Source organism: Parasteatoda tepidariorum, chromosome 4 (assembly GCF_043381705.1).
Source record: "Parasteatoda tepidariorum isolate YZ-2023 chromosome 4, CAS_Ptep_4.0, whole genome shotgun sequence".
Taxonomy (NCBI): domain Eukaryota; kingdom Metazoa; phylum Arthropoda; class Arachnida; order Araneae; family Theridiidae; genus Parasteatoda; species Parasteatoda tepidariorum.
Window position 1 is genome coordinate 21173098 of NC_092207.1, and position 72089 is coordinate 21245186.

Consider the following 72089-nt stretch of genomic DNA (forward strand, 5'->3'; position numbering starts at 1 on the left):
CAATTTATGCAGTCTCATTCGGTTAATGTATAATAGCGTGCATAATTTTAAGCAAGCATTGCTTTCTAAAATTATGCAACAGCATCTTTTCTAATGAGAACACTTAAAGAAATGTAAAATGATTACTCTTTTAAATTGACTAGCTTTATTTTGGATATTTGTAAGTTGATTTCTTTTAAAAGTTCTGAATTGGTAATGCTAATTTATTAAGCAAATGAATTCCATGGGTAGATATTTATTTTGAATTAATTAAAATAACTCCCCAGGAAAAAAGATGTCAAAATGGAAATGCCGCCCAGGAAAATCATATTTGCAAATAGTAAATGCTTCTTGGATTCAATTATAATTTGCAAATAGATTGACTTTCAGTATACCAGCATGGATTTAATACAAATTAGGATTGGTTACATTTTTGGAAGTTTATTTTTTTTTTTATCTGTCAAACATTCAGACTTTATTAGGATCTTAAAAAGCAATATGTTTATGAACATGGGACTGAATTAGAATATCCCATTAATGAAGCCAATACGCATTTCTTACTCTTTTGAATAAATCATCGCAAAGCATTTTTTTTTAATTAGATTGTTATTGTGTTTGAAAATCCAACGCTATTTTGTTTATTGTCTATATTTTCATCTATTTAATTTATTTTTCATCTATTAATACACATCATAATTGAAATAAAAATACACATGATAACAATAATTTAAGGCAATGCCATTTTTATATAGATCATAGTCAATTTTTAACAATGGATTTGCAATTGGGTTCTTAGACTTTAGGAAGAACAAATATACCCACACACGTGACCTATGACGTTTGTTCCAGCTGATCGTTCATATAATTTCAAAACTGTTGTTGAACAGGTTGAACATTGATGATAGTCTCTGTTGAGACTATCATCAATGCAATTGGGAACAGAGGCATAAATTCAATAATTATCAGGTGGATAGCCAATTTGCTATCTTATAGGTATGTTCGTTCCTCTTTATTGGGTGCAAGCATGAGAGTGCATGCAACCTCAGAATGCCCTTAGGGAAGGGTTTTGTCCCCTATCCTATGGTGTATGGAATGGACTCTTTGTTACTTCGGTTAACTGATCTTGGCATTCCCTGTATCGGGTATGCTGATGACGGTGTTATTGTTGTCAGAGGCTAGCATGGTAAAACAGTCTCTGATATCATGAATAATGCACTTTTAGAAGTAGTAGATGGTGCTCTGACTCTGGCTTATCTGTAAATCCGTCCAAGATAAGTTATGTAGCCTTCACAAGAAAAAGGCATCTTGATCTAGATAATGTATGCTACCTGGACTATAAATTGGAATTCACGGAGAAAGTTAAGTTTCTCGGGGTTTATTTTGTCTCCAAACTTAATTGGGGTTATCATCTTGAATACCAGAAAGATTTTCTGGTCTTGCAGAAATGCTATTGGTAGAACCTGCGGATTATCCCCCAAAATAGTTTACAGGATATACTCAATGATTACTAATCCTACTATGACATATGGCGCAATCGTCTGGTGGTCAAGGACTAGATTGAGCTCCGCAAGGTCTAATCTTAATAGACTACAGAGAATGGTCTGTGTAGCCCAGTCAGACTGTCTTAGGACCACTCCCACGGTTGCTCTTGAGAGCTTACTTGGGCTTCTTCCATTGAACTTACACATTGAAGTTGAAGCTTAGTACCTTGGCCTATGGAAAGAATATTCCAAGCACTTGTCATGGGGCCATCTTATTTCACAAGCTATGGATATACCCTCTTTTATTATGCCTAGAGACTATATGTCACTAAGATCTGCTTTTCACGAGCCTTTCAAGATCCATTTTCCTACTAGAGATGAACGGTTTAATTCTCCTCGGTGGCTTAAAGGCAAATGTCTAACATGGTACACTGATGATTCAAAGATTGGTCCCAAATCAGGAGCAGGAATTTATTGTTCCAATGCTGGTACCAAACTTCACTTTCCCTTGGGAAACTATGCCACTGTTTTTCAGGCTGAGGTCTATGCCATAATCTTGTGCTGCAAGACATGCTTAGACAGAGGATATCAAAATATGACTACGCGCATATGTTCTGACAGTCAGGCTGCTCTCCTATCACCATCAAAGTGTAAATTCACCTCTTTGCTAGAGTGGGAATGCTTCTCGGTCCTCTGTGACCTATCTACGCACATCAGGGTATCCATGCATTGGGTAGCTGGACATATGGGTATTGGTGGAAATGAGCTAACTTGTGAAGCAGCACGGGCTGGCACTAATGCAATTTTCTGGGGCCCTGAAGATGCACTGGGAATTTCTCCCGCCTCATTTAGGGCAGTCATATTCAAGCTCTACGGCAAAACTACCCATGAGCAATGGCGCGTTGCTGACGGGCAGAGACCAGCAAAGGAGCTGAATCGTAACTNCGGGTACGCTGATGACGGTGTTATTGTTGTCAGAGGCTAGCATGGTAAAACAGTCTCTGATATCATGAATAATGGACTTTTAGAAGTAGTAGATGGTGCTCTGACTCTGGCTTATCTGTAAATCCGTCCAAGATAAGTTATGTAGCCTTCACAAGAAAAAGGCATCTTGATCTAGATAATGTATGCTACCTGGACTATAAATTGGAATTCACGGAGAAAGTTAAGTTTCTCGGGGTTTATTTTGTCTCCAAACTTAATTGGGGTTATCATCTTGAATACCAGAAAGATTTTCTGGTCTTGCAGAAATGCTATTGGTAGAAGCTGGAGATTATTCTCCAAAATAGTTTACTGGAATACTCAATGATTACTAGTCCTACTATCATATATGGCGCAATCGTCTGGTAGTCAAGGACTAGATTGCGCTCCGCAAGGTCTAATCTTAATAGACTACAGAGAATGGTCTGTGTAGCCCTGTCAGGCTGTCTTAAGACCACTCCCACAGCTGCTCTTGAGAGCTTACTTGGGCTTCTTCCATTGAACTTACACATTGAAGTTGAAGCTTAGACAGGCATAAAGAGTCTTATGTACCTTGGCCTATGGAAAGAGTATTCCAAGTACTTGTCATGGGATCATCTTGTTTCACAAGCGATGGATATACCCTCTTTTATTATGCCTAGTGACTATATGTCACTAAGATATGCTTTTCACTAGCCTTTCAAGATTCATTTTCCTACTAGAGATGAACGGTTTAATTCTCCTCGGTGGCTTAAAGGCAAATGTATAATATGGTACACTGATGATTCAAATATTGGTCCCAAATCAGGAGCAGGAATTTATTGCTCCAATGATTGTACCAAACTTCACTTTCCCTTGGGAAACTGCGCCACTGTTTTTCAGGCTGAGGTCTATGCCATTATCTTGTGCTGCAAGATATGCTTAGACAGGGGATAGCAAAATTTGACTACCCGCATCTGTTCTGACAGTCAGACTGCTCTCCTATCACCGTCAAAGTGTAAATTTACCTCTTTGTTAATGTGGGAATGCTTCTCGGTCCTCTGTGATCTATCTACTCATATCAGGGTATTCATGCAATGGTTACCTGGACATATGGGTATTGGTGGAAATGAGCTAACTGATGAAGCAGCACGGGCTGGCTCTAATGAAATTTTCTGGGGTCCTGAACCTGCACTGGGAATTTCTCCCACCTCATTTAGGGCATTCATATTCAAGCTCTACGGCAAAACTGCCCATGAGCAATGGCGCGTTGCTGACGGTCAGAGACAAGCTAAGGAGCTGAATCGTAACTGTCCAAGTGTACGTCAAAAGGAGCTTTTGAAGCTTAATAGAAACAGTCTAAGGAAGATCATTGGTCTTCTAACTGGCCACTGCATCCTCAGGAGACGCCTATACACAAAGGGAATTGAATAAAATTCTCTTTGTCGTAGTTGTCATCTTGAGGAAGAGACATCACGACATATAATTTGGGATTGCGAGGTCTATTCTGCTCAAAGATTTGAGCATTTAGGGCAGCATCACGTCAAAACCTTGGAACTGCAAGATGTTCCGGCAAGGTGCTTGCTGAATTTTATTTCAGATATAGGGCTTTCATGCTTATCGTGATTTAGGGTTTGGGTACAATCGACCTCTGATCGATGTGCCCTGCTCTTTGGAGCTGCCCAACCTCCAAGTACATATATATAGCACAATAAAAATAAAACCAAACTAAAAACGGAAGCAAAAAAAAAACGAAAGTAAGTTAATAGTAGATAATGCGCAGTTAATAAAACTTATGAATTTTTTTCCTTTTTCTCTTTGTTTTTATTGTGCTATATATATATATATAATCGTTTTACTTTATTAAAAGCAATAAAAATCCATTTTAAAATAATGGATTTTATTAATAATTATCCATAATGGAAAATCCATTTTTTACAACAAAAGATAAATATCAATTATTTACCTATTATGTACTTTATACACTTAAAACAAAATGTTCAGTTTTTTTGTAGAAAATATCAACGTTTAAGGGGAAATTGATGAATCAGAAACAATTACGGGGGTTCGTGAGCGGAGCGAGCAGTGGCGGGGCAGTATTTCCTAAATGCACCAAACGTAATGAATTTATCCATGGTCGGTGGGTACGAGTTTCATTTTGGTCATATTTATTTTCAAATAAAAAATAATCTTTTTAATGTGAAATAAATGTCGAAAATCAGCCTTAGTGGAACGTGCTACATTAGTTTCAATGAAAATGTATTTTTTTGTTTTAAAATTTATAGCTTTAAGGAAGAAAAAAAACCTTAAAGAAGAGCTACCAAATTGAAAGAGTTGGAACAATGGTTTTTTTTTTTAAACTGAACTTAAATACTCCCGCAGCCAGAGTGAAAACTAATTCTCTATCGTTTTAAGTTTTTAGAATCTGATTTTTATTTTGAAATAATAAAAAAAAAGGAAAACATGATTATTAGATTACAGACGTGAAGTGACTCATTTTTATCTTATATATCCGTAGAATATTCAATACATAACAATTATTTTCTGTGAATCAAATTGCAATTCCATCCATTTCCGCGTGATGAAAACAAAATATGTTTATTTACACTCAAATCTTTAATTTTCCACCTGCCTTTTTTTGTTTATTTATTCAGGTAGAACAGAGAAGAGAAGCATAAGCCAATTAGGTTAAGAGCAGCCAACTCATTAAACGGGTGAAATGAAGAAAAAAAAATTATACACCAACAGCTAAAAAAGAACACGAATGACCCGCCAAGTTTTCTGCGCATGTCACTCACTCTCCTAACAACAGGTTTCCGAAGCTAAGAAAAGTGTCTATCAAAAAAGAACATTTCTTGTTTTTTTGGTCTTCTCGAAGAGTGTTGCCTTGTCATCAACAATTTATGATATCTGCGATGCGATTGTCTTTCGTTTGTTCAATGAATTAAGTTAATTATTCGAAGGAGTGTGTATAATAGAAAGATTTTACAATTGCTTTTGTCTTAATTCGGTGTCATCGAAAGTTTTCGAACTGGGGACCTGCGTGAGTTTTCTTTCTCGATCCCACACTGTTTCCCCGGCTGTTGACGATTCCTGGGGTTACGATGTCCAGCGTAATGGTAAGATTTATTTTATTTTATATATATATATATATATNATATATATATATATTCATGTTTATATGAGCCAGTTTGTTCGAAATAATTCATTTATTCATTTATTTATTCATTAAATTTCGAAATAATTCATTTAACCTTCAACTTTTTATGCCCTTCTCGCAACGAGAATATTTAATTTAAGATATGTGAAATTATTAAACACTTGCAATTTTTTAATTGTTTAGNACTTTTTTATTTTTTTTTTTTTTTTTTCTTTTTTTTTTGTCTGAAAAATTAAGTACATCGAGGATCGTTCCCTTCCTTTGAAATAATATGAATGCTTCACGAGTGTACATTCGCATATGAAAGCATGATCAAAGTTGTTATCTATTTTTCGTTATGGCTAGTTTAGAATTAAAAAAAATTTATCCCTCCCCCCAAAAAAAAATGAATTAAAAATTAGAAAAAGGCAAACTAGTCCAAAAATTTCGTTTTTTATTTTTTTTTTAATATTTTGCTTATAAAATATTATTTTTGTTTTTTTTTTAAAATCTTTTTAAATTTTTGTTTTTTATTGTTATTTCCCTCCATTAATCTATTAATAAAATAACTAATAACGCTCGTAAGTTTATACGCTATAAATTTTTAACATTTATCATAAACTATTTGTCATTAATAACTACAAATAAAATTCGGTGACAGTAATGATTTCATTGAAAAAGAAATCTAGTTATAATTACGTAGCAACAAAAGAATTTTAATGTATACTTATGTTACATACATATTATATTCTAGTCAATGAGATTATCATAATTAAATAAGCCGTTAAAGTTCATTATTATAATTTTCTGTATTTCATTTATTTTTGTTTACTTATTACATATTATTTTACACAGCTTGTTCATGTTTGTGGAATTTCGCAGCCGAAATTCAGACATTCGGCTAGTTAGAATGCTCAAATTTCCACTGAACCTCTGTGCCGGATGAAAATTTAAGTCCTTCAATACTACTAATCGAATTTAACGCCAATCATTAGTGATAAAATTTTGATTTTGTCTTACCCGAAACGAAAAAAATGTTGGATAAATTACTTTTTTCAAAAATTTAATATATTTTTTATTTTTATTAATAAAAATAAATATTTTATTGCAAATTATATTAAAATTGTTTCGTTAATAATAATAATTTATAAATAATAATTTAAGATAAAGTTTGGTGAGGATTTTCTACCACATTGTTGGTATTACAATAATGGCACGTAAGTTATTCGGAATTAGTTATAATTATTATCAATAACTACATGGTTACGCTAGGAAAAAAAGGTTAAGGTTAGGAAATTTCTCCCTAAAAAGGAGATTTCAGTCAAGTTTTGGCTGAGGAATTCGAATCTGAAATTAAAAAGTTTCATTAACTTTTTATCATTAATTTTTTTTTTTATTTTGAGGGATTTAGCTAATATGCTAAGATTGACTTTTTTTGAAGTTTTAATATTTTATTTACATATTACGAGATGAAGTAAAAAAATATGACAGTATTTTTCCTTGCATTGAAATGAAAATTCTTCTGTATAAAAGGCCGTTGAACAACTATAAAAGATGATAAAAACAAACAACTATGCACGCAATATGGGGTCGGAAAGCAAAGAATCTGCTATTTTAAATTGGAGAATATAAAGACGAATAGCAAACGATAAAGAATTATTATTTTTTTTTCTTGTGTTCAATAAAAACTTCGCAACAAATGTTCAAATGAGCCACCTCCAGCTGCAATTTACACTTTAATTTGTGAAAAGTCTTATTTTGTGTCTGGAGGTTGGAGTTGGAATGAATTACGCAAACATTAGAAATATCCAAACATTTCACATAAGTCTGTAGCTGGGACGTAATTTGGAAGACTTCTTTGGTAATTCGATAGGCGTTTGGAAAAAAATGAAGTAAAAAGATATGACAGTATCTTTCCTTGCATCGAAATGAAAATTCTTCTGTATAAAAGGCCGTTGAACAACTATAAAAGATGATAAAAGCAAACAACTATGCACGCAATATGGGGTCGGAAAGCAAAGAGCAAGCTCAGAGAAAGCATCTGCTATTTGAAATTGGAGAATGTAACGATAAAGAATCTTTTTTTTTTTATTTATTTATTACTTAAAAAACTTAGCAACAAATGTTCAAACGAGCCACCTTCAGCTGTAATTTACATTTTAATTTGTGAAAAGTCTATTTTGTGTCTAGAGGTTGGAGTTAAAAAAAAAAAAAAAAAAAAAGTAATACTCATAACATCNAAAAAAAAAAAAAAAAAAAAAAAAAAAACAATATCCAGGTAGTTTTAATAAATAGGTGCCACCTTGTGGCTTGTCCCTTGCTTTCCGATGCCATTCTCAACAGAGCGGCTTTTTTATGGTAAGTTCTATCAACTCTCGTAGTTCTAACTTTTAATTATGTTGAGCTCAGTATAAACATGGTGCGTAGCGTTTTTAAAAAGTGCTTAAAAGTGCTTGTTTTCGATTTTCGTCTCTTAAAAGCCCTTAAGGGTGCTCTTTTCATTTGATGTTTTCAAAAAGTACTAATTTTCCCTTTTGAAAAATGAGATTTTATTTTCTTTATCATGTCGATTTTCGCCACGTATTACGCAATAGCGTGCTTTTCACATTGTTCTATTCAACATTTTCACAATTCATTTCGGCGTACCGTTGGTTGTGAAATCGCCAATCATTTTACATGTTTGATGAAATACTTGCGAGTCCGTATGTGCATCTACTGAGCTGGGTTCGGTGAAATTATTGCCTTCTCATGTGCAACTCTGCTGCATTTTGGAATTTCAAGACAATTTGGAATTCAATGCATTTTGGAATTCAAGGAATTTCAATTTCAGACTTCATTTTCCACCCTCTGATATCGAACCAAAAAATCTCTCCATCATTTTATAATGGCTAATATAATCAAGAAAAGAGTTCTATGTCAGAAACTAGTTAATTTGTCCTGATCATGTAAAGTTTTTTAAAATTTTGCATTTTGTTAATGTATTAAGTGCTTAAAAATATTTTTTGAGTACTTAAAAGGTGCTTATTTTTTGTTGAAAGATTTGGCTACAAACCCCGATTAAGAATGCTTCAAGTTTTAATCCAATTTATCTATACTTTTTTTTTATACCCATGCATACCACTCCCTATTTCTTAATTTTTTTTTACTTCTATGAAAAATTAAACTGCTTTTTATCCTGAATACTTTGTACATTTACGTCACAAAATTTAAAATCGCTATAATGATGATTATATAACCCCACATTAAGTGATTCATTTTTATTCAAAGACAGGCATTCTCAACCAGTGGTCCATTAGTCGTTTTCATGTCATCCGCTAGTATTATCGAGAATAAACATTGCAGCTGTTTATTGAATTGGAATGCTCCATTAAGTTTGGTTTCGACTTCTTTTAAGCTAAATATTGGAAAACTAGCGAACGATGACCAATATCAAGGGAGCCATTAAGATGAAAAATAGAGCTAAGAAATAAGATTTATACTTTTAATGTGCCTTATGAATGACTAAAATTACGTTTTTAAACAATTAAATTTTTATAATATTCTTTATTAAACATCTTTCGAAGGAATAGTACTAATTAATACCTCCTAATGAGTTTCGTTTAAGGAATTACGAGTGAACAATTTGTTTCGAAGTTATATAATGGAGAAAGTAAGACGGCATTGTTTTATGTTCCATATTTTATTCCATTTTTTATATTTGATTACTTTGTTAAATGTATAAAAACACCAACGTAACTGTAATATTCATTCTGTTTAATTAGTATATAGTAGACATATGTCTTTAAAAGTTCTCATTCCTTTTAGTGTATGTGGTTCCCCATTCATTTGGTTAAGCATCTTGTGATTCTTAGGCCTGAACGATTGCGAATCACCGATTTAAGAAATTATTCTTCATTCTTGATATTTTTGAACTTCATTCATCGTATTAGTTACAATTTATCTAAGAAATAAATGAAATAAATTTGATTCATTTTAAATACATTAAGTTTTTTTTTTTTTTTAAGAGGTAAAAACTCTTCTAACGCAAATTTGCACGATACTTCGGTTTAAAATCTCTAACAGTGTAGTCTGAAGAATAACTTTTGATCTTATGGTCAAACGCTAGATTGGTTTGATAACATAAAATTTTTTTAAGTTTAAGTAAAATATAGAGAAGGGGAAAAAAAGAAATATATTGAAATAATGAAAAAGATATGCATGTATAAAATTTGCATTTGTATTTTCACTTGAACTTTTCCATGCAAAATGAAAGAAAACTGAATTCGAGAATAGAGAAATATGTTTTTCATAAGCAATCTCAACTTTTATAACACTTCATTTTCATTTTAGCGTAAACCCTAAGTTAGATTATTTAATTCATTTTCAACTTATGCTTACACGAAAAACAAATTTTGCACCTGACTAAATGCTGTTTCATGAGCTTAATTGTCTGACATAGAATTTAATTTTAAGATTAACATTGATAAAACGGTGAAAAGTTTTGCTTCTCCAAATTTTCGGAATAATTAGCAATGTTTCTCTGGTTAATATGCTCACAATTATAAATGAACTTTATTTATAAATTCGGGGTTTCACTGAACTATGATTGACCATTTGTGAACCCTTGGTGTAGAGTCAAAACTTTTACACCAGTTTCTTCGTTTTTGGTTTGGGCTCGTTCCGATAGATTTTTCTAATCATTTTAATTATGACAGGTCAAGTCTAATGACGAGAAATTCGTTATAGTTAATTAAAAAACGAACTTATCATTCCACCGACAGTGGCTTATTAAGCTGCAGAAGTGAATTTGATAAAAGTTAAGAAGTTTAAGTCATTAAAATGTTGTAGATTTAGAATAAACAGCGGAAAGTGTGGTAGGCCAATTTTTTATTATATATTTGCCATAATTCGGACATGGCATGTTCCAGTATAATAAACATACATACCATGTTTGTCTGGAAGGTATGGCAATTTTTTAATTGTTTATAATTTATTACCTCTCATTTGCACTTGGTACATCGTTTTTTTAAGTTGATTTTCAAATGTTTCGAGTTCTCAACCGTAACGTTCAGCGGCCAATGTTATCAGATTTTGTATATAAGGCGATTACAAGGAATGACAATGCGATAACAACGGTCTATCGATTGAGCATTCAAAAGAATTTTTTTTTTAAATGCCGAGGTGATGCTTCTTGGACTATAATAACAGAATTTTCATGCAGTCTTCATATTCAAAATTGAGAAATATTAACTACTAAACAAATTACAATAAACCACTTGGCATAAGATTTTTTCTTCTTTTTTCTGGGGATTTGGCGAAATTACAGCTGAAACCCATCTTTTTTCAATGTTTTTTACATTTTTCGATCCTGATGATGAAACCTTTCCTTGTTATCAAGACATCTTCAACTATTATTGAACCTTTTCAACCAGTGGCCTACATAGACTTACGTGTGACCCCCTGCAAGAGTTTTAAATGTGCCCTATCTCAGACTTAGGTAATTTTTTTAAAATTGTAATATGAGACAAGAAGAATGAAAAATGAAATCTCTTGATTTTGCAATCTCTAAATAATCTTGAATGAAAGTAAAAAAATAAAAATATATAATTCAGCAACAATTAAATAAAGAAATTGTATGGCATCTAAATTTTTTTTTAAATAAAATAAGCGCATTACAGATTAAAATTAGCTACACTATTCAGTTAGGATTAAGTTTAGTATATTTTTAACATTAGGACATTTATAGTTAGTGAATTGTAAGAGATTTTTTGAATGTTACATTTTAAAACAGTTTTTTAAATACTTTTTCAAACTACCAAAAATTAGAAAAAAAGCTTAAAAACAGTAAAAAGTCTAAAACTTGCATTCGAATTTCGCGTTTTGTAATAATATTGTATAAAAAAATCGATATATAAATTATTTTTTTTAAAAAGTGGAAATAAATAGTAGCAATGTGAAAAAAAAAAACATAAACAGAAGTAATGATTAAAATGCCGATTTCGAAAATCGCAAACCTTTATAATACAGGTAGAATACCAAAATTTTCGAAACTCTATGGAAAAGCTTAGCAAGAACTGTTGAAAGTACGATAAAAAAATCTTATTTCAGCGATGGAATCGGCACAAATAAAGCACGCCAAAAGTTATTATTACTATATGCACGATGCGAAAGTCGAGAGTCACGTATCGTACTAAAAATATCGGTATTTTAAGAAACACGTGGAAATCCGGAAACGACCCCCCGTAACCACGATCCAAAACTCATTTGGGTAAACTATAAAATAGACTCAAAGAACTTCAAAAGCGATAACCACCGAAAAAAAGCGATCGAAAATCTGTATTGATTTAGAGCGTCAAAAAATTTAATGCGCAATTCAAAATTTCCGATTTAAAAAAAAATCCTATCATATAGTGTATTATTTCTAAATCGTGCGCCCTCAAGGCTCGTGCGCCCCACCCCGCTGCACGGGGTTTGCGGGGGTGTTATTTACGCCACTGTTTCGACTTGAAACTCCAGATCTATCTAAACGTTTTTTTCAATGCTGAGAATGGAAATATTATTTTAAAGCTGTTCACTGTTATAAAGCTGTCGCAACACCCTCATCGCAATCAAAATACAACGAAAATTGACTGAAAGGAAAAACTTACGTGAAAAAATATACTATTTTTCGACAAATTCGAATGCTTGATCTTCAATAAAATTCAAGAAATAAATTGCATAAATCAAAACAAAAATTTGCACACAATTTTACAACTTGTTTATTCCAAGAACACTCTTTTTTAAATTTAAAAAGTATGTTATATTTCATTTATATTTACTACGAATTATAGAAATTAAAATGTTAAAATGCGTAACTTAAATGTATACAGGCAAAACTTTCTAAGAAAAATGTGGTTTAATCATTTCTGTGAAATAATAGTTTTAACGAAAAGCTATCTTTTTGTAAATAATTAAATGACGACGCACTAGTAGTATGCTGTAACGTATCAAGCTATACTAAGAAACAGTTCTTTGTTTTATTAAAAAAAACATTTATTTCACACCACAACAAATACAGTAACCACATTAAATTAACCGTAACGGCTTAATAATAATCTTTCAATAAAATATAGAAAATCCTGTAACGGTTTAGAATAAACTTACTAAAAAACATAGAAAAACCCATAACAGGTTAGTATAAACTTCAAATTCAAACACCCGAAAAATTATCTTTTTTTAAAAAAAAAAAACGCCTTTCTCTGATGTTCCACATTTATCACCTGCTTTTTTTTTATTTATCTCTTTATGTGTTTATTTTATTTTATTCATGATTTTGCTAGCCGATTATTTCTTTAATAATTCAAATTTAAAAACCCGAAAAACTATCTTCTATAAAAAAAACAACGCCTCTCTCTGATGTTCCATATTTAGTATTGAGTATAGTAAAGTGCGGCGAGCTCTATGCATTTGTGTTCCATATTTATCGCCTGCTTTTTTTTATTTATCTCTTTATGTGTTTAGTTTATTTTATTCATGCTTTTGCTAGCCCGTTATTTCTTTAATATTTTTACTTTTATTCATGCTTTTGTTAGCCAATCATTTTTTAATATCTTTCGACTTTATAATGCATACATCATTACTAAGTTTTAGCGGAATTTTATATAAGCTTCTGCAAACTGGGGAAAAATCGTTTGTCAGCCACAGTAACTAGTACATAAATTGCAAAAGAAAACACGGAGTCGAATATGTTTTAAGTGTATCGAAAATATCGGTTCATAAAATAAAAGGTCAAATCAATAATTCATCTATACACTTTTGTTCATTTCGAAACAAAACTGCAAAGAATAATAAAACATATGAATATATGAGCAGCAAGGTAATGAGTCAATATATCATTCAATGTCATAAAAGCTTCATGGTATCGAAAATAAATTGTTGTTCTAGTTAAGGGCCCTTGATAGGTTAAAGTAGTTTTATAATAGCAGGTAAGATAATTCGGTCATAAAAAAAGTACTTTTCTAAATTATAGAGAAGTACTTTTTTTTAATAAAAGTTTTAGTTTTCAAGATTGTAACTAAAAAGTTCAAATTAAACTACTTAAACTTTCATTCCTTTGGAAAACTTTTGTTTTAGAACATTTTTTAAGCTAAACAGACAGAAAAGAGTTATTATTTCTAGATAAATTTTTATGTTACTTATGAATATTCCGAAGAGTTTTGCTTGAAAGAGTTTATTTAGTTGTGGTTGAATAGCTAACAAATTTAAAAAGTAAATAAAAGTCTAATTAATAATATTTATAAATAATTAAACTTAAAAAATATTGTTACTCTGTTTCTGAAAAATATTGTTACTCTGTATCTTAACTCATGGACAACGAGCTAAAAACTTACACATTATTATATTTCCGTTATTTATGTCAAACAAAACGGAGTAACTTTTGATGATCCATCATATTTCTTAAAATTCTATTAAAATGATATAGATAAAATAAAAGTGAAATGTAATAAAATTTTGATTGTTTTTTTTTTAAAATCACTTTTGTTTATTCGAACACGTCTGACAAGTCTTGAAGATAAGCGCCATTATTTTAACGCTTGAAACATGTGAACTGTTATTTCCAATCCGTATATTTTTGAAACGAAGTTTTTCAATCAAGTAATAAAGGTAAGTGGTCGCAAATAAAAAATAAATAAACAAATGAAAATAAATAAATAAAAATAAGTAAAATAAAAAATAAATAAATAAAAAGTAAATAAAATTAAAAAATAAATAAATAAAAAGTAAATAAAGATATACTATTTAATTACTTGAAATGTAATTGAAAGTTTTAACAAAATGAGATGCATTTCTCATCCTTAGACATGAGATTAATATTATAAATCTCCACTTATAGTTTTCAATAAATATAACATGTTTAAAAAAATAAAATAAAAATTAAAAAACTTCCATTTTAATTCAAATATAATAACATTTTACCGCTGCAGTTTCTTGCGATTATTCATTTAACACTTTCCTTTATGTCTGAATAACAAAGATCTTCGTTTTTTATTTTGAATTAATTATGGATTTATTAAATTTTAAAAATAAATGTTTAGCTTTTTTTTTGACGAAATTCATGTTCTATAAATTTTAAAAGCTAATTATAAAAAATAAAAAAAAATTCACAGTTATTTAGATGAAAACGTGGTTTTAAAAATTGGATAATTTCACTTATGGGGCTATGTAAGCTATTTATGCAAATTATTCTAAACAAATTTAGTAAAATTTCAACCACTGTTACTGTGATACCTGTGATGTTTCTCTATTCCCCTTTTTAGTGACTTTTTGTGGTGGGCAAAATTCCTATTAAGAAAGAATGAAATTTAACTCGTGAAATTATAAAATTCCAACCTCATGAACAAATAAGGGAAATAGCCTCTGGTTGTATCAAAGGGTCATTTTTGTATTATAAATGAAATATTTTTTTAGAAAAAACATCCGGTCACTTTTTTTAGATACATGTTCCTTTTCGATTCCATTATCACTGATTTTTTTCCCTTTTGCCTCCTTTGCTTGGCTTGAAAAACTGTTAGAAGCCTTTTGTAAATTGAATTTTCAGTTATTACAGCACATCTGTTTAATTTTTATTTTACTCGATAACAAAACTTAAACTGGTGATTAAACTTGAAGATTAATATAGCTCGTTCACCAGGAGTTGGCACTTGACTCCACCTCCTTGGACGCAGAGCTCATTTCAGCGCGGGAGTAAGAAGAGAAACATTTCCGAACTTGAAATTGAGACAACCCATAGTGAGCGCCAAACACAAACAGTGACTTCGTTTTCTGTCACTTACTTCACTTTATCATCTGCTACTATACCTTTCGTTCCTCTAGCTAATTAAATCTATTTTAAATTTAAAAACTGCTGTTTTCCCTGAAAAATGTCTCAAAAAGGACAAACTAATCTCTCAGAAGAGAGAAATATCATAAAAAATGGTGCAAAGTATCATCAGATTTATGAAATATTTAATGTTAAAAAATGCAGATAAAGTTTGGGAAATAAATATTTTTGCCATATGATTGCCAAATAGCAACCTTGTTCAAGATCGCTCACAACCTATCTCCCAAAAATAGCGAAATAGTATCGTCGCATACCACATGATGAAGGCGGAGCCAAGTACCGACTCCTGGTGAACGAGCAATACAATAGCTCCTTTTATTTATTGCATGAGCAAAAACCTTAAGAAATATTTTAACCAATTGCAACATGCTCTAGCTTTTATACACAGTAGTGGTTTTATGTTAAGTTCTGCAGCTTTGAATTACTTTCATTTTCTTTGATCTTTGATTATTCTTTCATCTTTTGGCTATTCTTTCATTCTAAAATTTGCAATTTACAGAACGTCGCAAAATGTTTTATCTACCGAAACCATGAACAAGATTGAACTATTACATTATTTTGAAATTTTCTATAAATGAATTAATTAAATAATTTTCAACTCTAATTGTTCTAACTCAAAAAGCATTTATAAGTATTTGTTGAGTTAAAAATTAAAATGAATATTTTTTTTTTTATTAAGATTGATATTTGTCTGAGGTAATAGATAATTTATGAATTTTTCTCTACCTGTATTTGTCGTTTTCTTTAGATGATCAAGAGAAGGAACAGTTTGTATTGGTAGAATTTAAAAGTTCATCGCAATCAGAAAATTGAAAAAGTGAAGAAAAGATATTAGAGTTTAGGACGAATAATCAGCTTTAAGATTATAAAGAAAGCTTAAAGATTTTACGCGCAGATTTAAACTTACCATTAAAATATTAAGTTTTAATAAATTATGCTCAGAATTAGGAAATTTTTTTTGAAAAAATAACGAATATTTTTAAGCTTAAGATTGTTTTATAACATGGATTTTTTTCTGTGAGTTTAATTTTGAAACTAACTTTATATCTAATTCCGAAATTTCAAAAAGGTATAAAATACATTTTTTATTCAGAAGATTTAGATAAATATTCTAGATTTGTTTTGGTTTTTGATCTCCTTTGTCCATAATTATTTCAAGACAATTTTTTACATCGAGTAAAATTATTTTAAAATGTTTGTTAGCGGTTTTGATATTAACCACAGTGGTTTTCGTAAATGTTTCTGAGGATATCAATGGTTGCTTTACTTTATTCTTTAGATGTATTCTAACAAAAGATAGAATAAATATGACAAATTTTAATTTATTTATTTGTTTATCTTATTTAGGAAAAAATTATGTTTATCATTAGGAAAAAATTTAATTACAACCATGAGTGTGTCAGTTTTTTTTATTATTATTTCCGATTTGAACTATGTAAGATAATTTTTAAAAAAAAGTTTTTTGTTAATTTGGGCATCGAAAATATTGTCCGATGTATAAAAAATGTAAATTTATGAGAAGAAGAAAACTATCGCCAAAAATCGATATTTTATGAGAGTATTTAGATCAGTGATTACCAACTAGCGGCCTCTCGAAACCTTTTTTTGTGGCCCGCTAACTAAAATATATTAGTTGTCATTTTTTTGCGGACAATTTTCGTAAAAAATCTATATCAGTTTAAGATACTTTTCTTTTGTTAAAAAAAAACTAATTTCTTCATTTCTGTGAAATTTAACGTACCAACAGTGCAAAAAAAAATTTTTTTCTCAGGTTTTGCATTCAAGTAAATATTTATTCAAGAAAAAATTCATTATTATTTTTAATTTAATACTTTTGTTTTGAACAACTTGAGAAAAAAATCTGACTGTACTATTTAATGTTCCTTCGAACAAAAAAGTGTCCCATATAAAATTTTGACAAAGTTGCGGCCCGCCATTTGACTGGTGTTTTTAATCGTGGCTCCCGACCTCATGTAAGCTGGAAACCCCTGATTTAGATATTAGAAAATAAAAATCTCAGATGAGCTAATCAAAAAGCAGATTTCTTAGTTCTAAATTGCTCAGAAAAATTTAATACCACCAGGTCAGCGAATAATAAGAACATCATTAGAATTTAATGACGTTTTTTCCCTGATTGTTTTAAAATCTTAATGCCAGGATAGTATTGCATAACTTTCAGATTTCCATCTTGATTAAAGGCTTTTACAGTTTTGTAAGGTAAAAAAAAAAGAATAAGTAAATAACAGCTGTTATGTGAATAACGCCACTGTAACACGTAGATGTTTGCATGTCTTACATACATCAAATATTCTTTAGAAACGCTTATGTGACTTCTTTCAAAATTTGGTATAGTCACAAAACACTTTCTACTCCCAATAAATAAAAGTATCAAGACTTTTTGCGTTAGAGTTTGAATTTATTCCGCCCAACCCTGTGAATATGCTTCTTTTCCCTGCTGATAGTCATATATTGATTCACGACTTATAAGATGAGTTGTATATTGTTTCATAAAGAAGAAAGAATTTTTGTGTTGCCACAACTTTGTTTACAAAGTGAAGTTTTCGAAAGGTAGGCGTTCATATTGATGATGGTACAAATAAAGAACGCTTCAGTCTGTCTGTCAATCACAGTTTGCGTCCTGTAGAACGACGTGATTTGATGTAATAAATAACTTTTTTTTTCAATAACTGTTTTGATACATTTTTTTTTATCTAAAACTTTCTTTTAGTTATAAAAAAAATTTATTCAGCTTGAAATGTATTACTATGCATAAAAAAAACTGTTGGGTTGAAAATATTCATTTTATATTTCTGCATAATATATTGAAAATGTATTACTCAGTAAAAATAAAATTCCTAAATCAATGCATTTTTTTCCTAGTTATAGATCAGTGGTTACTAACTGGCGGTTCGCGAACTCAAATATATTAGTTATATATTTTTATATTTATATATATAATATATACAAAATATATATTTTTATGCGGACAATTTTCGTAAAAAATCTATATGGGTTTAAAATACTTTTTTCTCGCTAAAAAAAACCTAATTTCTTCGTTTCTGAGAAATTTAACATACCAACGGTGCAAAAAAAAATTATTTCTCAAGTAAAAATCTACTTCTTATTTTAATTTGTAATTCAATACTTTTGTTTCGTACAATTTGATAAAAATCTGAGAGTAATATTTAGTGTTCCTTCAAACATAAAAGACTCCTATATAAAATTTTGATAAAGTTGCGGCCTGCCATTTGACTGGTGCTTTTAATTGAAGCCCCTGGCCTTATGTAAGTTGGAAACCCCTGTTTTAGATATAAGTAGAATAAAAGGTATCATGTTTAACAGGTATAACAAAGGCTGAAGGCTATTAACTACTTGAAACTGGGCTTAACCAATCGCCGGAGAGTATTTAAATCTGGATACAGCTCGAAATGCCCGTTTACGAAAATGGACACTCTTCGAAAAGCGTGTTTACACAATTCTCCACACTCGCCCTCACTGTAAGAAGTGTAATCCGCTACTGTAACTTTGTTACTTTTGATCGTAAGAATAAATTTTGTTATTTATATGCTAGACATCTTTCATAGGGCCGGGTTAGTCTGATTTGTAGGGCATTTGGCCCATGTTCAAGAGATTGCGAGTCCGATCCCTGCCGTCCGATGATTCCTCGTGTAATAAATTGTGACTGGTGCATGTTAAATCTGTCGGGTCACAAAGTCCTTCATGTTCCCTTAACAAATCATACATTTGGGGTTACTGAATTGGGGATTGCTCGCTGGTTCAGGTCAAAATTACGATCTGTGGAGGAATGAATGGGTCCACCCTGTAAACGGGTTGTGACGTATGTGTGTGGCAGAAGTACAACTTGAAAACAGCCCCCCTTGCACCCCCTTTGCCTTAATGGCATACAACAACATCTTTCATAATTAAAGAAAAAGAAAATAGAAAATTTTAAATACTCCGATATGAAAAAGCATAGCTTTTCATATGCCCTGCCAAAATGTGATTTTACAAAATGGCGATAGTGTTTTCATATTGTAATGAATCTGTTCTAGAAGATTTGGTTTTAAAAAGCTGCTGATTTTATAAGAGACGGTCACTGCTTCTTAAGGAATAATTATTTTGATTCTAAACCCTGTAAAGTGTGTTTGATTCTAAACCCTGTTTTTTTTTTTTTTTTTTTTTTTTTTTTTTTTTTTTTTGCTATGTAGCTTAGAATACTTTCTTCTTCCTTTTTTTCCTTCCTCATCATCAAAAAAGAAAAGATATATTTTTCCCGTTTCAGTTTCATACTTTTTATTTTCTTAAATCAGCCCCACGTTTCGTCACAGTTTTATTCTTAGTTATTGAAATCAATTACGTATGCTGTTTTCCAAGTACTGTTGCTAAGGCAACAGGTAACTCATGTCTAATTAATTTCTTATCTTTGGTTCCATAATTCGGGCGTTGACTTTGAATGTGTATTTATACTTTTACTATTTCATTCAATAAAAGTTTTTCTTTTCTTTTTGATTTTTATCGTGAAATTAAGCAAATGTAAACTCGACGAGAATAGAACATAAAGTTTACCATAAGCATTGAAAAAAGACATGAAAATCTATCAGGTGTTATTAAAAACGTAGCTATCTACAATTGATATAAAAGAAATTTTTATTTTTTTTGTGGAAAAAAAGGGCATTTTGTTCAGTTTTTTCTTCTTGAATAATAATTGTATTAAAAATGACTAAGCCGACTTTAAACACCTAAAAATTTATTAACGTTTTTTGTTGTTGTTGTTGTTTAAATTAAACATGCAAATTTTATTTGTTTTATATCCGGCATTACACAGCCGACTGAAGTTTGAGTTCATGACTTTCAATGTTCAACTCCGCTGGCTTGTAATTTTGGTCCCAACCCGAAAGACAAGAGAACTACTGGATCAAGCATTGGAACAAACTAGCCTTCATGGAGAACTTTTTGATGGAGAACTAACCCACATTTGTGTTACATGGAGAGGAAAACCTCCAATCTTTACCCTGACGGCAAGGCGATTGATCCGTCTACCACTGAGGATATTTTACGACTGAATTGTGATCAATGAGACTTACGAATTCCAGCCATTGCTGGGATTTGAACGTGGATCACCTCATTGGGGGGATAGCGCTTTATCATCTAAGTCGCCACGATTCCAGCGTGAAAATTGTTTCTTCGTGGTTAAACAATTTTGGAAACGAAATTCTTACCGAAACTTTCCACCAAGTTCTTTCACGAAACGCTTTGTAGTGTGGAAGTAGCTGGTTCGAATCCCACTTTAATCCTAGATGCATGCTTGTGACGTTCATTTCTAACTTGTGCAATCTGCAATTCAACCTAATCAAGGCTTGTACGATGTATCTGTGATGAGCATACAAGTCTTCATATCATTTATGTAACAATAAATAAATAAATTTGATCGAATATTTTTTCTCACTTGAATAATGGTTCACAAGCGCTAAAGTGTATTCATTTTATTTTCTTTTTATCAAAGGATCTGAAATATCTACATTAAGTTGTAATTCATTTACATCGCACTACAGCTGCACAATGAGCTATTGGCGACCGTCTGGGAAACCTCCCTGAGGATGATCCGAAGACATGCCATCACAATTTTGATCCTCTGCAGAGGGGATGGCACCCCCGCTTCGGTAGCCCGACGACCTACACGCGAAGTGGAGCACTTGACGGTAGAACAGTTTAACGAGGACCAATACCGCAAACCCTCGGTCCCTACGCAGACTAAACCAAGTGGGCACCCACCCGCACACTGATCGTAGCCAGTGATGCTTGACTTCGGTGATTTGCTGGGAACCGTGTCTTAACGATCAGTCCACTGCGGGACTTGCAGCTTTTAAGAAATCGGCAAGTTCAAGGTTCGGTCCTCGTCGTCACCACATGCATCACAATCGTCTTCTGCACCACATTTTGTAGCGTGAAATTTAAGGAAAGGGGAAAATATATTTAGGTATCACAATGATACACATTGGTGTCAAAATGTATTTTGGCAGTTAATTGGTTAATTACAAATATCTCTGCAAAATTCGGTGATTTGCTTAGTGGGGCGGGCATGTGCAGCATCATTCTCAAATAAACTTTTTTTTTAGATCTTATTAATACATTTTCTCTGATGGAACAGAGTGGTTCGCCATAGTGTGATAACGGACCGGGACAGCTTGGTTGGTAGGGTACTGAGCCCATATCCAAGAGGTCGTGTGTTCGATCCCCACCGGCCAAAGACTCCCCACCGGCCAAAGTAGCAAATGATGACTGATGCCCGTTAAATCTGTCGAGTCTTCTTTTTCATAACAATTGATACATCTGGGGGTACTAATCCAGGAGTTTCCTTGTCTTCTGGATTGGTTCAAAATTACAAGACTACGAAGTTGAACATTAGTAGTCGTAAACCCAAAATTGGGCCGGCTGTTCAACGACGGATATAAAATAAATTAAAATAGTTTTGATGACGTTTCTTTCATTCTTAAATAATTAGTGATTCTTAATGTGCATGATTTTTTGAATTATATACTATTTCACAAAAATTATAGTCCCTCAGTGGACTGATCGTTAAGACACGGTTCCCAGCAGATCAACGAAGTCAAGCATCACTGGCTACGGTCAGTGTGCGGGTGGGTGACCACTTGGATCAGTCTGCGTAGGGACCGAGGGTGTGTGGTATTGGTCCACGTTAAACTGCTCCACCGTAAAGTGTTCGATTTCGCTTGCAGGTCGTCGGGCTACCGAAGCGGGGTGCCATTCCTTCTGCAGAGGATCAAAATTGTGATGGCATGTCTTCGGATCATCCTCAGGGATGTTTCCCAGACAGTCGCCAATAGCCCATTGTGCAACTCTAGTGCGACGTAAATGCAAACTACAATTGCAACAACAACAAAAATTATAAAAAATATGTATTAAGGGATAGCATTGATCCCGGCGCAAGCAGAATAATTTCTAAACATTTTTCTCCATTGAAAACTGTTGAAATGCTACTAAGTTATTTATTTATTTATTAGAAGATTATCTTTGTGCATATAAAAAGCTCCCTTTCTTGTATTAATTTATCGTTTTCTTAAAGTAGAAGGTATCTGAAAATAATTTATACGTCTCTTACGTCACTGAAGTACAAAAAATATCTGATTGATTGATTGATTTTAAGGTAACAAAAATAATGATTTATTCTTCTGACTATGTGACAGTTAATAGATTTGTTACTACACGTGAGTTCTTTGTTCGTCTGTCAATCATTGGTTACAGGAACAAAACTTTTTTACTTCATCCCATTGACGGGAACGTTTCCGTTTCCTTACTTCGCGATTAAGCTTACATAAATCAAACATCCTCAGTTGTCAAGTTTTGTTTTTCTTTACACCGTCCCAGTGAAATTCACAGAATAAATACATTCTGCATTAAATTTTACAATACTGAGAAGAAACTTTAAGGTAAGATAGTTATGTTAATTTTCAAATATATTGCATACGAAACATCTTGGATTGGTTATTTTCAAAAATTATAAATTTTATTCCACGTGTAACGGTAACAACTTTGTAACCCAATTGCTTGTTCTGAAAAAACTCTGATTTGTTCTCAAATATATTTTTTAAAGCTAGAAGTTGACGTAGTTATAACTTCTAAAATATTAATCCTACAATTTGTTTCCTAGCCTCGTTCGATTCAGCGTATAAAACACATAAGAAACGATATTTTACTTGACGAGATAGTGTTGATTAAGTCTTTCTTAATTTGACTTAGGCAGTAAATTTAAAATGGTTGCTAAAACTCACTCGACTGAAGGGGACAAACTTCAGATTGGGTCTAGGTTTAAACCACAACTTTGAAAAAAATTCCAGATATAATTATGTTTGTATTAAGCACTTATTTTTAATACAGAAGCCAGCTTAGAAATTAAGCATAATAAGTGTCGAAAACTTTGAAAACAGAGGTATATATATTTTTACATCTTAAATAATGTGGTTATAAATTACCAAATCCGAAATTTTTTTCTAAATCTGTCAACTAATTCTAGAGACATGAAAATTTAAACTGCTACTTTTTTTTAAAAATTTCACTATTCAGACGATATTAAGTAGATTACACTGGGGAACAAATTTTTTGTACAAGTACTTTCATACAAGTACTTTTTCTTGCTTAATTCGGGTGTGGTATTTTCACATCTGAAATTAGCTTTGCTCCTAAAGCTGCAGATTTTATTTTTTAAATGACATTTTAGTACATTTTTTGTCGAAATGTACAAGTGTAAAAACGTTGTATAAAGCAGGGAATCGTATAAATGTTCTAGGGAGTTATGGTACATTATCAGGATTAAAGTCACATAGAAATATATGCCCGGAAATGTCGTCATATGCTGCTATAGACGTTTCCTATTATGACATGTTCAGAAGCACATGAAAAAGCAGTTTATAATAGAGAAGTGCCCTTAGTGGCATTTGACGACATGGGTTCCTATGCACTTTTAATCCTGATGATGTGTCCTAACTCCCCTAGAAGTTTGTCGCAAAATTTATGCGACCTTCTGTTATTAATAACAGTGGTCTGTCCAGACATTTTGCAAAAGGTTCCGTTTTCGTCAAATTGTGAAAAAACTATTCATAATTTGTGAATATAAAATTCATGATAATAACTGATCACAATACAACCATGAGTGTGTTATTTTTTTATTATTATTTACGATTAGAACTATATAAAATAATTTTTAAAGTCTTTTGTTAATTTGGGCATCGAAAATATTGTCCGATGTATAAAGAATGTAAATTAATAAGGAAAAGAAAATTATCGCTAAAAATCGATATTTTATGAGAGTATTTAGATAATAGAAAATAAAAATCTCAGATGCGCTAATAAAAAAGCAGATTTGTTTGTTTGAAATTGCTCCCAAAAAAAAGTACCGCCAGGATAGTGAAAAATATGAGCATCATTAGAAATTAATTACGTTTTTTCCCTGATTGTTTTAAAATCTTAAATCTTAGTATTGCATAACTTTTGGATTTCTATCTTGATTAAAGGGAGTAGGCTTTGTAAGCAGGGGTCTGTCCACACATTTTGTGAAAGGTCCNATGAAAAAGCAGTTTATAATAGAGAAGTGCCCTTAGTGGCATTTGACGACATGGGTTCCTATGCACTTTTAATCCTGATGATGTGTCCTAACTCCCCTAGAAGTTTGCCGCAAAATTTATGCGACCTTCTGTTATTAATAACACACATTTTGTGAAAGGTCCTGTTTTTGTAAAATTGTGAAAAAAAACTATTCATAATTTGTGAATATAAAATAAACGTTATGTCACATTCTCTCAACCAGGGTCCTGCTTTTGTGAATTTGTGCAAATAGGGTCCCTTTATTGCAAAAATTGCTAAAAACCTTTTCAAGAAGTTTTTAAATTGTAAACAGATACAAGATTCTGCTCAACAATTGATGCTACTAAATTAGAGATGCAACATACAAATATTGGGTATTTAGCCTATACTGCTCAACACAGAATATTCATTTCGAACGAATAACGGAAACAGAATAACTCACATCTTTAATAATTTCAATTGACATATTTTAAGTTCCAGTTTATTAGGGAATGAACTTTTTTGTATGCTGTCAGAAAATGTTAAATGCCATTAATTCGGTTGCTAAAGATTTAAAGTTTTTGAAACATTCCTTAGAATGAAGCTTATCGTACAAAAGCTGAATGATTAGCTTTTTAAAAAATTCGGTTATTAAATTTTAAAATTGTGAAAATAAGCAAAAATCTTAATTCTGAGAAATACGAAATATTAACCTGAAAAAGGAATAATATTTTTGAATTAAATTATTATTCTTGACACGCATGATGAACGCGTTTTGCGGACAGTGGTCACAGTTACGCGCTCTTGTAAACAAGCTAAATTTTTTTTGAGTAACTTAGAGGTTAAATCCAGTTAGATGGAAAAAAATAGATTTCTTTAGCAATAAAAAATCATAAGCGGGTGAAACGCTGAAAATTTTCCGCTCTGCAATTCGCAAAATTGACTTGAACTATAAAAACTCACTCAAATGTTTGATTTCGTAAAATAATAAATCATTAGCGAGAGAAAAAAATGATGTGGTCAGCGTTAATTATTTTCAATCTAATGATACGATTTTAATCTTATATCGTGGAGCTCTGTTATTAAAGAAAGGTAATGACAATAAATGAGGCAATGCAAATCTAAAAATTGATTTTTTATTACATTTTATTTTATAATTTGTCAATATATTCATATATAATTAAGAAAGATTATTTCTAGAGTGTATTGCATTGATCTACAAAGTAAATGAAATAAGAATGCATGAACTCTAAATGGCGCGTTTTCTCGATTACTGTTCGTTTTCGAAAGTGAAAGCTACAAATCCAGAGCGATTCTCGGAGGGCAGCGCATGCGCAAATGCTTGAAAGGTCTTTGGATACGAAAGTATACAATACCTCTTTAATATTTAGTCGTCAAACTCAATAGCTTGCAAACTTTTATAAACTAGGAGGTTGATCTTATTAATCACCACGATTGCTGCGCAATCATTTTTTTTTCCATATCAATAGAAAAATCATTTTGTTAATATGCTAATAGTAATAAAATGAACTGATACATACATTTGAAAAAATAAGCACTTGAAAAAAAATATTTAAACCTAAGAATACTGAATGGTGACATAAAGTATTTTTACTTGCTGATAATACGAAACATTTACCAAATATTATATATAACAATTCAAATTGGAAACAATACTCATCTCTCTTGGGTGCTTTATATTTTTGAAAATGCCGATAAAAAATTATATCTAGCAACATTCAAACTCTTATTCTCTTACTTTTTATTATGTTTTATTTTTTTTCATTTATTTAAAAAAGAATATTATTTATTCATTTGTTTTCTTTTATAAATTTTGACATCAAGTCAAACGCAAGTTTATAAAATCAAGATGGAAGATCTCGAGGAAGATAAATTTTTCTACAACAATGGATAAATTGTCTTTAGTTAAGGAAAGAAAGTGAAAAAAATCGTAAGAAGCACTTAAAATTGCAATAATTTGCGAACGAACTAGAATTTTTTAAGAAAAAAAAACTGCTTAGGTTCATAAATAAAAAAGACCCTTTCATCGCGTAAAATTTAAATTGTGTAGTTACATTTCCATGGGCTTCAGAGCGGCCGGCATAGAATTTTATACAAGTTTAACATTTACGAATTATCGAAGTAATTATTGAATGTTATTATTTTATTGTAACTCCTGTACATTTCACTTTTCTTTATAATTTTGAGTTTTCAAGTTTTTATAAGTTTTGGGCAGCGAAACAAAATGTAAAGGTGAAATTTTAAAACAACAGTAGTTTTTTATTTAATTTTTTTTTAACGTTGAGAGATATAGATTAGCAGCTTTATATAACTCCGCTCGACAAAAAGGATAAATACTGCATTTAGAAACATTTTCTCATTTATCTTACTTAAACATTAATTCGTGTTCTCTAAAAAACATAAATTAAAAAAAAAACTAAACATATTTACTAAGGATGGTTTTATAATCTTATATGTACTCTATATATCAATATGATTTAACGATTCGTATAATTTCCTTGCATAAAATATTTCATTTTACAAAAGACGTATTGTTCAAAATTTATTTAATAGTTTTTACTGCACTATTTTCTTTTTTAAAAAAAACTATGCAAAGTGCATTAAATACTGCACAATGTTTGTCAATGCATGTTTATGTTAAAAAAAATTATCCTGGTTAACTTTATCGCCATAGTCTTTTTAAAAATGAATACGTAAAATTTCCTTTTGATGATAACAAAATGAAAGTATATTTAGTACATGCATATTTGCAGACCAGAACGAATTTCTTTTCTTTTTATTTTCCGATATATCGATTAATCAAACCGAGGAAAAAGTCATTTCAAATGATGCAAACTTAGATAGAATTGCTTTGTTTCGTCTTAATATGACATTTAAACTTAATTTATTTTGTTTCAGTCTGTTTTTAATTTAATGTACCCGTTTAATTCTCATTTTTAACACAAAATAAAAAAATATGCTCGAATTATGCAAATTACCTCTATCAAGTTCCCCTCCTTATTCCTTTGTATAGTTTATTTTCTCAAAATAGTAAAATAAGTCCAAAAATATTGCATTTCCCATTCATTTCATGCTTCTATTTATATTTGACTTGTTTCTTGTTATAACCACGACAAAAGCAGGAATCTACCTAATGCCATAATAAATATTTAAAAAAAAGCATTCCCGCACAGACCGTTGTATCCCAGGAAAGCGATTTTCCGATCCAGTGGCCTTAAACGACTCGTTCAACTCTTTGGTGCTTTTTTTAATGAAAAAATAACTTTGATTCTTGACTTTTTTTAGCTTATGTAGCAATTTTTCTAAGAAGAATAAGCTTGTATTATAATTAAGATCAAGTGCAGACAAGGAGAAAATCTCCACACAAAAAAAGAGAACGAGTCGTTAAACGTCTCTGGATTGTAAATTAGCACCAGGACAATCATGGTATGAACCAAAATTTCCTAACCGACGGCATGGTTGTAGCAATGGCTCTGCACACATACTGTCTTATTACTTCCCTGAAAAGTCGGTAGCTATCGACTGAAACTGAATGGACTTCAAGCAGCCACTATGGATCAATTCAGAGCCATAACCACTGAGACATGATGGCACCATTGCTAAGGAAGCAATGACATGTTTATGCCACTAATATTCTTTAGATTTTTTTTTTGCACAGTCAATACTATACTTATATATATTTTAAAAAATAGTGCGTGGAGTCCCTCCGCGCGGAAGAAGTGAAATTTCGTAATGTGGAAATGAAAATAGGAAGGGGTAGAAATTGATTTTTAGTGAAATCATATTGTTTCTCTAAGACAAACTTTATTAACATTGCTTACAACATAACTTTATTTTAAAATATAGCGCAGAATTACATTACAATAATAATAATAAAAAAACAATTATCTTAGTTTTAAACTCTTGAATAAATGCGTCATAATAGCGGTTCAGGAAAATAACATTAAATTAGGGATGCAAAAATATTTATAGAAAAACAATACTTTTAATTAATTTTTATGCTACTGAGAACCAAAGCAATATGGAAATGAATGAGGGAAAACTGGATCCTACCACGTGATTTTCGTACCAATAAAAATGTAGCGTTAAACGTTTAACGCAACCTTGTTGGAAGTCTCATAAGAAGTTTCACTTCAAAATGAAATTATATTTTGTTTTGTTAAAGAATAAAACCAAATTTGTCTATACTTTCACAATATCTATCATTGAGATTGAATTTTTACTATCAAACAAGCTGATATTACACACACACACAAGAAAAAAAATGTTTCCGAAAAAGTAGCTATTTACCTTTAAATATTACTGTTGTGTTTTGTACGCATAATTTTTCAAAGCTATTTGATTTACTGAAACGAAAATTAAACGTTGTTCAGAATCATATTTCCATTAACAGAAAGTTTGAAAGCCTCTAGAATAATTAGATTTAGCATTTGTTATACATTCAATGATTACACCTTTAACAGTAAGGTTATTTAAAATTCCGAACTTATTTGAATGTAATTTAATCAATTACTATTTTCAAAATTCTTAATTTTCAAAGAAATTTAAAAAGTTACCATTAAAAATTTTACAATTATCTAATTGCGTGGGGCGTGAAAAGTAGTTGATTGAATGATTAAACAATAATAAGTAAGATAATTTGATTTTTTTCATAACTAAAAGAACAAAAAATAATTAATTGAGAAACAAAATTTCAAATTCTACATTTGAATAAAAACTTAATAAATAGGAACTGCATTGAAAACAGAGCCAACTCTTCCATGGCGGAAATAACTTTTGTTTTTCCTTTTCATAAAAATTTATTGATTTGCAAAAAATCATTATGAAAAGCTCAATATCTGAAACAAAACTTTAACAATACTTCGAAATATTGCATCGATATAATTTGTCTGCTAAAAGTTTCATGTTGACGTACGAAACTTTTAATTTAAAAAGATTAGATTATTTTCGTTTATGTATTAATACTAGAGCCAAATTCGAAATTTAATCTTGTTTCATTTTATTTTGTTACACCATGATTAATTTTTTCTGTAAATTAGAGCATGGTTAAATAAGAGAACCTGATTATTTGTTTTATAAATGCATATTTTTTTCTTTTCCATATCTGTATTATTAATGCTATTCAGTTCATTTATCATTTGCTTAAATTGCATCCACTAGTTGAATATTGATAATGGATATTCTAAAATTGGAGGGGACAAAAATTCATTGGCATATTCTGAGAATACGAAGATATAATCCAAGTGAATTTCAATGAAAGTATTTAACGCATAATTCGTTTCAAACTTTTTTTTCTTATCTGCATTATAAATATTACAAAGTAAAGATTTTTTTTTTTGTAACCGTCGTTGAACAGCCGACTCAATTTTATGGGTTTACGACTACTAATGTTCAATTCCGTAGCCTTGTAATTTTGAACCCTATCCAGAAGGCAAGGAAACTTCTGGATCAGTACCCCCAGAGGGATCGATTTGTTATGGGAACAAGGAGGACTTTGTGACTCGACCGATTTAACATGCATCAGTCACATGCATCAGCCATTTACTACAAGGGGAGTCTTCGACTGGCGGGGATCAAACCAGGGTCGAACTCACCAACTCTTAGACATGGGCCCAGTGTCCTACCAACCAGGCTACCCTGGCCTAAGTAAAGATACTGTCCAAAATGAGTCCAAAAGTGAATATTGACTGATAATATTCTCATATTGAGTTACTGCATTGTCTTTTATTAGCTTATTCCTCCAGTAAGAGAATGAATTTTCATTAGAGTAATATATAACTTGCTTCTTAATTGCATTTTTTTATTCCATATGTGTATTATAAATACAAAATTTTGTCTTTTTCATTTCTGTATCATAAATGCATAATTTTGTCTTTTCCATATCGGTATTAACAATAAATAGTTTTGTCTTTTCCACATCTGTAATATAAATACATAATTTTGTATTTTCCATATTTGAATGATAAATGTTATACAAAACAGATATAATTGTTTAAAATGCGTTCACAAGTAAAATATTTACAGTTAATATTTTTTTATTGTACTACCAAAAAAAGAGGAACATTTTATTTTGAACATGTTTAGCGATATTAATTTACACCTGAAACAGTTTAATTAATTAACTGTAAAAAAAAAAAACATTTATAGTGTTTTATTTCAAAGCATTAAAATATAAAAGCATTTTTTTTTCATTTTTGAGGTACATTTTAGAGGTAGATATTTAGATATTTATTAGATATTTATTAGATTTAATATTAGATATTTAGAGGTAGACATTTTTGAGGTACGTTTTAGAAATAAATTACGTGTTACCTAAAACAATGATATACTAGATTTATTTATTAAAAATTTAACTCCCTGAATTTGAATTTTATGTCTTAAGTAGGATGCATAGATATGAAAGACTTAGACAATTTTATTTTTTCAATACTGATTCTATTTTTTTATTAGCTGTTGAAAACAGAATAATATTTATTCATAGTAATGGATTGGTAACTGGTAAATAGTGCAATGCAAATCTATGGACTCCAATAACAATCTTAATCTTGTGTAATGTAATCAAAAATTAAAAATTAATACTATGTTTGATTACTGCGAATTTTTCTTCTCATAAAATTTTATGTTAACCTGAGACTTATTTCTCTAAATAAAAATAAACACATAAAGTAAAAAATATAAAACATATGACTGCCAAAAGGAGAGAACAGTCAGAAAAAAGAAGTAAAAAAAAAAGAAGTCTATTGGATTATTATTATATTTTGAGGATTACTAAGTTTTGATCAATTCAATAATGTAGAAAATTGGCTCTCTCCTTCTCTCCGAGAGTTATTACACAGTTAAGATGGGTCATACTGGGTATAAACGGTTCCTGTCCTCGCGCGGACCAGAAGAATAAATAAAAGTATTCTTCAAAAGACGACTATTAGTGATGAAGTATTAATAGGGGAGTGATTTTGATAGGAAAACGGTTCTTGATCAATTTTATTTTTTTTTCCAACATCAAAAATTGTAAATTTAGTTTTGAAATTTTTATCGGATCTAAATAAATGCTTGTTACATTCGTGTATACAATTTTTACAATTTCAATCGAATGCTCGCTCCTGAAAATTCTCAAACTTCGAAATTTGTTTTTCGCAGAATCATCTTTCCTAGACATAAACAATTTTTCCCACTTTGATCTTTCCATAAAATGAAAATAACATTACATTTTTTTTCACTATTAACTTAAAATAAATGTTATCAACTTTTGACTCTAACTGAAGTTTCTATTGGAAAAATGTTATTTTATTTCCCTTATAATTTAAACTTTTATGATCCATAAAGTGTTTATGTTTTATTTTGAGTATTTTAAATTACACGTCCGAAGCAATAAGTTTCACAAACCAAGCGAATGACAAAATTTGATAGGGCAAGAGGCACAGATACAACCAGTTTCATCTTCAACGCAATCATTCTTCAATGACTGGTGCATCATTACCTTGAAAACAAGTCAAGCATTAAAGTCGTAGGGTTTTGAAATGATATTTCGCCTCAATTTGGTTTCGAATGAATTTCTAAGTCCTGTCTTCTTTGACTTTGTGTCATTATTACGCATTTTAGATTTATTTTAATCGGAGTGTTTTCCCCCTAATCTGCTACCAGGTGAAGGTCACCAAATAGCACTTCCTCCAGTTTCGGTCTTTTTCATTTCCTTGCAATTTCGCAATGTCCAGCCTTAAAATTATCGCGTATAAAGAAACAAGTTTTAAAATAAGATGGGGTTGGTTTTAAGTTATTTTTGTATTCATGAAAAGTATCAGAAATAGAGCAATGTTTTTATGTTTAATTTATTTAAAAAAGTATTGTTTTTTTCTAATTGCTGTCAATAAAATGCTCAATACAAGATTTTTTTTTTAAAGAAATAATTTTTATAATTTTCTAACAAAATAACTTTCAAATAAAAAAAAAATTCTTTATTAATTCATTTTCGTTTTAGACAAAAATAACATAATTTATTATAATTTTTTTATTAATTGTATATTGACTCTCCATTTTGTTTATTTTTTATTTGTGGTGAGGTGCTAGTTGCTTTTACTTCATGGTGAACAACACTTATTCCTTAAGTAGTGTACCGCGCAAAAGTTTGAACAGCATAATTTATGATATATAAAAAATGTTCCGTTGCTATGGATACAAATGTCAAATTGCAAAGAATTGAAAGTCCTAAGTTCATCTACCATGATTTGATAAGACCTTTCTTAAGGCATCAACGACAAACTCTGAAAAAGTAAAAATGTATAAATTTATTCTGATACAAATTAAAACGTAAACATTTGAGTTTAAACACTGGTCCAAATCTTAACTCTTTGTATAATCTTTTGTTAACAATCAAAAGTTTTAACAAATAGTTAGCCGCCATTATAACACGACACGTTATCAGAATAACTTCTGATCCAAATGATTGGATTTTCACTTACTAAGACTCAATCTTAATGCTTTACGGGTCTAACTTTAAATATGCTAATTAGTAAGAGCAAAGAATTTTTAGTTTACAAAACCGGACACAAAAACGTACTTTTTCTGAAGAAACATACATTTTTTCGATGGATATGGACTTTCGCCCCCTTAAATATTGAGGATAACTACTAAATGTGAAAAATATGTTCCCAATAATTTAAGCGGGAGACTGGTTAAAAGTTTTTGCTCTTTAATGTTAATTTTGTTTCTTACGTATTTAGCCAACTAATGATGTTCAATTAAAAAAAACTGTACATAATTATAAAATTTGTTTATCCAACGATTTCTATGTAAAAGCTATTTTTCATAATTATTTATTACTTTTCATTTTTTCAAATGAGCGAAAAAGTTCTTAATTGTGAGGTATATTAATTTCTTCATCAATGCTAAGTAATTTTTAATGATTGAATCCTTAATTTTAAAAAAAAATCTATCAAATAGTTCTTAGGAAACGAAAAACTTAAAATATTACTTCTTTGCGATGATGAAATAAGTCAAGAGTAAAATTAACATTAAGGAATCCAAACTTTCAATCGCTCTCCCGCCTAAGGACTATATTTTTCATAATGTGTGCCATTCAAGAACTAGAATCTAATTTCTTCAAAAATAGGGTATGCTTATTCAGAGAAAGTTTTTAATGTCTGCTTTCGTAATTTAAACTATCATTTGTACTCATTATTTAGCAAAATTAATAGTTAGGCCTTTGAACTATTGAAATTGAATCATAGTAAATGAAAATCCGATCATTAAATCAAGTTACTTTTGGATTTTTTTTTTCCTGCGGACTGAACACACATACGTGCTCTTTATCCTTTTCATAGATTTCTTTTTATTACATTTATTCACCTATTATTACAGCATGCGAGTTAGTCTTAGAAGTTTTTATAAAGAAGTCTACAACGTGATCAGAAAATGGCTGAATTGTTCTAAACAGCTAAAATTTGTTTTAATAATAAAGATAACTTTAATAAAAAAAGAAATAACCATGCAAAGCAAATTATACGTCAGATTTCCTTTAAATTTTGATACAAGTAACTTAATTAACGTAAACAATTATGCATTTTATTTTAAATCGTTTTTTGTGCATATTAAATATAATAATCCAAATAGTAAATAATTATTTTTTTTAAAAAATTATCGCCTCAATCGGAAGACAAACACGGAAAATAAATTCCTATTAAATTTTTTTTCAGTTATAATATTGATGATGTCATATTCAGTTACTTATGAAAGTAATTATGAAGTAAAATGGTATAATAAGACACTAAGAACAGTGAGGGGGGGAAGAGAAATGGCTTTGGAACAAAAGCTTCGGGTAGTCTTTTTTAATGGGGACAGTTGATGATCGACTCAGTTGGAAAGCCGCATAATGGTCATCGTTTGAGAATTGCGAGAACTACCTTCCCTACGGGTAGTCTATCCAAAAATATAAAACCCACTTCCTTAAATAAGAGAACTGTCTTTCTCTTCCATTCAACTTGAGAGGTGAGTACTTGACGAAATTTATTTACCTGTAATCTTCGAAGAAAGAATGAGTAAATTCTTTACGCGTATTACTAAATGTAAATTTCTTAATCATAATTGTTTTAAATAAAAATTATATTTGCAATTGATAGTCAAGGACGGAATTTGGCAAAATACTTAAATTGTACCGAATATTGTGTCAAAACTATTCTTAGAACTTTTTTTTAAATTTTTATTGCGATGAAAATTGGCGGTGAATTTTATACATAAACTTAAATATTGCTCGATATATATTATTAATAGTTCGTTATAATTGGCAGAGATTTATTCAAAGAATTAAAGCAGTAGTCCACCAACCTATTTTGGCCAGTTTTCTTTTTCAATACTCAGGGTTCTGTTTAGAAAAAATTTGGGACCGTTAACGGACCCTTCACAGAATATCTTTTCATAAAAACGAAAAATATTTTAACTTAAAAACAGACCCTTCGCAAATTTATTTATCTTCATTATTATTTTGTTAATCGAATAAACCCTTCCCAGGGAGGAAAACAAGAAAGATGTAAGCGAATTAAGTTTTGTCTTCGGCAGACTCTTCCATTATTCGTCTGAAAGGAATATTCTGCATATAGCCGTATAGGCTAAATACCAAATATTTGTATGTTGCATCTCTAATTTAGAAGCAGTAATTTCTGTTTATTTTTGGAAATATAATTCTTTTCTACTATAATTTTACAGTGCTGAGTATAATCTTGTATCTATTTACAATTTAAAAACTCCTTGATGGAGTTTTTTGCAATAACCGGACCCTATTTGCGCAAATTCATAACAGAAGGACCCTGGTTGAAAGAACGTGACTTAGCGTTTATTTTATATTCGCAAATTACGAGTAATTTTTTCACAATTTCACAAAAACAGGACCTTTCACAAAANCGATGAAAATTGGCGGTGAATTTTATACATAAACTTAAATATTGCTCGATATATATTATTAATAGTTCGTTACAATTGGCAGAGATTTATTCAAAGAATTAAAGCAGTAGTCCACCAACCTATTTTGGCCAGTTTTCTTTTTCAATACTCAGGGTTCTGTTTAGAAGAAATTTGGGACCGTTAACGGACCCTTCACAAAATATCTTTTCATAAAAACGAAAAATATTTTAACTTAAAAACAGACCCTTCGCAAATTTATTTATCTTCATTATTATTTTGTTAATCGAATAAACCCTTCCCAGGGAGGAAAACAAGAAAGATGTAAACGAATTAAGTTTTGTCTTCGGCAGACTCTTCCATTATTCATCCGAAAGGAATATTCTGCATATAGCCGTATAGGCTGAATACCAAATATTTGTATGTTGCATCTCTAATTTAGAAGCAGTAATTGCTGTTTATTTTTGAAAATATAATTCTTTTCTACTATAATTTTACAGTGCTGAGTATAATCTTGTATCTATTTACAATTTAAAAACTCCTTGAAGGAGTTTTTTGCAATAACCGGACCCTATTTGCGCAAATTCATAAAAGGACCCTGGTTGAAAGAACGTGACTTAGCGTTTATTTTATATTCGCAAATTACGAGTAATTTTTTCACAATTTCACAAAAACAGGACCTTTCACAAAATGTCTGGACAGACACCTGATACTGCTAGAAGCTCGTTTCCGCCTCAAAATCTGAAAATATGTACTAACCACCTTTGGCGACCAGCTTGGCCACCTTTCAGAATTATCTTAGATGACCTATAAACTTTAAAAGTAACCAAGCTGAATGCGTAGCCCAACTGTGTTTAAGTATTTTAATTCTCCAACCCCTCCTTCTATTCTAGCACCTTAATTATTTTTAATCAATATATTAACCAAATTTTTCACTGTCTAGCTGTTGCCCGTGACTTTTTCAGCTTGGAAGAACTTTGATTTCAATTTTAACTATTGTAATTCAAAATCTTTCCGACAGCCATATTACATCGCGCGAACTACCGTAAGTATGAGTTCGGTATATTTCAGCATAGTAGACCAGCAGAAGTATTAAAATTATTTCCATCTCTGCCGTGAGAGATTAGATAGAAAACTTATCCTAATCAGGGGTCTGTCCACACATATTGTGAAAGGTCCTGTTTTTGTAAAATTGTGAAAAAACTACTCATAATTTGTGAATGTAAAATAAGCGTTAGGTCATATTCTTTTAACTAGGGTCCTGCTTTTGTGAATTTGTGCAAATAGGGTCCTGTTATTGCAAAAATTGCCGAAGTGCTTTTCAAAAGGTTTTTAAAGTGTAAATAGATGCATGATTCTGCTCAACAATTGCTACTACTAAATTAGAGATGCAACATACAAATATTTGGTATTTAGCCGACACTGCTCTACACAAAATATTCATTTCAGACGAATAATGGAAACAAAATCAATCACATTTTTAATAATTTCAATTGACAAATTTTAAATAACACAACTTAGTTATGTATCACTTTTAATGTGTTACGCATTAAGTAAGTTTAAACAATTCTTAAATTTATAATATTTTATTTAAAAAATTACCGGAAATTAATTTTTATTTACATAATATTCAATTAATTAATTTTTGAATAAATATAAATTGATCAACACGGTGTTTGTTAATATGGATATATTTTCTTAGAATACTACATTTGGAATTTAAACTGAGGGAAACTTAGGTCGTTTTGAACCGACTTTCTCCCCCCCNCCTATTCCTGGAAAGGGTTTATTCGATTAACAAAACAGTAATGTGAAGATTTGAACAAATTTGTGAAACAGTTGTGTAAAACAAATTTGTGAAGGGTCCGTTTTTATGAAAAGATATTTTGTGAAGAATCCGTTAACGGACCCAAATTTCTTCTAAATGCACTGTACTACTACCTCCTCACTCGATCTATAACGTGAGTATCGTATAATATATTTATGATATTGCTAAAAAAAAAAGGCAAGCTCCATTAGTATGGCTAGTAAATTTGGCAATAATTAGTATGGCTAGTAAATTTGGCAATAATTAGTATGGCTAGTAAAATTAGCAATAATTAGTATGGCTGTCTGCGGCACCGCAGCACTGTTTACATTTCTACAGACATTTCAAAAAGGATCAAAATTAAACATGAATAATTACTTCGTTACTGAATTATTATTGCTATAAAAATACAAAATTATTCTAATTAAATGCTCAACGTGTAACTAATTATTCAACACTACTTAAGTTATTATTTAAGACATTTTTGTAAAAAAAAATTATTACTGCAATATTGTCAATAGACAAATATACATATAATAGAGAATTTGGGGCCACAAAGGAGAAATATACATGCATAGATTATATTTTATCAGATTTTAACAAGTTTTAAAAAGGCAACGAAATCATAGAAAATTGTGATTTACCAATGCCTTCATTGTTTCTTATTGCATTAACAAATTAATTATTCAAGCAAAATAAAATTACACTTCAAATACAGCAAAACAGTGTATTATTAGTCACTCTTTGCTTAACAGGATTCCTGTGATTGCTTTTATTGTATTTTGTTTTATTCATCTCTCTTTGTTTACACTAATTAAGCATTTCGCTTTCAACCATTTTTGTGTGTTCTATATTACATTCATTTCTTCAAACCATTTTAGTAACGATAGTAATATTAAAAAAAATTTTAAATTTACTCGAAATATGTGTTTCTAATAATCTTGGCTTCGCCGGTCACCGGTGACCCCGTAGCGCCATGAACAAACTTGGTGCCGGTCAACGGTGACCCGCATGACATTCAACGTGTTGAAATTCATTCAGACAATACAGAAAATCTATACAATTAAATAAACAAAAGTTTACTGTGTTTTTTGTTTGTTTTCGAAGAAATTTTCAGAGTTCCGATTTAATAACTTTGGTTAATCATGAGAAAATTTGATGGATATTTTAAATTCGAACTAGGCTCGAACTGTTGGACCAAATCCTTTCCCTGTGCAGCTGGAACGATGCAATCTCCTGTGGATATCAAGACAACTCTGGTCTGTCAAGACTCACAGCTTATGCAGCGCCCTCTTTATTGGAATTATGTGCCAAACAATTGCAAATCTTTATTGAATACTGGAGGCGGCTGGAAAGTTACTGTAGAAGGTCAGGGGTCATGTAAGTTGAAAAAGGCTTATGCTTCTGAGTAATTTGATTTTAAAAAAAATAATTATATTCTCTATAGAATAAGATTTGTATCTATTAATTAATTTTTATTTATTCTTAAAATATAGTAGCATAGATTTAATTATAATACTATCCAAATATCAGTAAAATAAGGGACACACGGCACCTTCATTTCGCTGCTGCTGCTTTGCTAGCCATTTGCTAGCCATTAAGCTGAAATTCATAATTTTGCAAGCCAACGAACTCTCAGGCTTTTGCATCCGAATTTAGGGGCTCATAACACAAAAGTTGCTTTTCAGACTTTATTCTAATTTCTTTAAATTTATATTATAACAGCCGACCAATTTTGAGTGTACGACTACCAATATTCGACTACGTGGCTTCGTAATTTTTAACAACCCAATCCAGAAGACAAGGGAAATCAGCGATTTTGACGTTAAATGTATTGAGTTTGTCATTAATTCGTTTTAAAAACCTTTTTATTTTAATATTTTGAAATGTCTGATAAACTAATTATATAAGAATTACTGTCATGTTTAACAGGAAAGAGATTTATTTAAATAACATTGCGAACAAAAATTCCCTAAATTTGCTTAGTTTCAAGTACTTATTCTGAAGCAATTTTAGAAATTGTGTAAGTTGACTGGAAACATTTTTACGCAATAAAAAGTATAACAAATATACAGTTGCGTAATATAATAGCTATGCGCAGCTATATATTTGCGTAACAAATATATAGTTGCGTAACAAATATATAGTTGCGTAATGAGTAATGGCACTCCTTACGCAACTATTTGGCATTTTAATAATTTTACGCAGACACTAAAAGTGTTAAGCATAAAATGTCTCTTTTTCACGCAATATTTTATGCTAAGTTTTAGACTAATTTTATTTTATTTTGAATTTAGCATAATTTTATTTCGTACTAAATTTCATGCGATATTTATAAATTAATCTGACGCAAATAATTTGTACATAAATGAAAAGTAAAGCTTTGCTTTAAACAATTAATTTCGAATATTATTCAGAGTCATAAATGTGAAAGCAGAAAAGGAAAATAAGTAAAAGAAGAAAGAAACTATGCATTAGAGCGGGCATAAATAAATTTTTAACTAGTAAATAGCTTTTATTATTTTACGCAAGTAACAACTTAAGATATCTGAACCATCTTCGTTTTTTGAGGATCTAATCGTATGATTTTTTTTGATCAATTACAATTTCCCTACCGCAATCACGAAGTTGGTCAAGCAGGTCTGTTTTCATGGTAAAATGCCTTTACCTACCGTAAAAAATAAAACCTTGTGCCTTTCTCATATGTTTTTATTGCTTATTATTCCTTTTTTATATGTTTGAATCCTTACGATCTTAAAGGTTTAACTGGTGGTCCATTGGCCAATTCCTATCAATTGTTGCAATTCCACAGCCATTGGGGACGGTGTCCGAATTCTGGTAGTGAGCACACAGTGGACGGCAGAGCATATGCTTGTGAGGTAATTTTTAAATTCTTAAGGCGTTAATATCATAATCGTCAATCGTTAATATCATAAGGCGTTAATATCATAATCGTAATTTTTAAATTCTTAAGGCGTTAATATCTTTGTTCTTGAAAATAAAAATAAAATTTAGATTTTTTTATTTATTACTACTATTATTATTGTTTTAAAGCAATAGAATTTTAAATGAAATGGTGATAAATAGACTGTAACTGTAGTACAGTCAAACCTCGTTGTAGTGAACATGGTTTACAGTGAACTCCCGGATATAGTGAACAAAATGCTCACTCCCGTGCCTTGCTATACACATATAATATTATTTTTTGTGGATATAGTGAACCAAAAGTAGAGAGGAAACTGGTCATTATGAAATTTTTTCTGTTTTCGACTGATTTTCTTTATTTTTTAGTAATTTTGAAATTTCTACATAAAATGCATATACCGATTTTTAAAACCATCCATTGAGTGGAATGTAGCCATAAGCATTTTTTTTTTGTTTGTATTTCAACAAAATTCTATTCAGTTCTATTTCAGTTTCCTTTTTCTATTTCAGTTTCCCATCCCTAAATAAAGGCCCCCACTAAATTTTTTTTGTACGCAAGACGAAGAGTAATAAAAAATAAAAGTTAACACATTTTTCGTTACTACATATTTAATCAATTTTTGTATTTCTTTTTATTGGTCATTTATTTTAATAATGTGTAATAAAAGGGAGCAGTTCGGAAAAATTAGTTGAAATTGTTTGCAATACGGATATAGTGAAATCCCGGTTATAGTGAACCGGAATTTCGGTCCCTTGAACGTTCACTATAACGGGGGTTGACTGTATTACAATGGTCACTATATAAAGTAATTTCACAAATAATGTTAAACTATTCCAAGAACTTTAAGCGTAGTTTTATATCACAAATTTATTCTGGTATTATTTCCATAGGTTTACGTAGACATATTCTGAGGCAATTGGAAGTAGGCCATCAAATGATAATGATAATTTTGCCTGCAATGATAGCCCAAGATTATTATTATTATTATTACAATTTAAAAAAATTAGATTAGGAGAAATAAAGCTTGATAAATTTGATGGATTTTTTTGTTCCTCAAAATTATAAATCAATAAAAAAGGAGATTTGTGGTTTTAAATCAGTAATCAGTTGAAACTATACATTTGTTAGTTTTCAGTTGTTTCGTTTTAAAATTTAATTTAATTACAGTTTTAACTAATGAAAACTGATTTTAGATTATACTAATTAATTCTTTAAGCGTTAATTGAGCAAAAACGAAGGTATCTATCAAAAATCTAAAAACAGACGACTGTAACTATTTCACCAGCCTTCAAAAATTGCTAATTGCACAATTATATGGATATAATTTTGACAGAAAAATAAATAGTAAATAAATCTAAAACTAAAATACCTCAAGCTTTATAGCTCAAATTCTGATTGAGTGACGGCCTTGTATTTTACATGCATCGCAAGGCATTAACGAATAAGTATCTGTCCTCAGTTTATTTGTGATAATTAAATAAAGAGAACAAAAAACATATTTAGGGTCTTCCCTCTTCGTATCAGCTCCTTCAAAAATTGAGCTCGGTTCAGAGATAGCCTGGTTGGTAGGACAGTGAGCTAGTGTTCGTGAGTTCGAAGTCCGCCGGCCGAAGAATACCCATGCTTAAAATGGTGACTGGTCAAGTTAGATCTGTCGGGATCACAAATTCCATCAAATCAATACCTCCATCAAATCATTTCATCAAATCAATACATGCTAATTAGCTCTGCTAATTAGCATGTATTGATTAACAAAACTTTTATTTATTTATTGCATATTCATCACGATACAAATTTTTGTTAAATCTATTTTTAATTATTATTTTCGTAAAATCAATCAACACGCAAAAGTCAAGAAAATATCGATTGCTTATTTTAAATGTTAGAATTCGTGTTTTAAATAGTAATTGTTTTAAAAAAGAATGATGGAGCAAAATTACAAATTTTGCTAAGAACTCTTACTCCTAGTTATTTATTCACATAATATCGATAACGAATCATTATTTTATTATAAAGATAAATTAAAGCAGAAATTACTGAAGTTGAAACTTACTTTTAATGTGTTAATAACTGAACACTTTTATTGAATGTTACTTGTTTATTTACGTGTACATTGATGAATAGGTAGCCATTTAATCAAATTCAGTTAGATTAACGCTTTTCGTATTTAGCAATAATTCATAATAAAAAAAAATTGGGGGATTTTTATTAATTAGATGACAATTTGACAGTATAATATTATATTTAATGCAGAAAACAACACAAAAAATAAAAATCTTTACAGAACATAATATTAGAATGTTTACTCTATACAATACATACTTCTCCTAATTATTAATTGCACAACAAAGAAAAAGACTCTTTCTTTATAACATATTGCTTTGTTTATAGCTGCATCTTGTCCACTGGAATGTTGACCTCTACAACAGCCCTGAAGAAGCTACCACTTCACCCCAAGGCTTAGCTGTCATTGGTGTCTTCTTTGAGGTAAATTCATTTAAAGTATTTTAAAAAAAAATTTTTGAGAAAACACAGTATTATGAAAGAATGAATTTTTATTAAACTAAAAGTATTTACACAAGAAATGCATATCTGCAAGTCAAAAAAATATCGCATTAGAAAATAAACAGCAATTAGGAAAAAAGTGTTTTTATATTATAAAATACGGAAAATTCAAGATTATTTTTTCAAAAATAAAATGTCTCAACATTATGAAAAACGTTGAAGATAAAAACATGACAAATTATAAAATAGGTTATTTAACCCTTTCGCAATTAACGGGACACATACGTCCCAAGCAAATTTCAAAAATATTTTTTGGGACAGAAACTCTTCTCTTTCTGATGGGAGACTTTCCCAACAGTTCTATCAATATTTTTGAAGGTATTTTCATTCACAGAACATAGATGGCACTACCGTACATAATGCAATTCCTGCGTTTTTGAAGTGTTATAGCAGCTCATTCCATACTGTACTGACGTAATAGTTTAGTTCCGGAAAATACCGCCTATTTTCGATTAAGATTTGATTCATCGATAAATCTAAGGCCAGAGAAATTACTCATGAAGCTGATTATCTCTAATAAACTGATAAGTGGCAAAGTTTTACTTCCGTTTTCATTATCGGGACATATGTGTCCCTCTCGTCTTGGGTAGTGGGAACACATGATCCCAACAGTCCTATGTGATCCTTGGTTTTCTTTACAAAATTACTCATTGATGATTACTGGGACACATGTCCCAGTTGTCTGGACTGATGGGACATGTATGTCCCGGTCCTAAATCAGTGTTTAAAATCTTCCAAAAAATATAACATCTTAGTTTTAGCATTCTAGTGTGCCCTACTCATAGCTATCATTTATGCTACCAAAATTGTTCTGTTGTAAAAAAAAAAACTCGTCGTGAAAGGGATAAAGGAGAGAGTAAAGTCTAGTCAAAGTCCCATTAAAAATATTGAAATTAAAATTAGTCTTAAAATCATACTATCACTTTTCCATATCCAATGCTATAACAATTCTTACACTTTTTTTTACCTGCCGATGTTGATAAAATTAAAAAGAAAAAAAAAAGCCGAAATGTTTTCAATTTTTGATAGACAACTTTAAGGAAAAAATTGAAATAGTTTGATTGTTACATGAAATTTGAAAATGTTTCTAATTGCCATCTCAACATAATTCTTCCACCTTGTCACCATTTCCTCGGGCTATCAAACAAATTTTCATGTTTTTAATCTCGCTTTCCTAATTAATAATTCGTTAGATTTTGACTTTTTCTTCCCTTAACCTGTTAATTGGGTATGACGAAATATTTTAAATGAGCATGACGACGAATAATAGAACCTGTTAATAATAGGGGCGAATGAAAAATTAGGTCGAACCTAGAAACCGAGAAAATTTTACAAGGCGAAGAATTTTAGAACATTAGAAATAAATGGGATGTACTTGTATAAAACGATATTAGATTAATTCGCAACAGTTCTTTTTATGTGGTTAGAAAAGAAAAGGAGCAATAGCTCAATTTAACACGATGAAAACACCTGCAAATGACTTGAACGATGCTACAGACAAGTGTTAACGAAAAATAAAATAAAAAAGGTGGAATGGTTTTAGAAGTTTATATTTCTAATTTGAATTGATGAATGCGTGCATAAAACTAAATTTGAAATTTTGATTTTTTGCGCAGGTTGGCAGAAAGAATAGAGAACTGTCAAAAATAACAGACATTCTGCATGAGATTCGCAATAAAGGAGATGAATGTCCAATAACTGAAGCTATAAATCCTGCCTCTTTCTTCCCAGGTAGAATATTTCACACTTTTAAATTATGATTGTTTTCAGAAACCTCTTTTTTTCACATAAGATACCGTTTTGTTCTTTTTTTGCGAATAATTTGCTTTTCTTCTAACTTCTATGAAGTAATTATTCGTGATTATTAGTTCAAGTCTAGGCTTACAAAGATAGCAGAGGGAGCAAAAAAATAAACGGATCACCCTGAATAAATTTTGATCTAATGATCGGATTTTCGCGATCTAATAATTGTTTCAAATGGGTGACTTCAAAGAATGCTAATTAATTACTTCAGTCGATATTTTAAGTTACGAAATCAGACGCAAAAACGTACTTTCTTTGAAAAAAACATACTTTTTTTTTCAGCGTATTCGGATTTCCGATCTCCAAAACGAAGGTAACCGCAATCTGGGAAACATGGTCCCTATAGTTTGGTTAGGAGAGCGGTCCAAAATTAGGGCAACTTGATGTTAATTTTTCTCTTTGCATAGTTTGCTATATCTCAAGAACTTTTCAAGTGAATTGGGCAATTTTTGTATACAATTATAAAATTCAATTATTCAAAGGTAATTTCAAGAAATAACTTTTAGCAGATATTTATAATTTTTATTATTTTATTTAATACTAGCTGAAGAAATTTTGAATTCTTAACGTATACAATATTTTACATCGTCTTAAAAAGTGTAATTTTATATGATGAAGTACAAATTTTGAGTAAAATCGGTTGAATAACTCATGAGAAATTGAATTTTAAGCATACGACTTGCTTAAAATTCCCTTTCTCAGGAACTATTCAACCAATTTTGCTCAAAATTTGTATTCTGCGATGTAAAATTACCTACTTTAAAATGGAGTAAAAAAAAATTGAATGCAACTCAGTTTTTTCAACTATTATTAAATACAATAATAAATATTTACTAAAAGTTATTTTTTGCATGAAAATATTTTTGGATAAATGAATATTATATATGTGTGAAAAAATTTTCAATTCGCTTAAAAAGTTCACGTGATACGGTGAAACATGCTTAAAAGTAAAACTAGCAATTAGGGTTCGAACTTTAAACTGCTCACTGTGACCAAACTATTCGGACCATATTTCTTAGATATATAGGGGGTCTGGGTTTAGAGTCCCCTTGCCGTAAAGCTAACCGTGGGAGGTTCTCGTGGTCTTCCTCTGCGAGTAACACAAATGCGGGTTAGCATCATCAAAAAGTCCTCCATGAAAGCAAATTTCTTCCAATACTCGATCCAGGAGTTCCCTTGTCTTCTGGATTGGGTTCAAAATTACAAGGCTACGGATTTGAACATTAGTAGTCGTAAACCAATAAAATTGGGTATGCTGTTCAACGACGGTTATAAAATAAAATATATAGGGGGTCGGAAGTTCGAATCCGTCGAAAAAAAGGTATGTTTCTTCAGAAAAAGTACATTTTTGTGTCTGATTTAGTAAACTCAAAATATCGTCTGCATTAATTATTAACACAATTGAGGCTACCCTCTAGAACCATTGAGATTGATTCCTATAATGTGAAGATCCAATCATTAATTCGAAAGTTATTCATGGTGGTGTGTTTACTTTTTTACGTTCTGTACATTTCTAGTATTAGTACGCCAAGCTTCAAGTTTAGCCTATCTTTAGAGTGCGACATCTACGTTAATTCTAAAAATGTGTCTATATGTAAATGTAAATGATAAAAAAAACAGCTATTCAAAAATTAAACAAGTTCGTGATTTAATTTTTTTTTATATTTAAAAACTCACTTCAACACCGCTTTATTTGGTCTCATAAAAATTTTCAAAAATTTAATATTATTTATTGCATTTGATAATTTTCATTTAGTTAGAAAAATTCAGTAAAAAATTTGTTTAGTCAATCAAATTTTAAAAAGTTTATTGTTAAAAGGTTCTTAAATATTTAAATTACAGTTAATAATTATAATTTTGTTAAAACTGTAAGGCACTTAAACTACCGTTTTTTTTTTATTTCAATTTGAAAAACAGCTTTAAAAGCCATGGTTTCTGAATCTTAAACTTAGTTTTAATCATCATAATACATTAATTACATAAATATTAAAATTTTCATCAGAATTCAAGGAAGAGTGATTGTTTTTAAAGGCAATGAGTTAACAAAAAGAAATATTTGCTTTGTATAAGCAAATGTGTGCGACAACTTTTATCATGCAATCATTTTTCTTATATAGACCACTTTTTGTGAACAGGTTAAAAAAATCTTATTTTTACTAAGCTTATATTTGAGGAATTCAAAAAATATTTTAAGACTTTATTTTTAATAATTATGTATGTATATTTTTCACTTATTGTCTTTTATATCAGATCAAGATTTAAGTTACATAACGCTTAAATTATTAAAAAATAATAATAATCTCTTAAAACGTATTTTATCCGCGAAAAAAATCATATTTTATCTAACTTTCGATTGGCTAAATTAGTTCGTCAACCATTGCGTTTATTGCAGTAATTTTAGTTTACTCTTAATGAATCAAATTTTCATCAAAAAAACGTATTTCAATTAAAATTTCTTGAAATTTACGTTATGTTTTGAATTTTGCCATGAAAAAATATAAGTGCTTCTCGATCGGATTCGAGAAAAATAGCTTGGTAGCTATTTGCTTTCTATTGCTAATGCTATCAACGCTTAAAGAAATTTAATAAACTTATAAAAAAAATGTGGAAAAAAAAATTTTCAATATGTAGTTTATAATACAAAAATGCCAAATGAATAAAAATTTCAATTTTGAATTTTTTGATGAATTTTCTATTACTTTCTTGCTGTTTCCACGAATGGCACTTGTACTAGGTTGTTTGCCCGTGGAGAAAAAAAAATTTTCCTCACTTGATCATTTCTGCACTTGCATAGTAAAGGCTGTCAATGACAAAATCAAAACTTTTATTGCATTTAAGCGAATTTAAACGGAAAAGGGACTAATTTTTGATTTCTCTCTATAATTGACTGTTATACTAATTCATTGAGTCGCTTTCTCCCTTATTGAATTTTTGTCTTCCTATATTCATTCACTATATCAGTAATCATTCATAGCAATGATTGCATAACCATTAAATAAACTACTTCTTTGCTGTTATTTTTTTTTTCAGTCTAACATAAATTTACTAACGCATGTTAAATTAAAACTTAAAATGTCGCTTGATAATATAAAAGCTATACCAAATATCCTTAAATCTTCAAATGTACTGAAAGATTAATTCTTGTTTATTTTCATTTGCTGTCAGTTGTTATTTGTATTTGTAATTAAAACAATAAAAGAGAGTATTTTTTCTCTCTTTTCTAGATGACCTAGAGTACTGGACTTACGAAGGATCATTGACGACACCACCTTACAGCGAGTCAGTCACTTGGATTGTTTTTAAAAAACCCATTGAGATTTCTGAGAAACAAGTAAATTTCGCTTGGAACGTTTTCAATTTTTCAGTTTTCTAACATTTTTAACAAATTTATATCATCGAGGAAACTAATACTCTAGAATTTAAAACCAACAGGGCATATTTAAAAAAAAATGGGATAAGAGTTCATTAAATTAATTTAAAGAAATTTTGAGAAATTAAAGAGATTCTGGAAACTAAATTAATTAGTAAAGTGTTTTGTTGCTATGCTGGGGTTTATAACTGTCGTTGAACAGCCGACCTAGTTCTACTAGTTTGATGGAGCTAACCCGCATTTGCGTTACATGGAGAGGAAGACCACGCGAACCTCCTACGCTTAGCCTATGGGCAAGCGGACTCTAACCCATGATCTGGCTTTGAGCGTTACCTTCAAATCCCGAAGAACGTGATTCTTCAATGCAAATATGTTTTTGTGTCTAATGAATCTTGGAAAAGCCAAACTCCCCAGCCATCGGCCTTTTGAATTAAGGCAGGAAGGTGCGCCTTTCATTTGACTAGAGAACACCGCAAGGGTAAAAGTACGTTTTGGCTCAGAATCCCACTGATAGAAGACAGCACCATTTATTCTGTAGGCCAATTCCTCAAATTTGGCACAGATCTGAAGGGGAAGGAAATTTTCTTCTTATCCCTGTACGCCTGCTACAGCTATGCGACCGACCATAGAACTTTCGATTCCACAGATTTGACGAGTTCGTATATTGCATGCTCTCGGAGGGTTTTAGTGGAGTGGAGGATTGAACCTCGGTTCCTCCGAACCGGAGTTCAATTATCTAACCACTTGACTACCACGGCCTAGAAGCAATTTTTAAAAAAAAGAATAACAAAGAAATAATTTTCTCACATTCCTAATTGTTTAGGAAGCTTCGATGGTGAATATTTTTGGGTCTTAAAATATGGCAAACTGATGTTTTTAATTACATTACAGGACAAGAACTCAATTGTTTTCCCAGTGTTCGAAACGTTAAGGAGTGTTACTGACCTCCTTCAAGACTTAATCCTTTAACTATAAGACGTATTTTATTTATTCAAACAAGACTAAATTGTGATTCTTCAAAAACAATTTAAAAAATTGCGATGACAAAAAAATCTTTTCAATTGGAACTGGAAAAGTTTATGAAAATTTTCAAGACATAAATGAAATGTTTTGAATGTAGTTGCAAAAACGCAAATATTTCTAAGCTTCAAAAAGTGATTGAAGGTATGTGAAAATTATATTATGACCCTTTTACAAGACAGAGATAAGTTATACAAAATTGGAAAGTTTGTGAATAAATAAAATGGATTGTTTCCTGTTTTATCTGTCGTAGATATTTCTGCCTTTCATAAAATTGTAAGGTTTGTAGTTTAGTCTACTATCGGTAGAAACAGGGATGAGATTTTTCCGCTTTTTAACGGATTTCCGCCTTTTTCGCTTTTGTCTCTCGAAATTCAGCCTTTTCATCAAAAACTCCAATTCTCTAAAAGTTTTTTTTTTATAAATATTCCACTTTTTCTGAAAATTTCACCGTTGAAATAAAATAGTTATATTTACTTCCGATTTGATATGTAGATATAATATATCGAAAGATATATAGAAAATTCAAACTACGTAGCTGCCAGCCCTTCAGCATATCTACTTATTTTAGCTATTAGCTTTTACGAGCAGAAAATAAGATATTTCTCATTTTTACCCGTCCGCTAGATATCTCGTATTTTCGTAAACCAGACGTCGATTTTCTTATTTACCTGATTTAAAAGTTAATGGTCGCGATTCTTATTCATGCGATTTAAATATCGTTCATTGCAATTCGTATTTACGAGATTTAAAAATCCAATATCGCGATTTGTATTGAGGCGTTTTTAAAATTCTATGTAACGATTCGTATTCACGCGAGTTTATCCAATGTCGTGATTCGTTTTTGCGGTTGTAATATCCAACATCTATTTTCGTATTTACACGTGGTTTAAAAATTAAGCTTTGGATTCGTATTCACGCCATTTAGAAATCACGCATCGTAATTCGTATTTGCGAGATCTGGAAATTACGCGTCATGATTTGTATTTTCACATTTTTGAAATCCAATATAGAGTTTTATTCACGTGATTTATATTCACGAGATTGCAATTCTTGTAAAAAATAAGTTTTTTTTCTTAAATTATTTACTATAAATGTGGCAGTTCTTTTATCGACGATTATTGCTATACATAGGCATTGCAACATCAGCGAAACTGGATAAGAATATGTTACTGATATTTTTGCTAGAAATCGCTTAAGATTTACTCGCGTGAAAATTCAGCTTTTTTGTTTTTTGGCCAATATCAACCCTGAAAAAACTAGGGTGACCTACATCTGATATTTGATCAGAATTAAAAAGTTAGATGTGTCTATTGCATTTTTTTAGGCATTTAATTGCTATAATAGCATTAAATATATATATTTTATTTTATTTTACAACCGTCGTTGAACAGCCGACCCAATTTTATGGGTTTAGAACTACTAATGTTCAATTCCGTAGCCTTGTAACTTTGAACCCAATCCAGAAGACAAGGGAACTCCTGGGTCGAGTATTGGGGGAAATTTCCCTTCGTGGAGGACTATTTGATGGAGCTAACCAGCATTTGCGTTACACGGAGAGGAAGACCACGAGAACCTCTCACGGTTAGCCTGATGGCAAGGGGACTCTAACTCATGATCCGTCTACCTTTGGGGATATTTAACGTCAACTCTGTGGTCGGCACAAGCCGGATGCGGAATTCGTATCGACTGGGATTCGAACTTGGTTCGCCTCATTGGAAGGCGAACGCTCTATCCCTTGAGCCATCGCTGCTCAAATATATGTATTTGCTTATAACTACAGTTCCACCTCTTATTATGAATTGTCGTTATAAAAGACTTTCACTGTACGTGATTTTTGGTCTCAAAATGTGAGCTACAATGATTGATTTTCATTTCAGCTTGAAATTTTGAGGTTTATGAATTCGTCTTCTGCAGAGATCTGCGACGATGGATATCCAGTCTTCAAAAAAGTCGAAGATAATTGCAGAGTTGTTCAACCTATGAACGGAAGAGAGATCAGAGAAGCTCCATACTGATTCATTCATTCCACTCATTGTCATTTGTTTATTCATTTCACTTCAATTCATTTGTACTTTTTTTATAAATCTCACATTCATATCGTTTTAAGATGCTATAGACTTTAGTTCTAAATTAAGAACTTTTACGATTCTTTTTTTCTGTATTTAAATGTTATTTTATTTGATATACTGATGACAAGGTCGCGGGAAATGTTGAAAATGTAACGCAATCTAAGAATTCATTAAAATAATAAACAAATTTTTTTATTAAAGTCTCAAAGTGTCTGATTATTGTATCAGTAATATTTTTGACTTCGCGAATTGTAATAAAATAATGCCGGGAAAACTTCTTTCTTTCCATTTTATTTAAATTTAAATAAATAATTATGTATAAGTATACTTTTATATCTAATCACATTTATCATTCCACCAGAAAAAATATTTTCAAATAAAAGAGATGCCAAGTATAAATTCTAGTTATAATATTTTTAATTAAAATATACAAGAATTTTTATACATAAATGTGATCGATGATTTCTTGAAACTTCTGAACCTTGGATTTCCGGATCGCGGTTAGCGAAAAATCCAGAGCACAATCATCTCTGAATTACTGATCACCTCTTAATAGTTTCAAAGCAAATCGTGGAAAAAGTTTTGTTGTATTAGTACTGTTGCATTAAAAAATGAACAGTACCTTACAATATTCTCTCCTACTAATATGCAGTTAAAATTTTAATGAAAACAGTGAATATGACTTATCATTTTAGCAAAAATTACTTTAATGAAGACCCCTTTAAAAGCAAAAGTATCAATATAAATATTTCTCAAACTTATTTTTCTCTAAAGTAATGTTAGAAAAAAACACATTTGAGACACATTTGAGACGATTTTTTTTCAGGAATTGTTTGTATGTAAGAGCAAAATGAAAATCGTGTAGATGGTTTAAGCCAGTGATTCCTAAAGTGGTCTATATTGACCCGCAGGGGTCGACAACAGCCTGCAAGGGGTTCATGTCAAGTGGAAAAAAAATTGGGGGTCCATGAATTAAAAATGGGGGTCAACCATAGTGGATCTCATATAAGCAGGTCGTGACTTTTAATTTCGACATTTCATGAATGGAATAATCAGCATACACTTCCAGTACTTATTTACTGACATATCTACCTCACAATATAAAGACATATCTACCTACATTCTACATAATTTATAAAAGTAGCTATGAAGTAAAAATTCTATTAAACTTTAAGTTATTAGGATTATTTTTTGATATATAAAACTGAATTATTATAAACTAGCAGTTGTCTGCAGCTCCAACCGCGTACATTTTTATTTTCTCTGCGTGTAAGATTTTATTTTGTAACAAAAAAGTGTTTTTCTGGGGTAAATTGTAGGCAAGCCTGTGTCAACTCTTTAGCTAGCTAGACCTCCAATTTCATCTGCTCACAAGGGCATGGAGATTTGTTGCTTAGTTTTTACGTGAAAACGTGATAAACAGATCGACAATACACTACTACGGTTTTTCATACAAACTTATTTCAACAATTATTATAGTAGCGGAGTACGGGTTTTATATGCACTATTTTATTCCATTAAAATATTAATTGGATTAAATTAGTTTGCATTTAATTAATAAAAGTATAAAATTAACGTGTGTTTTTTTCTACTGTAAGTTTACTGTTGTGTACTGTTTTTTTTCTGTGTACTTTCCTACTGTAATGTGTTTTTTTACACTTCTTTGTAAGTTTTTCACACTACACTTCACTACAGTTAGAAATTAAAATCTTTCACAGTGAATAGCACTACACCAGCTGTCAAAAACACATTTGAAATTGATGAATTTACAAAAAATCAATATCAGGTAAGCAGAGGGTCTACCCGAAACCGAAAGACATGGCAAGGGGTCTATGAGAAAGAAAAGTTCAGGAACCACTGGTTTAAGCAGTGTGGGGGGGGAGGGGAGGAAGTAAGATTAACTCGTAATACATAATGCTCGTATTTCTCTCACTCTTTCAATAGTTTAAATTTTTCGATTTTAATAAAGTCAGCTTCCAAGCAATAAACATTTTCATATTTTCGAAAAACTCAGTTTTTTTATAAAAATTTATCTTCTTATATCTCCAAATTTATCTTGAGTTTGAAGTAAGAAAAATTTCATAAAAATAAAACAATTAAAAAGCACTTTATCCCTGAAACAAATTAGGGGTATAAAATTTCCTTTTGTTGATTTGAACAAACCTGTTTTAAAATCCAACTTTGAAGGAGGAGCTTCAATAAGCCTTGTGCTTGAGTTCACTTTGTTTTAAATAAACTTACAGTCGTCAAAATATTGATAAGATTCAGTTTGTTCGTATACGCCTTAACTTAAAGATAAAATAAAAAACTAAAACGAAACCTATATGCTTCTACAGAACAAATTTTTTTTTCTTCAAATATATGGAATAGCACAAGGATCTAATTTCTCATCACTTCTAGTTAACTTATTTTGACACTTTTATGAAAAAAATTATACTCGTAATATTAAATTTGTTTTCAGATTTACTTATTAATAAATTATCTTCAATTTTCAAAATTGCACAATTTTGTTAAATAATATTTATCCCGAGGAATAAATCTTGATTATTAATCATGACGATAATATTAATTTTAATTGTTCGGGTTTAAGTATCGAAAAAGAAGAAAATTTCTGCATTACTTATATAATAAGACTTACATAATAAGAGAAGTGATTTTAAATTAAATATAAGTAAATTAACTTCATAGAACTCCAATGTTTATAAAAAACATTATTTTAAATACCATTTTTTAACAAATAAATAGAATTTAAAGAATTTGTAGTAATGTTAATTTATCCAAAAAACAAATCAATGAACTCTTCTGAAATTTGATTTAAAAAAATCAATGGATATCCAACTAGCATAATTAATTTATATGTAAAATCATTGAGTTAATTGTGTTATAATTTTTTATGAAGTTATTTACACAAGAAAATGTTTGTTATCAGTAGATATTTTTATTATGTTCGAATCCAATTCGGGTAAATCCGTGTTTAAAAATCTAAGATTTAATAAAGAATTTTTCAATTAATTTTAATAATTTCTGTAAAAAATCATTGAAATTTAAAAGTAAAAATTAAAATTCGACCTTTTATTAATTATAAAAGATCTAAGGTTTTATTAATTATAAAAGGTTTAGGGCCAATCCAGGTGGTTCCATACTTCAGTCAGAACGCCCCATAAAATACATCCCACTATCCTCTATTTACACTTTTTTTTGCATACTTTGTAATTTAACAAATTTTATCCAATTTTCCAGCTTTTTAAATTTTTTTTCAAATTCTAATATTTAAAAACATTTTAATTATTATTTTTCTTTCCAAAAAGGTTTTTGTCCCTGTTTGTAATCTGATGGTATATATGTACATATATATAGACAATATAGGGTAAACCAACCAGTGAAGGAACACTACCCAGTGAAGGAACATTTCATATGTATTGATTAAAAATAAGAATTTGAAAGTTTTTCTTTAGATTGAAAGTTTGATGAAGTTTTTTAGAATTTTAAAAAACTTCATCCTTTTAACAAATATACCAGTTTTTTAATGAATTCATATTTTTGACCAAAAAATTATAAGGGGTACAGGGAATTAGATAAAAGACATCACCTTTAATTACTTTTGCTCTAATGATGGGATTTTTAATTACTAAATACCAATCTTTATGGTTCAAAAGGTTGACCTAAATTGCTAACTATTAATAAGGTTGGGAAATAAAAGACAATGTACTTTCTTTGTACTATGTAGAAAAATTGGTGGTTGGTGTGACCACATCCTTATTATTAAGCCATGAGAGCAATCGAAAACTAAATCCATTTATTGTTAAATTCTTTTTTTTTTTTATTGCATGTGTTGTCTTAACTTGAAGACTATAAGTGAATGGAAAAACTTCAACCAATAGTTGTAAAACTCGTTTCTCTAAATATAATTTCACGTACAAAGTAATTTTTAATAGTTTTTTATACAATGGTCGGAAAAGTTTTAATTTTTAAAACATGCTAATTTGTATATAATTTCAAATTATTCAATTTTAGTTACCAAAATAAAATTTGTAATTGGTTGAATAGTTTTTGAATTAATTCTGAAAAGATGATAGTTTTAATTGCTCAAGCCTTAAGAAACTATTTGAAAAATTTCGCTCAAAATTTATAATTTATTGTAGATTAATAAATTTATAATTGCTGCCAATCAACTCATTTTCATCTGCTCTCAAGACACAGGTCTCGCAGTGGACTGATCATAAAGACGCGGTTCCCACTAGAGCACCGAAGTCAAGCATAAGAATCACTGGCTGCGGTCAGTAAGTGAGTGGTGACGGTGACTACTTTGATCAGCCTGCGTAGGGACCGAGGGTGCGCGGTATCGGTCCTCATTAAACTGTTCTCTCTTAGAGTGCTGAACTTCCTGCACAGGACATTGGGCTACCAAAGCAGGGGAGCCATCCCCTCTGCAGAGGATATGACCGCAATGGCATGTCTTCGGATCATTTTCAGGGATGACCATCGCCAATAGCCCTGTGCGCAGCTGTAGTGCGATGTAAATGAAGAACCTGCCTATTTCAAGCACAGAAGGTAAAAGTGGTTGTTGTTGCAGTTCATTTACGTCGCACTAGAGCTGCACAATGGGCTATTGGCGACGATCTGGGTAACATCCCTGAGGATAATCCGAAGACATGACATCACAATTTTGATCTTCTGCAGAGGGGATGGCACCCCCATTTTGGTAGCCCGACGACCTGCATGCGAAGTCGAGCACTTTACGGTAGAACAGTTTAACGAGGACCAATGCCGGACACCCTCGGTCCCTACGCAGACTGATCCAAGTGGTCACCCACCCGCACACTGACAGCACCAGTGATGCTTGACTTCGGTGATCTGCTGGGAACCATGCCTTAACGATCAGTTCACTGCGGGACAGAAGGTAAAAGTGAGAAGCAAACAGATCATCATCAAATCAAACAGTCAACAGCTAGCATGAATTAAAAAACACTAGAAAGAGAGAAAAATCCATGGCCGAAGGCTTCCACCAAATGCTCGATTTTCGCTTTATCCGTTAATGCTTTCCCATTATATTTTTTTTATAATATGAAATTCCTGTTGTTCAATTTGACAAAAACTTACCTATATAGAGCCAACATAGAAGCCTACAGATTGCGTTTTGCTAATCAAAGAATAAATCTAAGAATCGAACCTGCAACATCCATGCTTCAGAGCATTAGGCGCAAGGGCATTACCCTTTAGCCACGAGACCCCAGTCACTCTTAATATTGGATAAACATGGAATGAGATTTTATTATAGTTAATTGAAATTACGCAAATAATTATACTTATCTTCATCAAAAAATCACTTGCCTGCTTTTCGCTTGTAAGAAGCCGGTATGGGCAGGAGCTAAATGAAACCGAACTACGACAAAGAAAGTCTCAGGTTCATATCTCTCCTAACGTCCCAGAAATGTAAAATCACGGCACTTTTCCGAAAATTTCTGAGCTTTCAGTAAGCAACTAAAGTAGAACGATTTGTAAAAGTTACTTTTTATTACAACTGTGTAGAATATCGATAAATGTAACTAGGGTACTTTAGGTAATAGTAGTAGTACTTTGTTTCAATCACACTAGAGCTACATAGTAGGCTATGGTGATGGTCCGAACATCTTCAATGATGATGTTCGGACGACATGCCATCACAATTTTGATCCTCTGCGGAAGGCTTATCTCTTTGGTAGCTCGACGACCTGGACGTGAAGTCAAGCACTTTACGGTAGAACAGTTTAACGACCAATGCCACACAAACTCAGTCCCTTCGCAAACTGATCACTGCCAGTGATGTTTGACTTCGAAGAACAATGTCTTGCAATCAGTCTACTGTGGAACAGGGTATTTTGGAACCGTGTGCAGTTAGTAGGATATTTTTCAAAAGTACAGAGGTTTTTCAGTCAGTTCGGGCTCAAACCTGTGCTTTTTCGGAGCATTAATCTCTTGGCCATTCTGGTTCTCATCAGCTAAGGCTCCTTGTTTCTGCAACAGAAATTCTTGATACTGCACAGTTGGGAGGACCAAAATTTTAGCAGCAACTTTTTAATTATATTGATTGTATAGTTTGTAGTTTACTGCTGTGAACCTTTGTCGAACAAACTTGAACTGTTTTGTTGCAAAAGCTTGCCTTACTGAAGTAAGTAGAGAAGTGATTATAATTCATCTAGTAGAGTCAAGATTTATCTTTAAGGTTTAAGGTATATAAAAATTTTCGTCATTTTGCGAAGGTAAAAAAACCATTTATGAATGGATGTAGCTTACTATACTATAACTCAAAATTATTTTAGATTTATCAGCAAAAAAATCGTGCATATTTGAGAAATGAAATAGAAATGGCGTTTTATCAGAGTTTTTGAAGATAGTATTTAATTTTAAGATTAGTATAAAATTCATTAAAGAATATTGAATGGAGAATTTTAGATTAAAGATTCAAATCTCAATCCTTTGACATTTCGTCTCTAGTTTTAATATTAAACTTATAAGTTTGAATTTTTTTTATTTCGGTAGCTTTCTAAGCTTACTACATTTTTACTGAATTTATAGGTAAAAATTAGTCAATTTTTGTGATCAACATCTTAATAAACATTCAACACTTTAATCTAAATTATTGTTTTTCAAATGAAATCTGTTATAATAAAATTTCAGTTGAAAAAAAAAACAAGTTTTTGCCTGCGGAACGAAACACTTAAGTGTTTATACACTATGCGAAAGCTTGCATGAAGTTAACAAATGAGCTTTAACGTGACGCCGGGGTGACAGCGTAATACAAAGTAAATTCTCAAGAATAGAATTTACTATTTTTTTAGACAATACTTATTAGAGTAGATTTACTGTTGCATAATTGATTAGAACTTCATCGAGTTTGGCAATTAAAATTCGGTGCAGTTTAATACTCTATGTAACTGTATCTTTAAATAATTTATTCTGACAAAAAATAAATTGAAGTAAAGTTTGAAAAACTAAATTGTATGACTATATTTTTTATACGATGCAATTTTCAATAAATGTCAAATTGCTATTGCGTTTACAAAGGTTTGTAAAATGAGGTTGCCACTAAATGAAGCACGTGAAAGAATGTTTGAATGAAAGTTTGTGTGAATGTATGTTTTTTTTTATTAAGCTACAAAACATGGGTTACTAATTTCNACAGTTTTTTTCGAATATTAATTCATTAATTAAATTTAATTAATTTTAGTTTTATATAAAACTGATACGTAGATATCTGGAAAAAAATTTCTTTTTTCTCCTATATAGGAGAAAAAAGAAATTTTTTTCCAGCTATCTACGTATCAGTTTTATATAAAACTAAAATTAATTAAATTTAATTAATGAATTAATATTCGAAAAAAACTGTAATTGCATGGAAATTTGCTTTTTATTTTGCCACTTAATATTGTGATTCTGTCATATGTATATACATATTTATATTAATTGNTTCGCATATCTTTGCTTGTGATCTCCGAGATCTGTGGACACAGTGACGTCATGAGGAGGGAAATCGTAGATTCAGCTCTAAGAGCGGAGTGAACTGGCCCTTCTATTCTCTTTAGCCCTGGTCATTTAATGCATTAGACCATTAAAATCTCCTAAGCGTAAAGGCTTTTCAAAATGAGATAATCTTAAATAGTTTCTGTTAAAAATTTCAATTTTTAAAAGATATCATTCATAAGTTCTTCAATCTATGCGCGTTATAAGCAAACAAATTTATCATTTATGAATATTCATATAGGTTTAGAATAAGAAGCAAAACCATTACTCAAAATTTTCAGATAAGTCTTCAAAAAGCTAAAGAGACGGATAACTAACTACTCTAACTCTAATCAATTAATACTTAAATATTTTCCTTTAATCAATCTCGCTAACTACTTCACATTAAAAGTCTTTCAAGATTGAAAAATAGTTAATTAGCCTTCACTATTTGGGTGTTGTTACTTGAGCAAGTTTCAAAGAAAATATTTATGAAGTATATTCACCCTGCAGCGCAATAATATCATTACCTTACTTCAATTTAAAAGTTATTCGAAAAATTTCTTTAATTTATAATTACCGTGTTAAAATAAGCAGACGAGAACATTCAGTTTATAAGCTCTAATTAGTCTCCTTTTGACGCTACTGCTTAAAAGTTTGGTTTAAAAATTCATACTTAGTGGAATTAAACAAACGCGAACTATAATATTTTTCTTAACTGTTGACAACACATTAAAGCGGTGTTTTCTTTTTGACAGATAAATATTGAATTTAAAATACCTGTCTTTTGCTTAAAGTATAATTAAAATTATAATCATAATTTGAAACATTTTAGATTAGTTATACGTCGTAATTCTAAATTCAAATCTAGATAATTGGATTTTGGAACATTGAATGCGGTAATGCAATAAAATATTAAGGAAGAATTAATGACGCATTTTAAATGCAGATTTGAATTTATTTTTAAGTTAATTAGAGTCAAATTAATATATTTCTGGATATTAATAAAGTATTCTCAGTGTAGTTTTTAAAAGTGCTATCATTTTTTAAATTTTATTTTGCACTTGGCTACATAGAGCTCATCTCGCAGACCATTTTCGGAATGTGAAGATAATCGCTGCATTTATTGACCACCCAAATCTCCAGACTTCAAAACGATAGGAGACATCAAGGACACTCTAATGAGTTTAACTGTTACGCGCAATCACTTTGTAGTAGAGCCAATCGATATCTAAGTTCGAGTACTCAGGATTCTGTAGTGGAACAAATCGATAACTAGGCTCGAGAACCAAAAAGAACCAATTTATATCTAGGTTCGAATACCGAGGATTCTGTAGTGGAACCAATCGATAACTAGGTTTGAGTACCGACGAATCTGTAGGGGAACCAATCACTAAATAGGTTCGAGTACAGAGGACTCTGTAGTGGAACCAATCGATAACTAGGTTTGAGTACCGACGATTCTGTAGTGGGACCAATCACTAAATAGGTTCGAGTACAGAGGATTCTGTAGTGGAACCAATCGATAACTACGCTCGAGAACCAAAAAGAACCAATTTACATCTGGGTTCGAATACCGAGGATTTTATAGTTGAACCAATTAATAACTAGGTTTAAGTACCGACGATTCTGTAGTGAGACTAATCACTAAATTGGTTCGAGTACCGTGGACTCTGCAGTGGAATCAATCGATAACTAGGTTCGAGAACCAAAAAAAAACAATTTATATCTAGGTTCGAATACCGAGGATTCTGTAGTGAAACTAATCGATAACTAGGTTTGAGTACCGAAGATTCTGTAGTGAAACCAATTGATAAATTGATTAATAAATTGATGATGATTGATAAATTGATTGATAAATTGATGATGATGATTGATTAGGTTAGAGTATCGAGTAGCTGTTACATTTAAATTAGCAATCTCCTATGCTGAATCTGAACTGCTATTAATTAATTAATTGATATCAATTATATAATTAATTGATATAATATTAATTGATATAATATTAATTGATGTAATATTAATTGATATAATATTAATTGATATAATAATTTTATTTGATATCAATATTAATGAACTGATATCAATTAAAAAATTGCATATATAATCTTTCAAAACCTTGTTCTTTCGCTTTTTTGCTTTTCTTCTCTTTTGTGTTGTTAGTTTTCATCGAAAATTCAAATGGCGTCTGGAATCTTACATGATGCTTTTGTTGCATTATTTAGATTTTACTAAAAGCTAAGTTTTTAATATTGCAATTTCATTTTATATCTTAGGTAAAATAAATATTACAAAAATACCGACTTAGAACACGCAGTATGTTGCCAAAGCCATATGAGGGACTTACAAAGAGTTTCTGAACGAGTTATGAAGATATTCGCCGGATAAATTGACCTCCCAGATCTCCAGACTTTAACCCTATAGAGCATATCAGGGACATTCTGAAGAGCGTGAGTTATACTCGCCTCCACCTCCGACAAACATCCAAGGTTTGAAAACAGCATTGATGAATGAGTGGGACCAATTGACCCAGGAACACTTAAAGTCACTTTATTAGGGGTTATTCAAATATTACGTAATTATCTAAAGGAAGATTGGTTTTTGTGATATGCTTGTTTTTACTTACAAGGAAGAAGCAGGGGTACTAGCAAAGCTTATGTGTAACATTAAAATCTGCTCACTTTAAATTTACACCAAAACAAAAAATTACAATTGGCAAAATTTCGAATTTGGAATTGAATTCGGGAAAAGGAAGGAAGTTGGGGAAAAATTTATTCGAAAAAGAATGATTTTCCTGCGTTAGCATGGAAGGAAGATTTGTAATTTGCTTATGATTACTGACTAGAAGGAAGGGAAGACCAATATTGGGAAAACATGATTACGTAATATTTGCACGGCCCCTTACAGCAGATGAGGCCGTCTATCATTAAAAACAAAGAGGAAAAAATCCATACTTCCCTATTAAACAGTTTTTTTCTCTATTCCTTAAGGTGGCCATCAAGAAAGGTAGTAAATTTATCTTTTTCGATATTTTTGACCCCTCCCTTTGGTCACAAAGTGTCACACTTCACTGTACTTCTTACTTCCCTTGTCATACGCCACGCTTCATTCTTTACACATATGTTTGCAGCCCTGAAACAATAAAGCATATGTTATAATGTTATAAATGATAGTTCAAATTTTATTTTTAAGCGTTAACTATGTTTTTACTGATATCTGTAAGTATAAAAAAAATAATCATTACATGTGTACTTATTTTGATGTAAAAGATGAAAAACTTTGAAATAAATCGTATTAATCTGCTGAATTTAAATATATCTATTTTTAACAAAATTTGGACACTTATACACTAATAGCACATAGCATACACAAAAAGTTAATCTCAACCAACATCACTGATATTTAGAATAAAACCAAACTCTTTGCTTACAGTAAAAAGTTTAAATATTGTACGGATACAATTAGCAAAAATTCTTAAATTTAAATAAAAAAAAAAATTTAAAATATTTTTTTAAATTATAAAGTTAATGCTAAAAATATCGCGATCTTTTAAAGCGTTTTAACAATTATGATGTAGGTAGGTACTTTATTTACGTCACACTAGAGCTGCACAATGAGCTATTGGCGACGGTATGGCAAACATTCCTGAGGATGATCCGAAGACATGCCATCGCAACTTTGATCCTCAGCAGAGGGAATGGCTCCCCTGCTTTGGTAGCCCGACGACCTGCATGTGAAGTCGGGGAATTTGCGGTAGAACAGTTTAACGAGGACCCATACCGCGCACCTTCGGTTTCTACCCATAGAGTTGAAATAGTAGGTAGAGGAACCAAGTTCGCTTTATTCCTTCCGAAAAGACACGCCACAGATAGCAAGCAAAGAGTTACAATCACGTGATGGAAAGAGTGCAATACTTGGCGCAGTATCACAAATGTTGGCGCACAAAATTTTTTTAAATAGCTTTATTTCGATATTACCGATGCGCAAATAATCGCAGCATTTGAAAGAGAGAGAAAAAAAATTCGTTAATCACATTTCTTTATATTATTAAATGGATTCTTGAAACATAAGGTGTTTTTTTTTCTTAACAAATAATTTTTAATTAAAGTGCTGCCTTAATTAAAAAAATATAAGTAATTCTCGTCTTTACCCTTAACACTATTCCTTAAAATTTATTCATTATATAAAAATAAAAAACGATATTCTGCATCACTTATATTTATTACTATATTCAGAAATTTTTTTTTAAATGTTTTTATTGCAAAGACCTATTTTAAAAAAAAATTAACAATATATATTGTAATAACTATTATTACATTTAACTATTGTTATTTTTAAAAAAATAATAATAACTTCGATACAAAAGTCAGGATTTTTTTTAAATCTACCAGGGCTTAAAATGTGAATTTGAAGATGTTGCCTTTCTTTTTTAATGAAACATAAATTCGTTTAAAAAATAAATTTAATCTTTACGTTTTAGAAGTTTTATCACTGTTAGATAAAACAAATTGTAAAATTAAACAGATTGTCTGAAAAAAGTTCGATGCTTAGAAATAACGTTAATGTTGCAACACTTTTATCATTTNAAGTTGTAGTACATGTTGTGCAAGTTAAAGTTAAATTATCTAAAAATTACGAGTTGAGACGAAAAATTGATTATACGTTAAAAGTTACGGTTGAGAAACACAACATACACGCGGAGATGAAAGATGCCGACAACCAGTGCGAATTCTCAGAAACGAAAAGGGTGGAATGTTCTAGAAAAAAAGGGGTTCTGCAAGGAGCTGGTAAGGAATTTTAGGGGGAGACTGTCCAAATTGCGCTACCGCTTAAGGGGCTAAAGAAAGATGATGAAATAAAAAATGTATTACAAAATTATAAATTAAGTCAAAAGAATTAGTATTTTGATTAAAAAAAAGAATATTTAGAAAATTAGGCTGTGACCTAATGTCACACTTATCAAAGAACAATTGTATTTTATCATCCTTTGCTGATTATTAATTTTCCATTTTGCTGATTATTGATTCTCCAAATCTGCAATTTAAGTGTTCATTTTAATTAGTTTAGTTTCATTATCACTCAATAATTCTATTTATTTCACAATATTTGAGGTATGTTAAATTTATCCTTTTGTTTTATTTAACTGTTTACTCATATTCAAGACCTGAATTATCCGGGTACTGTCCGGTAAGGGTCAATTAACATATATCTTTTATAGTAACAGTCTAACTTTATTATTTTCTCTTAAAACCTAATTTTACTTATTTTATTAACATTTGCTTTCATTACTTATTTTATAAGTTTTTTTTTCAAGTTATCTGTGTTTATAATCAGTTGCGGGTATATATTAACAAAACTGAACTTATATTCCCTTTTGGTGATTCGTATCAAAGAACAATCGTATTTTATCGTCCTCTGCTGATTATTGATTTTCCATCTTTGCTGATTATTAATTTTCCAAATCTGCAAATTAAGTGTTCATTTTAGTTAGTTCAATTTCATTATCACTCAATAATTCTATTTATTTCACAATGCTTGGGGTATGTTAAATCTATCCTTTCATTTTATTTAACTGTTTACTCATATTCAAAACCTGAATTATCCGGGTACTGTCCGGTAAGGGTCAATTAACTTATATCTTTTATTAGTAACAGTCTAAAGCCAATTTTGCTCTCATTTGTATTTTATAGCCCACTTAATTATCAGCAATGTTCTACTAGTAACCGCCACAACTACGACCCTTGTATAGCTCAACTTAATAACTGTTACTACTATAAATATATTCCCTGTTGATCTTACAATACTTTGATATTTAATTCTATATATCCTACTTACTCCATTAATAATTAATTCGTTAACAGAGCTTTTTCACATTTTGCACAAATGTAACATTCAATGCTTTTGCTATTATGAATTAGTCCCCATATTTCAACCTAAAACTGAGTAGAATTTCGGTTGCGTAAATACTTTTCATCTGTATTCCATTGCTCTCGCATCCACATCTACTCTACAGTAGTCAATCATTTGCCTAGACTCTCAATAATTGCTAATCAAGTGCATAAAAAAAAACTTTGTTTCTCATCCAATAGCTCCAATTATCTCCATCATTACCTAAGACTAAAAAAACAATTAGAAAATTCACAATCCAACTATAATGAATACCCGATTAAAGAACTTGGCAATACGGCAATTAAATGAGCAAGACAGTCAAGACATCACAGGTAACAATAAGAGGGCCTTAGATCAATACAGCAACATTGAAAAAGTAACGCCAGAAAAATCAAATAAAAATATACTACATGATTCAAGCAATATCCAAAGAAAATCCAAACGAACACTAAAATGTAAGGAGTACTTACAAACACAAGACTCTATAAGAGACGAAAACCAAGTCACCAATACAAAAGAGCAGGACAATACAGAAAATAAAGTGGACTCAATAACAGACTTATTAACAGAATTGAAAGAATGTGTTAATTATAAGCATGAGAATATGGAAACCTTACCACGCAAACCAAGAGAGAGGGCGCTGCAAATAATCAAGCTGTTAACTAACATCCTCCCGAAAATTATACCAATCAATCAAGGAGAATCTATGAACATAGATAACAACAGTATAGAGGAAATTAAAAACTCACTGAGGGTTATGCAAGACCAACAGCAAACCCTTCTAAAAGAATAAAGAGAAGGATGGGAGAAAACTGATCAGCTCCACCAATCTCTGACAAAGAAATCATACAGTGAAGTACTGAGATCACCCCCACCAGCACCAATCATAATTAGCACAACGGAGGAAGGATCAACAGATGAAATATTGCATATAATCAAAGAATCACACCCAAAAGACCGCCCACGAAAAGTATACAAGAATCAACACTACATAGAACTAAAATACAGTAGTATAGAGGAAAAGCAAGCAGCAGAATCCAGACTGGTGGGACTAAATGTCCCATTCAGGGAGAAATCTCCAAAATTAATGAGTATTATGCTTTTCAATGTACCATACTATTTCGAAGATGAGGAAATTTTAGAAAAGCTAAAAAACATGGAAGAATTCAATGAATGGCATATAATTTCAATACATGGACGAAAACAACACCCAAAGGATAACACAAAACACACCATTTACATAAAGGCATCAGCCGGACTCGCACACAAACTTATAAGGAGGAAATTCATTTACCTAGGACTCGACAAAGTTTCAATCGTCAAGAAAATCACTATACTCAGATGCAGGAATTGCCAGCAACTGGGCCATCACAAGGATAGATGCCCTAATAGATCAATTTGTGAGTCATGCGGAGGTAAGCATTGTTCCTCAGAATGCACCGCGAAAACAACATTCTGCATAAACTGCCATGAAAATAATTGCAAATTTGACGAGAACTTTAGTACCGACCATAAAGCATCAGACATCACCTGCCATTCCTACATCTATGCCCGCAATGAAGCAATTGAATTATCTGAGAAATTTAGATTCGGATCGAAAATACAACAACAATTTAACGACCATCAATTCCATCAATACAGTAGTTAAAACAAATACATAAATTACGACGAACTAAATCCAACAGCAAGAAAAACTCTATAATTTACACTCAATAATGATTACTACTCAATGCACCAATTCTAAAGACTCTATCATTCCAAGATACCATAACCAATCAAATTTCCTTCCAACAATATTACAAACCCACCACATTTCCAATGATACTATCATCATGCAAGCTAACTTGATGCGTTCAATACCACCAACAAGTCTCCTTCCAATTGCATACGACAAATACAATCCGATTCTAATAGCAGTCCAAGAACCGCATACAAAAAACAATTTAATCACCGCAATACCCAAGAGATGGAAAATCTGGCTATCTCACAACAGCAAAGCAGGATTGATATTCACAGGTGGTCCAAGACAACCAACAGTTTTACTCAAAACCCTGAATGCAATTTCCCTTGTTGTTCAAATCAGCAACAATCCGGCTGTTGTCATTTCTGCTTATTCATCGCCACAAGACGATGTCAAAAACATTATCAACGAACTGACACAACATCTACAAAATACTTCACGCTTTCCAACGATCATCCTGGGAGACTTCAACTCACATCACAGAAACTGGGGATACCCCAACAACAATAGTAGAGGAAATCATCTACAGAATTTTATAACTTCGAAAAATTTGTATTTAATCAACAACAAATCAGACCCGCCAACTTTCAGTAACACCGCCTACCAAGGATGGCCAGACTTAATCCCAACAACAGATAAATCCTTAGCTAACACCTCAACACGAAGCGTACTACAAGAAGAAACACTAAGTGACCACTGTTGGATTCTACTTAAAATACAAGATAAAGGGGCACAATATACGCTGACGAGGTTCAAAACCCAATATGGTAATCTTTTCAAAATAAACAAAGTACTAGGAAAGTCAGTCAAAAACATTATTAGCAAAATAGAAAATACAAACAACAAACAAGACCTGGAAAACACTACTGAATACCTAATCAACACGATACAACACGCTTGCAATCAAACTCTAAAGAAAAAACTTCAAGTCATAACACCAAAAATACCATGGTTTACCAAGGAGCTGCAAATAAAGAAAAAACAACTCCAGGCTATGAGAAAAAGATTTCAGAAATGTCAAGATGAGAACCTAAAGAATACCTTCAAAATTAATTTCAAGCAAGCAAGAGCCAACTATATTAAATTAATAAACAAAACAAAAAGGTCTTGTTGGAAGAAGTTTTGAACAAAATCTACCACCACCTTCGGCAAACCATACAAAACAGTCTTCACAAAAGGTTCACCACCATCAGAACTCATTCAACTAGGAAGCGCTACATGCTTCAAAGATAATGCCCAAGGAATCCTGGACTCCTTATATCGAACTGCCACACAAGATTTAATTGACCTGGTACCAATCAGCACTAATAAAGACCTTCCCATAGCTGAAGAAGAAATAGATAGAAATATTGATTCATTGCCAACCAGGAAAGCACCCGGTCCTGATGGAATTGATAATGAAATTCTGAAGACAATCCACAGAGCTTTTCCAGACATCCTACATAAATACATACAGAAATGCTTTAAGCTAGAGCACTTTCCAAGGGCGCTAAAACAAGGCTCACTCATACTTTTTCATAAACCTGGTAAAGATACAACAAACATCAAAAACTATCGCCCCATCACCCTACTCCCAACTATAGGAAAACTCCTAGAAAAAATAGTAACATATAGACTAACATATTTTATTGAACGTAATGATCTACTTAATCCCAACCAATTTGGATTCAGGCGAGGAGCCTCTGTAGATGATGCACTCCTAAATATAATTACGGAAGTCAATACCTGCAGAAGTCTGAAACTATATACAATGATCCTTTCCATTGATATCGCAGGGGCTTTCGACGCACTCCAACACAAAATCATCCTCGAGAATTTAAACAGAATAAAAGCTCCATCCAATATATTCAATTTATTCAAGAGTCTCCTTCAAAATAGAAGTATTATAATCAATACTCCAGAAGGACCGGTGCAAAAACACCAAACAATAGGAGCACCCCAGAGGTCATGTAGCAGACCCATATCATGGAATATAACCGCTGACGAGCCCCTTAACTACAATTGGAACAGCATCCTCTCTCTGCTCAAACATCCAAATGATGCGAGAATAGCTTTGAGTGCTTTTGCAGATGACTTCAGCTTTATCTTGGCAGCTTCCACTGAATCAGATCTAGGCATCCTGGACACAAAAGCAATAAATGATTTTAACATTTGGGCAACGGACAATAGTCTAAATCTTTTAACTGATAAAACCACCTATTTATTACTAAAATGCAAACTAATGAATGGCCCATCAGTACATCTCAACGGGCAAAAAATTAAAAGATCTAAAGTGGTCAGGATCTTAGGCCTCAATTTTGATGAGAACCACAACTGGACTGACCATCTAAACATCCAGGCAGACAAAGCTGCCAGACAATTTCAGGCCATACAAAGAATAGCTGGAGGAAAATGGGGAATAAATAAAACCCAAAGACGAATCATTTACAAAACCTGCACAGAAAGGATGATCGCCCATGCAGCAGCAGTCTGGTGTGTTAATCCCAAACAACACACCAGAAACAAACTAGATACCATTCAGAGAAAATTTCTGCTGAATATCTCTGGTGCCTATCGTACATCCCCCACAAATGCCCTGCAGGTTATTCTGGCAATACCTCCATTGCACATTACTCTTCAGCAGGAGGCAATTAGAATCAACCTCATCAGAAATAAAAATTTCTCTTCAACAATAGATGGCACCTGTTTTCACTCCACTCAAATTGACAAAAAAATTAAATTAAATGATATCCACCCAGCAAATTTCGACATAAAGACAAATAATTTTATATTCATTAAACAAGCTAAATTAACAAGAAAAATAAACATATTTACAGATGGATCCAAGAAGGCTGATGGAATGGGTGCTGCAATTGTACAATATGAAGATGGCATAATTACATCGGCCACACAATTGAAACTTAGTTCTTACAACACTGTATTCCAGGCGGAAGCAACAGCATTAAAGGAAGCCATCACCCACGCCATAAAGCAAAAAATCGCGAGCCAAACTACAATATGGTCAGACAGCCTCTCAACAATAATAGCACTTAAGAATTATAATACCACTCATCAGATTATACAAGACATCCAAAATCTACTTAATAATACTAATGACCTTCAAATCTCATGGATTAAAGCACATAATAACAACGATGGAAACGAGCAAGCTGATAATTTAGCTAAAGAGGCAATTAATACGGGTCAATTTTTAAACATCAAAGTTACACACTCATTCATTAAGCTTAAAGCCAAAACACAAATTAAAAAGGACTGGCAACACTACTGGCATCATCACAAACCAAAATCAGGAACATTAATCATAGAATTTATACCAGATGTCTCATTTAAACCTTTGGAATGGAATAGACAGCTAATCCTCTTCTTTACAGAGCATGGCCCCTTTAAAGCATATCTAAAGCGATTCTGCCTGGCAACTGACAATACATGTGCCTGTGTAGGAGTAGGAACAGTGTGGCATTATGCAATAGAATGTCCGCTTACCACATCCTACCACTTCAAACAACCAAAGCTAGAATTCCTCATAGCCTGGAAGAGATCCATCCATAAGAATCCGAAGTTGAAACAGAAGGCAACAAACCTCATTAATTTTCTAGAAGAATACGAGGAAATCCTGAAATAATTTTCATGAAAAAATGACAAAATTATGCAAAGTTGAGCAACAACCACAACTAAACTTGGCCAATTAGCTCTAGACAATTTTTAATCAAATGCCCTAACAAATAGAATAATCGTTTCTTTTTTTTCATATTTCTTTTTATTTTCGTCTCTTTTTTGCTTCTATTTGCTATTTTTTCCTCTCTTTTTTTCTATCTGTCTCGTCTTCCAACCTTAACCATTAACCGATAAATGCCCTTTTAGGGGCTTAGGCGCGGGGTTAAATGTTGGTGTGTGTGTGGTCTATGGTATGCTGCCATACAAATCTTTATGGTAGCCATAGGTTTTTGGGGTTTTGCCATACAAGTCTCTATGGTAACCATAGGCGTATGGTATCTTGCCATATAAATTTCTATGGTAGCCATAGGTTGCCATAGATTATCATAGGCTTCTCTATGGCAAATTTTCCTAAGAGGCTTTTCAAAAAAATTAAAGGGTTGTGTATGGTTAAAAAATGTGTATCATATGGTTATTAAAATATTAATGAAGAAACTTCCATTAAATATTTAAAAGTCGAGCAAGTTTTTTAAATGTTCTTTTCCGTGTTTTTATCCATTCTTCATCCAATAAAAGTATTTAAATAAAATTCAAAGTTAAATTTTGTTCAAAAAAAAGGTCCGAAATATTTTTTGGACCTCATGGGAGGGAAAAAATTCTTTTTGTTTAAAACAAATATATATATGAAATCAGAGCTTTATTTGCATTTAAAGAAGTGCCATTGAAAATTATTAAAAAAAAAATTGCTAACATTTGTAAATATTTTGTTCAAGTTAAATATACAAAAATGTTTACTTGCCATAATAGCGCATCTCAAAAAAAAAATTAATAAATAGATAAATAAGTAAACACATTGCTTCAATTGATAAATATTTAATTACTAGTATAATTTGTTTAGGAAATATTTAAAAAGTAAGTCTTATTGAACATAAAAATACATTATTAATGAAATAATAAAAAGTAAAACACCAGAAAAACAAATATTTCATTAAAAACCGTGAAACAAATTATAAATTTTTATTTTTTGATTCTATATTTAGAACAATGTGGAAAACTAATTAGATATTTTTAAAATTTACCTATGGTTTAATTTTTTATTCAATAAATGCATGATTAAGTAGTATCTGAAAAGAATGAACTTAAAAACCTTAATTCCTTTTGCGAAGTTTAAAAATGTTCAAGAAAGGAGAACTTATTAAAATCCATCATATTTATTAATATTATTTTATACTTATATTTTACATTAACTTTATTACTTATATATTTTATTACTTCTAGAACTTATTAATATTTTAAGTGAAAAGATGTACTTTATACTGAAAAAAAAAATCTTTTACTTCACAAATTATGGCGTTCATTCATTTCTGCTTCATTAACTTTTGCTTCCTAGTTTATATGCTCATTTTTTATTATTTGCTTCATTTTTGTCTGGGAATCTAAAACTTTCTGATATGGGTGTTAATAACGGAACACTATCGTAATGCACATGAGTATTTATTTTTCTTGAAATCTTTTTTGGGAATATAATTTTAAGTGATGGGGAGGAATTGAATTTAAATAAAAATATCAAATGTTGAGCAACTAATTTGGAGTGTTAAGAAATAATACTGACGAAAAATGTCTTAAATTTTAATTTACTGTTCGATTTTTTACTACCCTTTTGCATGCAAAAAACCCTACAAAATTTACTCGAGACATTTTTTTGCTGAAAATAAAAGATAATGATAATTCATAAAGAAAGAAAATCTTTGACTCTGTACTAAATGCATTTCAATTTATTTGGCAATAAGAATTGGTTATATGTATGCATTAAAGAGGAATAGAATATGATTTCGTATCATTTATTAATGGAATATTTTAAAAATACGAAAGATAAGATATGTCTCTTTGAAGTGGTTTTCTTGCGAAACAAATTACAAACCTTTGTCTGCTTTCCTAAAATAATACAAGCTCTTCCTTATTCATTAAAAGAACTATTGTTGGAGTTTTTGTAAGACATTTAAATGTTTTCATGCTCAAAATTTTATTGTACTTTTATGGTAATTATTTTAAAAAATACTTAAGAGCACGTGAAATGAAACTTAATGCTCGCGTTAAAAGAAAATGAATAATAAATAGCAAGGGGGTGGATTCAGTAAGGCATTAACTCAAGGAATAGATACAGAGAGACATATCAAGGGGATGCATACAGTAAGGCATTAATAGTATTCATTTCTTAGAGTATTTATAAAGGGTTGCTGCTTAAAAGGAACAGAAAAAGTATATTTTGTAATTAAGAATAAATTTATCTAGGTAGTTTTTAAGTTTAAGAGGTGATAATAAATTGTTTCTAAGTGTTATTAAATCAATCATTTCCCATTACTTCAACCCTTTCATGAAGGGGGAAAAACGGAGGATAAAA

At 31.0% G+C, this 72089-nt stretch overlaps 3 protein-coding genes across 5 annotated transcripts in view; all 3 read left to right on the plus strand.

Annotated features, from left to right (window-relative positions):
* Positions 1 to 5249: 5249 nt before the first annotated feature.
* LOC107452229 (carbonic anhydrase 1) lies at positions 5250 to 51133 on the plus strand. 2 transcript variants are annotated; one of them, XM_043054477.2, is made up of 7 exons: positions 5250 to 5518; positions 38352 to 38549; positions 39930 to 40048; positions 42487 to 42582; positions 44277 to 44391; positions 47688 to 47794; positions 50734 to 51133. In XM_043054477.2, the coding sequence occupies exons 2-7, from the start codon at positions 38396 to 38398 to the stop codon at positions 50869 to 50871; spliced, it is 729 nt and encodes a 242-aa protein (XP_042910411.1). In that variant the 5' UTR covers positions 5250 to 5518; positions 38352 to 38395; the 3' UTR covers positions 50872 to 51133. The 2 variants fall into 2 exon arrangements, with proteins under 2 accessions (XP_042910411.1, XP_042910410.1); XM_043054476.2 differs by lacking the exon at positions 5250 to 5518 and adding an exon at positions 22446 to 22824.
* Positions 51134 to 56893: 5760 nt separating this feature from the next.
* The window catches only part of LOC107452220 (carbonic anhydrase 1), a 62751-nt gene continuing 47555 nt past the window's right edge, over positions 56894 to 72089 (plus strand). Inside the window, exon 1 of one of the 2 annotated variants that reach the window (XM_071179494.1) lies at positions 56894 to 57134. The gene's annotated coding sequence lies outside the window, so the exon portion shown is untranslated. The remainder of the gene's footprint in view (positions 57135 to 72089) is intronic. The other variant, XM_071179492.1, reaches the window with a different exon arrangement.
* LOC139425337 (uncharacterized) lies at positions 67785 to 69656 on the plus strand. The gene has a single exon (XM_071179396.1). It carries the CDS (start codon positions 67785 to 67787, stop codon positions 69654 to 69656), a length of 1872 nt encoding a protein of 623 aa, XP_071035497.1.

What these genes read in the sequence shown, in the direction of transcription:
- LOC107452229 (XM_043054477.2), top strand. Translation starts at nt 38,396, where the DNA reads ATGCAATCTCCTGTGGATATCAAGACAACTCTGGTCTGTCAAGACTCA. An exon ending in GCAGAGCATATGCTTGTGAG is followed by an intron (nt 40,049 to 42,486) that starts GTAATTTTTAAA and finishes CTTTGTTTATAG; the next exon opens with CTGCATCTTGTCCACTGGAA. An exon ending in TTGAGATTTCTGAGAAACAA is followed by an intron (nt 47,795 to 50,733) that starts GTAAATTTCGCT and finishes TTTTCATTTCAG; the next exon opens with CTTGAAATTTTGAGGTTTAT.
- LOC139425337 (XM_071179396.1), top strand. Translation starts at nt 67,785, where the DNA reads ATGATCCTTTCCATTGATATCGCAGGGGCTTTCGACGCACTCCAACAC.